Source organism: Rattus rattus, chromosome 1, assembly GCF_011064425.1.
Source record: "Rattus rattus isolate New Zealand chromosome 1, Rrattus_CSIRO_v1, whole genome shotgun sequence".
Taxonomy (NCBI): Eukaryota; Metazoa; Chordata; class Mammalia; order Rodentia; family Muridae; genus Rattus; species Rattus rattus.
This window is the reverse complement of record NC_046154.1, coordinates 53,930,048-54,002,136: the sequence shown is the minus strand read 5'-3', so window position 1 is coordinate 54,002,136 and position 72,089 is coordinate 53,930,048. Positions and strand designations below refer to the sequence as shown.

The 72,089-nt window shown below is 44.2% G+C and overlaps 1 pseudogene; it reads right to left on the bottom strand.

Annotated features, from left to right (window-relative positions):
- Positions 1-34,441: 34,441 nt before the first annotated feature.
- Positions 34,442-47,279, bottom strand: LOC116891546 (annotated as a pseudogene).
- Between the last annotated feature and the right edge of the window lie 24,810 nt (positions 47,280-72,089).

The window sequence follows — 72,089 nt, the reverse complement described above, 5'->3', positions numbered from 1 at the left end:
GTGTTTCTGGAGTCTTGGGATCAGATTACGTTGGCCTCCTAGAGTGAATTGGGTAGTGTCCATCCCTTTGCTGTGTGATGGAGAAGCCTGAGAACTATCAGTTTGTATTAGATTGTCTATGAAAGTTTGGTATACTTCAGCAAGAAGTCTGTACAGTCCTGGACTTATCTTTCAAAGAAGACTTTAAATTATTGCCCTGTTGGGTTTTTTTGTTTGTTTTGTTTTTTGGTTTTTGGTTTTGGGTTTTGTTTTTTTTTTGTGGCTTATTATGAGTTTGTTTACACTGTTTATATATCTAGCTCTTATTTTGATAAGTCATATGTATTCAGAAATTTGTTCATTTCTTTTAGACTTTCCAATTTCTTGGAATTTACATTTTTATTATATTCATTGAATATCTTCTGAATTTTGCCAGAGTCTGTTCTAACAGCTCATATATCACTTCTAATTATTAATTTGAGCTTTCTCTTTATCTTGGTTAGTTTGATTATGAATCAATTGATCTTGTCAATCATTTCAAATAACCAACTCTTTCTGACTCATTCTATACATTGCTTTTTCACTCTGCTTCATTAATTTCTAACCTGATTTTTATTATTTCTTGCCATCTGCTACATTTGATTTTGGAGTCTTCTTACTTTTCTAGAGATAAAAAATATAGGTTATTTATTAGAGAGCTCTTTGGACATGTGTAACTATGGGACCGTGAAAGGCACCCTGATTCCCAGTTGAGCTAAGGCTTGAAACCCCAGTGACCCTCAAGGGACAGTAGGTGCTTCACCTGACTCCCAGGAAACCAGACCTATCACTAACTGAAGCCCTCCATAGATTTGTGGCCATCAGTCACATAAGGGCAACACCCCAAGCCCCTCCACAGGTAGAGGACATGGCCAGAGGTCACATAGGTTCAAGATAGATCTCCATTATAATGAGGTATTTAAAGGCCTGGAGGCTTAGCCAATGAATTTCCCTTCCAGACACCCATCTCTGCAAAAGGTATTTAATCTCAGGCCCACCCTGAAGGGTGGGGTATGGTTTTACTCTACTTTCTGCCATGACAGTAAACTATGGAGTGTCTCTTTTCATCAGGATCCACCGTGGGCAGTCACAGAGAAGGCCTTCGCCTACAGAGCCACAGACTAATCTCCAGTAGAAGGCGGCTGCACTCCCAGCCACAATCAAGTCAAGCCTGCAGACAGCCACCATCAAGTCAAAGACTCTCCCCACTGCGGGACCAGCCGGAGCCCTCCTCTTCCCCCTCTACACTGGGCTAGATCCAGCTCGCGGGCCCTACTCTCTTCTCAGCTCTTCTGCACCTTCCAGAGGTGCTTATATGCCCAAGAGCTTGAGAACCTGACGGCCCCAGTCTCCTTGCAGGCCTGGGAACCCCTGAGCTAGCTCCAGCTGTGTACTGTGCCTCAAACTGTGCTTCCCCGACCTCTGGAGCGGTGTCCTGTGGCTTCCCTAGAGCCCAATACCTGACAGGTGGCATGGGGTAAGCAAGGTCACATTTCCCACGTCCTGCCTCCCCAGCAGCCGAGCCCTGGGGTGGAGTGGACATGGGACCCCAATAACACTATAGTAGCTATAAAATTTCTCTTAGGATTCCCTTGGCCAGGGGTTGGGGGATTTAGCTCAGTGGTCGCTTGCCTAGGAAAAAGGCCCTGGGTTCGGTCCCAGCTCGAAAAAAAGAACCAAAAAAAACAAAACAAAACAAAAAAAAAAGAGTAAATACAGAGGATTCCCTTGGCCATATCCTAAATTTTCTCATTTTCGTTTGACTCTAAGAATTTCTTCATTTAATCCCTGATTTCCTCAGTGACTCACTTCCTAAAAGATACTGTTCTATCAAATATGCGTTGTTATTGGTTGGGTCAGCGAAATGGCTCAGAGGTAAAAGCACTGACTGCCTGAGTTCGATCCCCAGAACTCATGCAAAGGTAAGAGGAGAGAACTTGCTCCACAAACTAAACCTCTGGCCTCCAATGCATGCTGGGATACAGGTACCCACCAACACACACACACACACACACACACAAAGAGAGAGAGAGAGAGAGAGAGAGAGAGAGAGAGAAACACACTAAAATAATAAACAAATTTTAATTTTAAAAAATGTACTGTTGTGCTGCGAAGATCAAGTGTTTGCCATTCAACTGTGAGAACCAGAGTTCAGCTATCCAAAGCCCACATAAGAGCTGAGCAGGCATGGCGTCCGCCAGTAACCACAGAGAGGCCTGAAGTGAACTGACAAGCTAGACTAGCCGGAATGGGTAAGTTCCAGATTCCGTGAATTCCCACCTCAGTAAATGAAGAGAAATCCAGAAAGGCATGAAGCCCTCATACACAGACGCCCATGTGTACACGCTCTTATACACATGCACGTGCATTCATACGTGTATAAATACACGTGCGGATGCATCACACAAGATGCTCACATAAATAAAAGTGTATCATTCAATGTTTGCTCTATGTATTTTCTGAGCTTTACTAACTTTATTTCGTTTGGTTTTTGTTAGTTTTGTTTGTTTGTTCTTTGTCTTTTATGCTTTGGGGTTTTTTATTTTCTCAATTTTTTTTTTCTTGGTTAAATCATTAGCAAAGGTTGATGAGGTGTCTGAGGAAGTATTTGTACTTCTGCCAAGCCTGAAAACCTGAGCTCCATCCCTAAGAATTATGTACTAGGGAAAAGAAGAGTCCCAAGAATTGTTCTCTGACCTCCATGGGTTCTCTGCAGCATGTGGATATGTGCACACACACACACACACACACACACACACACACACACACTCACACACACAAATGCATACATGTACACACAACACACACACGCACACATGCGCACAAAGAAGCAAATGTAATTTGAAGTTTCCACTGCACTGTTCTTCATATACCTTTGCTGCCCCTTCTGAGTTCAGCTCACTCTTGGTTTCAGTGTGTTTCGTGGGGATGCTTGTTTGGGAGGATCCTTGAGTTCAGCTCTCACTGTTTGGTCTACTTGCATGGACTTGACCTCACCCCCTTGCAACTGGGATCACAGATGCACAGCACTGTGCTTGGCTTATCGTACTCCCCCAGTCCCAATTCCTCACACTGGAAGCTGATACCTTAAATTGAAGATTTTCCCCCTCAAACCCAAGAATTTAATACAACAGACTGACTCTCTTTAATCTAAAAATCCTCCCACCCCAACCCCCAAATTGAGAGCTGACATGCAAAACGTTTCCAGTTTTAGGGTATTTTAGATTTCAGAGTGTCTCGGATTTGGGGTTTCCTGGTTAGGTGTACTGAATTTGTAATATCTAAGCAAGCATTCTGAGACACTTCTGGCCTCCACATTTTTGGAAAGGAGACCAACCCTGAGCAAACCCCTCAGCCCCTCTTGCTTCCCTGGCATTCCGAGGAATTGTTATGTTTCAAATTTTCACTAAAGCCAAAAGTCCTAATTGTGTTTGTATTCTTTGATCCATGTATTATTTAGAAGTTGTTTTTAGTAAATATTTGGAGACTGCCCAGAGATCTTTCTGCTTTTGATTTCTAAAATAATTCCATGTGGAACGAGAACGTTTCCTAAAATATCACAGGAGTTCTTTCATTACCAAGCTATGGATATATTTTCTATTTTGAGGTGCCAATGGAAAAAATATGTCAAAAATACGTGCAAGCTGAAATAGAAACAAAACACTAAGTTCCAGTTTGAGAGAATTTCTCACTCTTTACCCCACAGGCAACAGCAGCGATGGCTGGTGGGAAATTCCAAATTTGGAGCCAAACATCAAGAGTCAGTCACATGCTTGCAAACTGTGTGGACAGGGGGAGAGGCTTCGACCCACTTTTACTCTGGTTTCTGTAGCCTAGTAGGACAGGCAACCTCAGTTGCCATGGTTTCTGAGAAGACCAAACAAATGCACAAATGCATTATAAAATACTAAAAGCCGTGCAGACCCGCAGTGAGCCCTGTGCGTGTATCTGATAAAAGAAACTGTACTTCTGATAATTCATCTGACAGAATATGATAGAAACTCGGTTTCCAGAGACCTGAATCCAAACCCATCAATTCCACGGCTGGCTTTGAAGAACGTTCATACATAGGACGTTGAGATGCATTTTGATGGGAGATTTTCCCTGGGTGTGACAAGCCGTTCAGTTAGGACACCTATTGCTGAAAGGGACCGCTTAGCCACGCGAGGTGAATCCGAAGCTGAAGTCTGCGTAAACGTGAGCCAGATCTCTATGACACACAGACTTCCGAGAAGAAAGGAGGGAAGAAGATGGGAAATTTAATTTCGAACCATTCCCCAAAATATTGGTATTGCTATCATTACAGCCTAAGGCAGTTTTAGAAATCTGCCTTATTGTTCCGACTCCTCTCTCCCTGCAGGTGGCGCCCGTTAGCCGCTGTGGCCCGTGTTCCGGCTTTGAGGTTTCCAGAAGCCAAGCCCCCTGAAAGGCTGGCAGGGTCCAAGAGCATTTATGAGTAGGACCACAGTGCTTCCCTGGGGAAGACGTTTCCACACCATGGGAAAAGATGTCTAAGAGGGAATTACCCTAGCTTAACGATAGTGATCCTCGCTAAAAAGTCAGAGCTAACCTGGAGAAGTCAGTCAATCCTGCCTGTCAAATGCCAGAGCCCGTGCTCCTGCTCAATGACTTCCAGTGCCTAGTGCCTGCCCTGGGACAGGGGGTGCCCTAGGTACCAGCAGGGAAGCTCCAGAGCCTGATCTCCACCCAGAGCACCTTTGCTTCCTTCTCATTACAGATTAGGAGACCCTGTGAACAATGACAGTTACTTTTTCCTTCCTCGTCCCTTCCCCCTGTTCTTCTCTTCTCTCCCTATCGTCTTTCTTTCTTCCCTTCCTTCCCCTCCCTTCCCCCCTTTCCTCCCCTTTCTCTTTTCTCCCCAGGGGGAACAGGGAGGAGGGAGAGACGCTCAAATCTTGCACTAAACAGTCCCATTGCTTAACCACCCTTCCAACCCTGTGTTCTTTCCGACTAATCTGATTTCCAGATGCCAGAGCAAAGCCCACGTGGTTTGGGGTTTTTATCAGGCACGCAAAGAAAGGCTAGTGCTTGCTCGCTGCACACTGCCCTGCAGTACAGCTGCAGGCCCCGTTTTGCTTTTATTTGTGGCCTCAAAGTCCAGACCCTCTCCCCTGTTCTTCGTCTCATTTTTGAGTTCTGGAGACCACACTGGAATCCAAACGGAAAGCGATCCCCCTAAAAGCCAAGGATAATTAAATTTACTAATTGAATTTTGTTTCAGCAAATACAATTACAACATCCAATATCATCTCCTGGGGCTTTTTACATGTCTCAGTGAGGAGCCCTTGGTAGGAATGCTCCACTGATAGAGAAAAGTGCTTTCTGCAGAGGAGAAAATGATGTGTGCCAGGCAGGTGTGCTCACAAGTTGCTACCCATCTCTAAGGGACCCTACACACTTAATATTGTCCTGGCTAACTCTACATGTGACAAACAGTTGCATTACAGCAAGTCTAAAATAAACCCAGTGTCACTAGGGAAGGTTATTAAAAGGATATTGCTTTAATGGTCACCGAGTGTTTGACATTTCTGGATCCCCATATTGCGTAACTGATAGGAACATACACACATACACAGAGAGAGAGAGGTGTGAGTCGCAGTCCAATAGAGACTTAAAGGACAGAGACGCGTTTTCCTCTCAAAATAAGAAGCTCTGAGTTAGTAGGGACCACTCCATGCCACTAGTGGTGGGATAACACTACCAAGGGTCAGGCTTGCTTCTTCTCCACACTTCTGCATATGGAGCCCCGACTTCTGTTCCAGTGCCTTTCGTAATAGGGCTGCAAGAGCTCCAGACTTCACCTCGTTCAAGACTGAGGGGCTGGGTAAGCAGAGAGGGTGATGATGTTGGTCCCTATTTCCATGTAAAGCAAAGGGGTACCTCATAAGATGACTCCATGTATTTAACGATAGAAAGCAAACTTTCCAGGAACTGTCCACTTCTCTGTAAATATGTCCTGTTCACTCATTCAGATATTTACTTACTTGCGATTCAAGGAGTAGTTTACACCCTGTGCTACGGAGCAAATTCAAGGCTAGCCTGAGCAAATTACGAGGTCCTATCTCAAAATAGTAAGGACAAAGGAAAGGCTGGGGGTGGAGCGCAGTGGCAGTGTGCTTACCTAGCATAAGGCAATGCCTAGTACTACCCAAAAACTAGGGTGTCAGACTAAGTCACTGAGGAACGGACTGCAGAAGCTGCGGGTGTAAGACCAAAATCCAACCTGTCCTGGCATTCTGGAAGTTGTAGTTCTTGGAAAATAAAACCATACGGGAAAATAAATTGGCAAAATGGTTTTGTCCTTAAAAAGCCCCTACAACATATGTCTCAATGCCACTCACTGGGAATTCCAGAGTGTGGTCTTTGGTTAAGTATTTAATTAAAGCTTGGTTTGAATTTGGCTCAAAATGGTGGGACTGATTTTTCCTCTTGCAAATCTAAGGATTAACACTGGGACTGACCAAGCCCTGTGGTCCCAGACAGGAATGGCAGCATTCCTGGACAAGCTACCATCTAAAATTCAGATGCCTTGTTCTGGGGTGGGAATGGGCACAAGAGATGGACATGATTCCTAGTAAAGTAAAAGTTTTGAAAACAAAGAGAATTAATCCGAGAAGCCTTAGAAACCTAGATCTAAATAGATATGGCCTTCCAAATTCAATTTGTCTTCTGTTGTGAAAAGAGACTGGGTGGCTAAGTGTATATCAAAATAATAATAATAATAATAATAATAATAATAATAATAATACTCAGCATGTTGAGACACATCTGCATCTATATACTTACTGCAGCACCGTTTATTGAAGGTAGGGAACCCATGTGACTGTACAAGGATGAATAAAGAAAGCTTGCCAGGTGCACTACGGCCACCCATAGATACACTACAGCCACAAGGAAAGCTGAAGTCCTTTGCAGCAACGTGGACTGAAGAAGGTGAGAGGTGAAATAAGCTGGAAACAGCAAATGCTGCACTTTCTTATGAATGAGCGGCTACTAACAAGTTAATCTCACAGGAGACAATTGGACAATGGTTGCTGGGTACCAGCGAGGGTGTGAGAGAGGGAAGCGTGGCAAAAACAACGGGTAAAGGGTGGCAGGTGCAGCTGGATAGGGAAACACAGACTCCAGCATTCTACAACACAGCAAAACAGTGGCTTAGCGATCATTGACAGAATGCTCAGAGTCAGCAAAAACCCTTAGGTGGTAGACACACAATTACCCTACCTGACATTCCATGATGTAACTGTAATGAAATGTCAGACCATGCCCACAAATGATCCACAATTACTGTGTGTCTGAAAATGTATTTTAAATGAAGAAAAGATTTACGAATCAAAGAATGAGGTTAATATGTGCACATTAAACTAGCTTACAGTTTTTTCAAAGGTTTTAGGTAATTTATCTTGAAGTAAAGTCACATGCGCTGTCTCCCTGTGGACCAGCTGTGGTTGGTAACTCTGGTTGTTATCTGGACTGGATTGAGAACACTTACTAACTTGGATAAACGTCCTTCTCAACCCGTGTGTAAGGGCATCCCCAAGATGATTGACATGTGGGTCAATGAGCTAAGTGGGGAAGGGCTGCCCTCAATATAGTGCACTGTCCAGTAGGATGGGGGCCCAGGTGGAACAAAAAGCAGCAGAATGGAGAAGCTTGCCCACACTATCAGCTCAGCCCTTCTCAATTTGTGTGTTCTGACTGCTGCCATCAACCCATGTACCTCAGACTCCAGCTTCTTCAGCCTGGAAACCCCAACTCAAGTCAGTTACTCTCCAGGGACAGGGGCTGCGTCACTGGGTCACTCTCATCGGAAGGCTTGTAAGGTCTTGGACTGAGCTGCTATTGGTAATCTGGCTCTTCAGCCTGCAGATGGCCGCAGTGGGACTACTATCTCTCATCGCTTCACAAATCACCTTACAATTCTATGTGCACTCTATTGTTTATTTTCTCCTCTATAAAATCCTTGATAATATACCAGGGTTCTCTATTTGAGGGCACAGACCTCAATCTAAACATCTACAACAGTATGGCGCTAAGTGTCTCCTTGATTACCAAAGTGTATCAGCTACCTTTGCTATGTAACAAATGGCCCTTCAACTTTGTGGTCTGCGGTGGTTTGAACCAGTAATCAACTTCTTCCTCCTCCTTCTTCTTCTCCTCTTCCTCCTCCTCCTCCTCCTCCCCCTCCTCCTCCTTCTCTTCGTCATCATCATCATCATCATCATCATCATCATCATCATCATCATCATCGACTCCAGTGTTTGAATGCTTACCATAGGGAGTGGCATCTTTAAGAGGTGTGGCTTTATTGGAGGAAGTGTGGCCTTGTTAGAGGAAGTTTGACACTGCAGGCAGGCTCTGAGGTCATGTGGGCTCAAACTATGCCCAGTGTGATTCACAGTCTGCTTCTATTCCCTGAAGATCAAGAGGTAGAACTCTCTCGGTTCTTTCTCCAGCACCATGTCCACCTGCATGCCACCATGCTTCCCACAGTGATGATAATGGACTAAACCTCTGAAACTGTAAGGCAGCCCCAATTCAATGTCTTCTTTTAGAGGAGCTGTCGTGGTCATGGTGTCTCTTCACAGCAGTGAAACTCCTGAGACGTAGTTCAAATGACTTCATACTTGTCTCCCAATCCTTCCTCTGAATTTGTGTGAGGCTCCGCTTTCCCGCTCCTCTGGCTACTTCTACAGTCAGTGCCCAGCTCCATTGCTGCCTGGTCTGGGAGGCAGCAAGTCCAGCAGCTTATCTTCTTTGTTCTCTTGGTTCTTTTGTCCGTGCACAGGTCTGTACAGACTTGGTCCCAGGACTGCAGACTAGGTTTCCAGAGAAAAAAAAATAGAGGTCCCTTGGGGCTCCCGTCCAGACCTGGCACTTCTGCTGAATTCTACTATGCAAAAACATCTCCCAGGCACAGATGAAACTTGAGGGACTCTATCTCTACTGGAAGGGTTGCAAGGGCATATTCCAAAGGGATGAGTGCAGGGAGGAGACTTGCAATCTACCACTGAAAGCATAGATAAATCAATAGTGACTTCTCCCTTCCCCGAGAAAGGCCTCATCTGTTCACTCATGTGCCAGGCATGGTGCTGGAGACTAGGATAGTTCAGTGGTAGATGTTCAGCACTTATATGAAATATGAAATATGAAAGATAAACTTGGGCTGGACAGATAACTCTGTGGTTAAGAGAACAGACTACTCTTGCAAAGGACCCAAATTCGAGTCTCAGCTCCAATATACGTCAGCTCACAACTGTTTGTAACTCCAGCTCTGGGAGATCAAACGACTCTGACCTCCGTGGGTACTTACTCTGGTGTACAAACCCACACACCAAGACATAATTAGAGATAGACTTCTCCTAAATAGGCTAGAGCAACTTATCCCAAGGTTTTAGACCAAGAACAAGCTCTCTTTGTTGTTTAGTCAAAGTAAAGATGTTTCCATCTTACAATGTGAATATATTTAAGTCATCCAGAATAATCCAATTTGGGGATCTACCCCCATTCCTCTTGTCTGCAAAGCAGGGGTTCTTAACCTTCCTAATGCTTCAACCATCTAATGCAGTTCCTCATGTTGTGGTGACCCCACAACCAGAAAATTATTTCATTGCTACCTCATAATGGTAATTTTGCTGCTGTTATGAATTGTTTTGTAGCTATTTGATATGCAAGATACCTAATATGCGATCCCCAAAGAGGTTGCAATGCACAGGTTGAAAAACACTGCTCTAGATACTGTGTTCCATGAGGACAAGAATATTGCTGGTTCTCCTCCATGCTGTGTCTCTTGTGCCCGACACCAGCAGGCATGCACTAGGCACTCAAACCTGATTCGAATGCTGATGAAAAATCCTTGGATCATGTGACTCGTGGGCAGAAGAGACAGATGAGAGGATGCTCTGTAGATGCTCTCTCTCGCTCTTTCCTTTTTCATTGTTTATTTCTTCTTTTCTGGTATTACTTAAGGAGAGGAAATGCGTGAGTGTGGACTGATACAATGATCACGTGCCCAGCCACATCTGCCAGCCGGTGAGACTGGTTAGGGATGGGGGACGCCTCAGATGCTTTGGTATTCGAATAAATGAGTTAACAAGTGAGAGACTGTGGCAGTCACAACTGAGAACAGAGAGAAGCACCCTCTGCGTTTTCTTCTTCAGGAACTAAAAGCCTAGGTCTTCCATTCCAGCTGACCAAGGCAGTGACTTTGAAGTTGCTCTGGGGGAAATCGCTTTGCAGTAGCTGAGGAGGAGCACAGACCATGGAGTCCTAGGCTTGCTCTTATGTTTGTTCCCTGTGACGGTGTCACAGAGTGGTGCGTACCTGGTAAGGAAAATGAGGCAAGAGAAAAAAGCAGGTGCCAGGGGATGAATGAGCAGACACACAGGATGGGCTGAGGATTGTGTAGAAGCCTATGCTGGCAAGACTTGATGGGGAACTGGACTCACCACAGCAAGGCCAGACACTTCCTCTGCTGGGCACGCATTACCCACAGGGCTACTTATTTAAATGGTGGCTTGAGAGATTTAGGTGAGAGAAATAGGTCAATGGGTAAAGGTGCTTGCTACCAAGGCTGGACTCAATACCCAGAAGCCACATGGTGGAAGGAGAGGACCTACTCCCAAAAGTTGTACTCTGATGTATACACAGGCACCATGGCACACACATCACTGCACACACACACACACACACACACACACACACACACACACACAAATAAGTAAACAGATGTAAAAAGAATAAAAGAAAGAAATCCAGGAAGAGATAAAAGGTGTTTAACTAGGAAATCCTACAGGCAAACTGGCTGTTCCTTTTGGGATCAAATAATAACCATTTTAACTTGATCTCTAGTGGAGAATCAACCAGACTTAGTTCAAAAGTGCACTACACTAACTCTTGGATGTGTTATGCTGCCTTAGGAAAATTAAATCAGAGAAATAATAGCATTGCTCACTAAGGTGTTGGAGTTAGATGATCATAAAGAATCACCTGTTGGTGGTTCCAGAAAATGCCAACCAAAAGGGCAGGAGGGAACACTCCAGAGGCCTGGGGGATGGGGGATGGGGGGTGGGAGGTGAGCAGTAGAGAGCTGAAGCTTGGGGGTCAGCTGTGTTGGAAGATGGTAGTTATGAGGTTAGAACTTGGTGGGGGGACAAGCAAGAAAATAAAACCCCAAATTACCCAGAACATTCACCAGGAACAAGGACGAGAATGTAGGGGTAAAGTGGGGTTGAAGGAACCCCTTTTACCTCTGTTCCTGCCAGCACTCTACTCTTCACCCCATTGAGAAACCAGTATTACTTCTCTGAACAACAGTGTGAGCTGCCCCTTCCCCTGCTTCAATGTCTGTCCTTCGAGTTTACCAAATTCACACCACGGCATTAACACTAAGGTTCCGGGAAGCACACGGCCAAGCCTTCTGCCCATTCACAAGGAAGAGCCCAGTTCCACCGTGCTGTTCCACAGCGCACAACCGGAGCTAAGTTCTGGGATTCGCTCACCCACCGTTGACCTTGGACGTACACTAAACCTCTCTGCACCCAGGCTCCTCCCCTGGTAGCTAAAAATAAGAATAGTAACAACTTCAGAGAGGCCTGTGAGGATTAACTGACATAATTCACAATTCTTGTGGCGAGAGCCAATACAGTATGGTCCAAGTAGACCCTAGTAGGGGGCTGTGTCATTGTACAGTCTCTTTTGCTCTTGGGCCCGGCCTGAAGCTTCAGACAGACAGAGGTATCTCCTCCTCCTGTGGGCTCTCACACTGGAGGGGAGGAGGCAACAATAACCACACTTGCCATTTGTCAGTTAGCCTTGGTTACTTTTGTCTGGAACTCCGGGATGTAGGATGCTGAGTCAGGAGGATTGCTACAGGTTTGCTAGTGAGTTCCAGGCCAGGTTAGGTTATAGAGTAACTTGCCCAAAGAGGTTTCTGTTGCAGACATTGGATAGCTAACAGGAGCCCTTAAGAACCTCTGTTAAGATTAGAGCCCAAGCTCTCGGAGCTTTGTGGAGATTCGCCTGCCTGACAACTGCCTCCACTGGGCCCTGTGGTGTCCCAACCCCAACCCCCAGCCCTGGCTTGGGATGTGGGACCTCGCATCTGTTCACCTCCTCCTCTGCCAGCCTAGTGATCTGGCAGACTGCCAGCCTATCAGCCAGGGTATTCGGGGAGGCCTGATTTTAATCAATTTCTATTTCCTGTAGAAACAGGTTTTTTCAGTCGTTTTGTAAGGCAAGCGCTTTTGATCACATTAGAACTAGTCATGGCAGCCAACTTGGCAGCTTGTGTGCAGACTGCCTACAATGGCAGATTGTTTAGCCTTTATTGCAATTCAAAGCCACCTAAGGAAGAGGGAGGGAAGAGAAGAAAAAAAAAGGGGGGGGAAGAAAAAAAATTAATAACCCAAGCCCCATGTTATATAATTGCATAGCATGGTGCCAATTCTCTTTAAGGAAAATCGCTTCACCTCTTCATATCTCTCACCCTCCCTGTCTTTTTGTCTCTCTCCTGAAATGCAATGTCTCTCTCACAAGCACTAGTGAGAACACACACACACACACACACACACACACACACACACACACCACGACTCAGTGAGTATAGTGCGAGAACCTGCCAGCAATGAGGTATGACTTGGAATGTTTTTGCCTTGTCTCCCTCACCCCAACCCCCATCACTTCTCAAATTTGAAGAGATAAATCAAGAAAACCCTAAAGGAAATTTAAATTGGAAGTTCTCAGAGCCAGGAAGAGAAAAATGGCTGTTTTTGAGTAAACAAGAAGACGCAAAAGCAAATGAGTTGCACTAAGAACCAGAGTACTGACTGAGCTGACCAGACGGCTAAGACTGTGGAGCCTGATGACGTGAGTTAAATTCCCAGCATCCTCATGGTAGAAGGAGAGAACTGACTTCCGTAAGCTGTCCTCTGACTTCCACGGGTACATTGTGGCACAAGTGTGCACACAAACACATACATACACACATACACATACATACATACATACACACATACACATACATACATACACAGATAAATAAACACAGAAGAATACAAACAAATAAATTAAAAGTAACTTTTAAAAGAATCAGTATATTAAAATACTTGAGTTAAAAGAGGGTATGGAATTTGAAATGAAATGGGTTTAATGATCAGATCATATCTAGTTCAGTCATTCATCCCTAGAAAAGCCTGGTGGTTCTCTGTTTCCCAGCTTGATCAAACATTTCTGTGCTGCCTACACCCTTCATGCTGTGAATGCACTAATCTCACAGTGCCCTTAGAGAGCCCCTGCAGGCCATCCATTTGGTTCCCAGGATGCCTTACTAGCTATCCAAACTTGATTGACACATGTCCTACTCTCAGGGCTATCTGAGCTAACTGGATAAACTAGTGTGTGCTTATAGACAGACCGTCATGTGTCCACCCTATGCTTGCATTGTTCTGGAAGGAAAAAAATGTGTCCATCTCAAATCAGGAGCTAGGGGTGCCAATGCAAGCATGTTGGGGAGGAGTTCTCTGAAAGAATGGTCCTCCTGAGTTCAGTCACATGAGCCTCACTTGCTTTGGAATTGGTCTTGTTGGATGGAGGATAGCACAAGGATAAGCACGGAGATTTATGGCGCCTACAGGAAACCTCAGTATTCTCAGTAGCTAAGAGTCAAGGGACTGAAATGCTCTGGTAGCTCAGGGAGGGTATGTTTTAAAGTCACCAGCTTTAGATTCCAGCAGGGAGAAACTGCTGGGAAGGTAAGACACTAAGTAACACGAAAAGTGTGAGCTTGGCTATGCTGTGAGGCCAAAGGGTTGGAATGGAAACGCAGAAGAGAACAGAAGCTTTAAGTCAACGGAATAACATTCTTTGCACTCCATCATGACCTTAGCACTGCTTTGCACTTGAACCTATAAGATGTTCTCCTTGTGCTCCATATTTCAGTTTCTCTCAGGGAGCAAGAGAGGGTGGTCAAGGGTCATTTATGGAGCTGTGAGAAATGGGTCTTAAGCTGAGGCAAAGGAGGAAAAAGGCACAGAAAGCAGTGCTCCTAAAGCTCAGGTATGGAAAATCGGCATTGAACACTATGAGTGAGGATCTGAGTGCAGTGGAGAGGAAAGTATGCTTGCCTGGCTTGAAAGCTCCCAAAAAATTCAGGAGTGTGTGCCAGTCTGGATATGGATCAGTACTTCTCAACATTACTGATCACATATTTATTAAACTATAGGCTCCTCCACCCCAACTACCTCCAGAGTTGTTGATTCAGGAGTTAGAGGTCACTGAAATGCATATTTTCATTTATCTCTTTTAATTCACAAATACAATGTATGTTTGCATTGTACAGTATGATGCTTTGCTACATTTATATATCCTGAACTATGTGCCCCAAGCTACTTAACCCACCCACTCCCTCACCCATTGGTCACTTTTTGTGATGAAGATACTTAACCTGTACTCCCAGTCACTTGAGCATGTGTAGTGTGCTGTTATTAACTACAGTTCCCCGAGAATATGCAATCTCTCAAACTTAGCCTTCTATCTGATGGAAATTTTACATCCTTCAACTAACTCCTCCAAAACTTTCTGACACCCCTGTGCTGTCTCTACTTTCTGCTTCTATGAACAGTTTTAGACTCTGCATGTGGGAGAGTCCATGACATTTCTGTCTGTGTGCTAGCTTATCTCACCCAGCACAGTGACCTCCAGGCTCATCCATGCTGTCATAAATGATGGGATTCTTTTCTCGGCAGTAGTATCCCATTTCGTCTATCTACCGAATTGTGTCCATTCGCCAGCAGATAGACGTGTGTGCTGCTGTGTGTTGGCTGTTATGATAAATGCCTCTATGAACATGGCAGGTTAACTTGTTTTAAAGCTCCCCAAGACATTGGTTACTGGATCACATGGCAGTACTGTCTGGGGCTTTTGGGAACCTCTATACTACTGTCCATCATCATTCCACAAACTTACACAACCAACAATAGTGAACAAAGGCTCCCTTTTCTCCACTTCCTTGCCAAGACTTACTTTCCCTCCTTCTGGTAGCTGCTATTCTGATGGAATGAGGTGGCATCTAAGTGAGGTTTGAATTTGCAAGAAATGTATACTGCAATTCACCACTCCAAATAATTCTTAAGCAAATATTTTTAAAGAGTACTAAGTTAATTTTTAAAGTACTAAAGTAGATACTATCCATTTATTCAAAAAACTATTGGGGGGCTGGAGAGAAGGCTCTGAGGTTAAGAACACTTGATGTTCTTACAGAGAACCGGGGTTTGGTTCCCAGGTCTCTGACCAGGTGTCTTACAGCTGCCTGTAACTCCAGCTGTAGGGAAGCTGATGCCCTTCTTCTGCCCTCTCCAGACAGCTGATTACATGTGATGCACACACATGCACACACACACACAAACACATAAAATTAAAAAAGAAAATCTATTTTAAAAAGACCCATTGTTAATCTCTTTCCATTAGGCTGAACGCTGAGGAAAGAGGACTCAGAGGGTCCTTCTGGCCTGTAAGACAGGAGGATGCTATACCTGGTAGTCGCAGTTAGTGGTACGGTGAGAGCTGCAGATGAGAGGGGAACCTGAGTTAGACTAGGGACTGTGGGCAAGGGTTATCTGTGGTCAGAAGTGGGGACTGAACGAAGCTGCTAGAACTTGGCACTACAGAAAAAATAGAAAGACTGGCTGTCAGAACAGGTGGTACAAAGTGTAGCACATTCTAAAGCACTGAGAGCAGGAAGCTGGTGTGGAAGCCTGAGTGGCTGCCTTTTGGTTAGGGTTGCATGACTATGGTGTCCCACAGAAAGCTCAGACTTTGGTTTCTGGAGAAATCTAGTCTTTGGATCTGCCACCATCTCAGGAAAACACATGAGTGAAGCCACGTATGTCTCAATTCCTGAAAGGAGAATGGTAACAGGTCTCCTTAGTAATGGTCAGGCTCCATCCGCAGAATTACTCTGTAAATGTTAGTGTTACTGGCATACTTCACAGTGCCCAGTGCTTAGCGAGCTCTCACAGCACTGAGTCACTTGAGTCTCAATAACCTTGAGAGGCAGCCATGATGTCTAATCCCATGTTACCAAAGAGAAAATCGAAACTGAAGAAGTTAAGAAATCCAAACAAGCTAGTCACAGTTTAAACTTGAACCCAGCTCTCTTAAACTCTAACTCTATCTGCCCTTTCTCTTACAGAAAAACAAAGGAATTGAATTTCACAAGCTTCTGAACGTGGCATTCATGAGTCATCCTGAATTCTGCATACAAGAGGGGCTATTGCAACAGAGAACGGACAAGCTGGAGTAAGTGTTGCCGAAGGATGGGGCTCCTGAATTAAATGGGAAATGAACTCCCTAGATCTTCAGAAGAAGGACATGAGTCGGTAACAGCATTTGGGGGAGTGTTGGTTAACTTTCTACCAACTTGACACAGCTGGAGTCATTTGGGAAGAGAGACTCTTCACTAGAAAATACCTGTAGGCAAGTCTGCAGTGCATTTTCTTGATCAAAGATTGATGTGGCTTGGCCCAGTGCACAGAGGTAATGCCGTCTCTGAGCAGAGGGTCTGAGGTTGTATAAGGAAGCAGGCAGAGTAAGCCATGAAGAGCAAGCCAGAAAGCCATGTTCCTCCATGGCCTCTGCTTCAGTTCCTGCCTCCAGGTTCCTGCTTTGAGTGAAATCCCGGTCTTCCCTCAAGAAGGGAAAGTGATCTGAGAGTTGTAAGCTGAAATAAGCCATTTTTCCCCAAGTTGTTTTTGGTAATGGTGCTTTATTACAGCAATAGAAACCCTAAGAGAGACCTGTAAAACAGATCTGTAGCAGAGGAAACAGAGGAACCATGGATGGAAAAGAATCAGAATGAGTCTTAACAAGCAATGAGAGTCGCTGTGCAAAATGCTTGGATTAGGGTAATTTGTAGCCGTTGTTTTCACTCTAGCTGCTGGGATCAAAGGCTGGTAGGATTACTTTCTGTCACTTTCTTAATTCTTCATGATCTCCACCCCCATTCTTTCTGCAACTTTCTATTTCACAAGTGTTGTGGCCATCGTTATTTATGGTTTTGCAGAGCAAGGCCTATGGTCTTAGCACTTAATTCTGAAGAGTAGCATCCAGGTCTGGCCCTCAGGGACTTGACTGTGGGTAAAGCTTTTCAGCATTTGAAGCACTAATAGCTTCAAATAAAAGCATTGATTGGGAAGACTGGGTAGATAGAGTTAATTGTGACAATCTCAGAGACTCCTGGGTATAAATCTCGTATCCTGGGTGTAAAGAGGGAGAGATTTTATGGAGTCCGTTAATGTCAATATTAAATGTCACAAAACTGCATTCTGGGAGTCACCAGTCCAGGATCCTCCCTCTTTCACGATCTGCTACCCTTTCGTGTGTACAGTATGGAGGAGATAGGTTTCCATTGCACAGCCAGGTGGGCGTTAGATCTATAAGGGATGTATGTGAGTTCTATAGAGAAGAAACGGTTATGATGTGTCACTAACACACCACAAAGCTAATATTCAAACCAAATCTTCATATCTATCTTTGTTGCCTTTAAGCTTGCTGAGAAACAGGGCCGTTAAGGGTAGTTTTTGGTTGTGAGCCTACCCTTTAATGGCTGATCCATCTCTCCAGCCCTGGCAGATGCTGGCGAGGATGTGGAGAAAGATGAACACTCATCCATTGTTGGTGGAATTGCAAGCTGGTACAACCACTGTGTAAATCAGTCTGGTGGTTCCTCAGAAAGTTGGACCTGTGGACCCAGCTATACCACTCCTGGGCATATACCCGAAAGATTCTCTAACATATAACAAGAACACATCTCCACTATGTTCACAGTAGCCTTATTTATAATAGCCAGAAGCTGGAAACAACCCAGATGTCCCTCAACAGAGGAATGTATACAGAAAGTGTGGTATATTTACACAACGGAGTACTACTCAGCTCTTAAAAATAATGACTTCATGAAATTTGCAAGCAAATGGATGGAACTAGAAAATATCATCCTGAGTGAGGTAACGTAGTCACAACAAAGCACACCTGGTATGGACTCGCTGATAACTGGATATTAGACAAAAAGCTTGGATCCCAAGATACAACCACAGACCACATGAAGCTCAAGAGGAAGGAAGACCAAAGTGTGGACGCTTCAGTCCTTCTTAGAAGGGGAAACAAAATACTCATAGGACGTAGAGGGTGGAAAAGGACTTAGGAGGAAGAGAGGAAGGGAAGGGAAAAGAAGGGAAAGGGGGTGTACTAGCTGGTTTTGTGTGTCAACTTGACACAAGCTGGAGTTATCACAGAGAAAGGAGCCTCCCTTGAGGAAGTGCCTCCATGAGATCCAGTTGTAAGGCATTTTCTCAATTAGTGATCAAGAGGGAAGGGCTTTTGGTGGGTGGTGCCATCCCTGGTCTGGGTTCTGTAAGAAAGCAAGCTGAGTAAGCCAGGGGAAGCAAGTCAGTAAGTAACATCCCTCCATGGCCTCCACATCAGCTCCTGCTTCCTGGCCTGCTTGAGTTCCAGTCCTGATTTCCTTCGGTGATGAACAGCAATGTGGAAGTGTAAGCTTAATAAACCCTTTCCTCTCCAACTTACTTCTTGGTCATGATGTTTTGTGCAGGAATAGAAACCCTAAGACAAGGGGGCAGGATCAGATGTCAGAGGAGATGAGGGGGATGTACAGAGGGTCAGGAAATTGAATTGAGGTGTGCAGCAGTGGGGGATGGGGAACTGGGGGATGCCACTGAAAGTCCCAGATGCCATGAAAGTAAGAGTCTCCTAGGACCTAACAAGGATGACATTAGCTGAAATACCCAACAAAGGGAGGGAGAAACTTTCGATACCATATCCAGAGGTTAGGCACAGCCCCAAGTTGGGGGATAGGGCCGCTTACCCATCTCAAAAATTTTAACCCAGAATTGCTCCTGTCTAAAGGAGATACAGGGACAAAGAGTGGAGCAGACAGTGAAGGAAAGGCCAACCAGAGACTGCCCCACCCAGGGATCCATCCCATATGCAGACACCAAACCCAGACGCTATTGCTGATGCCAAGAAGTGCTTGCTGACAGGAGCCTGATATAGCTGTCTCCTGGGAGGCTCTGCCAGAGCCTTACAAATACAGATGTGATGCTCACAGCCAACCGTTGGACTGAACACAGGGACCCCAATGGAGGAGTTAGGGGAAGGACTGAAAGAGCTAAAGGGGTTTGCAACCCCATAGGAAGAACAATATTAATCAACCAGACCCCCTGGGGCTCCCAGGGACTAAACCACCAACCAAAGAGTATACATGGAGGCACCCATGGCCCAGCTGCATATGTAGCAGAGGAGGGCCTTATCTGGCATCAGTGGGAAGGGAGGCCCTTGGTCCTGTAAAGGCTCAATGCCCCAGGGTAGGGGAATGCTAGGGCGGTGAGGCAGGAATGGGTGGGTGGGTAGGGGAACACCCTCATAGAAGCAGGGGGCTGGGGCATGGGATAGAGGGTTTGTGGAGGGGAAGCCAGGAAGGAGGATAACATTTGAAATGTAAATAAATAAAATAGCCAATAAAAAAGTAAGGGTAATTTTTAGATAATTTATTATAGAAATGTGCAAACATCATGGAGGTGACTGGGTCAGAAAGGAAAGTCACCTTCACACCACTCAAAGCTCATCAGCAAATCGAGTGTGATGGTGAGTGCAGGCATGGGTCCCTGTAACCCTATATGAAGTTACTTTAGATAAACTCCGAAGGATTTCCCAGCCACACACTGTGCATCCTATGTATCCCTCCCCCAACAGCATACAGCAGACTGAACTGACAAAGATCTGCTCCATTGGCTTTCAAGGGTCTTTTCCAAGGCATGGGGTTTATTTAACCATATGGGAGAGATCTAACCATATCTTCAATGGTGGATATTATTGTTGTTTTGATTTATTTTGCTCTTAGTAAATACTTCCAGGAAAAGATGTAGCTCATACGGTAGAGCGCCTGCTCAATGTGCGGACACTGGTTTTATTCCAGCTCTGCACAACCTGGTATAGTGGCGCACACCTATAATCCTAGAACTCGGGGGTAGAGGTAGACGGATCGGGAGCAAAACTATGCTCAGCACAGAGCCTGCTTGAAGCCAAGCTGAACTGTACGAAATCCTGTCTCAAAAATAAAAATTACTAGTCATGGCTGTGTTCTTGTGAAATAGGATTGGTACAAGAAACTAGAAACTGAGACACTTGGACAAAGAGATATTTATCTTTTACTTTAGGGACTTTTAGAAGTCCCAGGGAGCACTCTGAAGTGGCATCTCAATGTATCCTTCAACAGATTTTGATGCACTTCTCAAATCCTTACCATCATTAAGTAATTGCTAATTTTTAATTTTTTTCCAGCGGGATCAATTCATTGATCCATTCAATATATAGGAACTATAATGTCGCTCATATGCAGACACCATTCCAGCTCCAGGAGATTCTTCAATGTGAAAAAGGAAGCCTCTAGTCACACAAGAAGTAACTTTGCTTTCATGGTAAAATATTACATTTTTTATATAATATTTATATATAATACATAATTTATAATAAATAAATAAAAATGTTTGGGCATATAATAGGAAGGCAGTAATATGTATTGTGTAGAAAAAAGTATAGTTAGGTAATAACGTGCCTTGTAGCTTCCTCTTTCTCCTGGTCCTGAGGTAGGGATTATGGCTTCCTGAGAATGTACTTTACCACTGAGCTCTGCCCAGTCCTGTTATACGGCTTTGAAATGAGTCCAGATGCTAACAGAGTTTGCCCTGCAGATGACTGGTGTCTGTAATAATAATAACTTGATGTATCCTACCCCTTTCCATGAGAATGTTACATCATACCTTTCGGGACTCACGTGTGAGGGGCTGATCTCAGCCGCCAGACTCCAAACCACTACAGGGAAAGGCTACGAGCTTGACAGACACCAATAGTTCAGGCCCTAACAGGTTGAGAGTCCATTCAGCCTGCCACAGGGCCATGCCTATCGTGTTTAGAATGTTGAAGCCCTACCCACCAACAATGCCTGGAGTATGAAACACGCCATGCCTCTGCAGACGGGGTGTTAGGTCCCCTCTCCAGACAACCTTTAGCAGTGAGCACAGCATCCCCTTCCTCCACAAAGTAGAAAAAACAACACAGAAAGATTGCCAATTAGCTGTGGCACAGAGTGTAAGAATTTGGGGAAGACAGAGGCTTATTCCTTACTATGTGCATTTCACAGAGTAACAAATGCAGCTGCACAACAGGACAAGGACACTTTAGGACTGCCCCTAGATAAGGTGCCTGTTCCTCAGGGTATCATCACACTCCTTTAGTAAAAGCACAATTCACCTTAGGACAGACAGAGGATAGATATTGGGCAACGTTGGAAAAGCGTGGCATTGCACATCGGGAACGTCGAGTGCACTGTGTCATGGAAATTCAAGGTTAGAATCGGCAAACATGAGGTAAGACAGTGAGAGAGAGCCTCAAATACCATGACCTAGAAGTTTACTTTATTCATAGCTTGAGAAGGCTGCATATGCAGGCTAACCTCCCCTGACAGGCCAAATCCACCTGTTAATGGGCTTAATGTTTGTCTTAATCAACTCTGGCTAGTGTAACAAAAATATGCATTAATTCTCAGCTCTTTCACATTATGTATGAAAAGAGTCACGTCGACAACCCTTTGATTTTGAGCCTACCTCCCGTTATTTGCTATACAAACTTGCTCTGCTCTACAACACTGACCCGCCATTTACTCATTTGTAAAATCAAGACAATAATATCTAAACATCGTTTGGATTTTTTTTTGTAGAATCCAAATAGACAAACATTTTATAGACCCCAAGGCATAGTTCACATAAAGATTACATTTTTTAATGCATCCTATCATTACAATATAGTAGCAACCTTCATGGGACTCCATCTATATTTGTGTTTTCTGTGGGATTCTGGAAACACTCATCTAACTCACAGCCTGTGGCATCTTGTTTCGCCCTGGTGACACAGGTGCTTGAATGATTATTAAACTGAACCAACATTAGTGGTCATCCGCCCTACTTGTTAACTCTTACTATGTGCATATGAGAGAACCTCCCCTCTTCGAAAATGCTAAGTCTTTATTACTGGTGTCTAGGAAAGCACTCGCGTACTCAGGGAAAGCAAAGTTTGTGCACTGGTTTGTTTGGCTTCCTCTCCTTTCAAGACATACGTGGACATCTTGCATGATTAAACAAGATGTTAAAGGACAATTAACATCAAAACAAAATTAGCCCCATTAAGGTGAACAAAGAGCCCACAGAGCAGCGGGGTAGCATTAAGCACCTGGAATGGGTTAGTTGCTGCATTTAAGGCAATTAGTGCTGAGAGCGGCCATATTTTTCTTTGTTTTATTTCTTCCTCAGTGAACAGTAGTTTTCTGAGAAAGGGGATTGCTGTTCCCTCTCGTGTGCCAGCATGTGAGCATCGTATTTGTTCTAAGAATGCATCTAACTAGTCTCCATGTTCTTCAGCAGCTGCGTAGCCAGTGTTTAGGGAGCATCCTTGGCTCTGGAAGTGTCATCACTTTCAGTTGCCAGCCACACTTATTCTTGAGGGAATCGTGCCTTAAAAGCACGGTACATTAATTGTTACAGCGTTGTGCAATTCCCTTGGAAAAGCATATTACAGCCTCATTAAAACCACATTACTTTATCATGATTCACGGGGAGTAGACTAGGAAATGAATTATTGAGTAACTTCTTATTAACACAAAAGAAGTCTGTCACGCTAAATTATACACTGTAGTTTAAGGCATCAATTAAAGGTTGCAGAAGCCGCGTATACAAAGATATTCTTCAACCCAAATGTCTCTACTCCCCGGCACTACTCACTGCCTTCCCGAACGTCAGTATCTGCAAAAGGATGTGCTGCCTAGGCAGGCTCCCACGAATTATTTACACAGAAATGAGTTTTAGCTGCACAGGTTGTCAAAAGAGATAAATAATGTGTGTAGAGCCCGTGATGTTTCTATGGCAGGAAGGTTCCAGTTGGCTTCACATTTCTAAGCATAAAATCTGTTAAAAGGAAAAGAAGTGAACAGCCACAGAGCACCCCCAGTTCAGCACACTCGTAATTGACTCAAGACGGTGGGCTCCGCAGCTCACTACCACTCCACGTGAAACTGAGGCCCCAAAGACTTAAAGGGTTTGCGTAAGTTAGGGGCGCAGTTAGGATGCAGCGTCACCTCCTTCTGACTTGTTACACATCCGCTTACAGCCTTCACACCACGAAACCTGGAGGGAGAAGCTTCCTTTATCTACAAAACTGGAGGCAGAAGCGTGGAGCTTTAGAACCGGCCATATTGGGAAGGCGTGTGAGGCTTTACCGCCTCAGAAAACACAGTTCAGCTCAGCGATAGCGCGCATGCCTGATATGCACAAGGCCCTGGGTCGATCTTCCACACCACACACACAAAGGTGTTTTTAGTAAATACACTTTACCGTAAAAAGGACATTGCGTAATGATGAAATCAACCTTTCACGGATATACACCAATTCTACATGTCCAGGAACTGTTCCATCTACCAGTGTAGCTTAGAAACGGAAGAAACAAAAAACGAACAAATTGAAAAGGAGAAATAAGCAAGTCCATAGGCATAGTATGGGGGGGGATCTGAAATCACACCCAGCAACTGAATACACAGACAGAAAAGAGATAATGATGGGCTGGAAACATGACTCTGCCTTTAAAGCTAAGGCTTACACCCAAAACTTCAAGAGTTCAATTCCCCATATACACGTTAAAGCCCACTCTCCAGCTTCCCTTTTCTCCTCTACAATGGCACATACGTGCCCTCTCAACACTTTAATGAAAGAAAGATACACATCTGAAGTGAGGAGGCTGGAGAGATGGCTCAGCAGTTAAGAGCACTGACTGCTCTTACAGAGGACCTGGGTTTGGTTCCCAGCACCCACATGGTGGTTCACAACCATCTGTAACTCCAGCCCCAGGGGATCCAAAACCTCCTCTGATTTCCACAGGCACCATGGGGTTCACAGACAGACATACAGAAAAAGCTCTTATGCATGTAAATAAAGTAAATAAACCTTTACAAATTAGTAAGTCTGAAGTTCAACAAATTTTAATTATTCTCCCTTCTGTAGAATACAGATGTTGATATCAATTCTTCTGAAGATCACTATGGAAGCAAAATTGTATAATTTGCTGAGGATTTTGCTAATTCATTTGTCTTATGAAATATGACCCTCTCACTGCCCTCCTGTGGTAGCTGTGTTATTTCCCCCATTTTAATGACGGCAAAACAGAGGAATAAATGTTCGTATAACTTCTCAGGTCAGTTGAACCTGAGTTGTTTTGGCTTTGAAGTACTCTTCTCTGATTTCTAGCAGGTAATTCTCTGTGGAGGCCACATTCCTCACAGGGACATTTGGCAACATCTGGAGACACTTTGAATCGTTTCTGAGGGGAAACTGTCAACATCTAGCTGGTAGAGACCTGGGCTGTCTCCAAAGTCCATGAAATGCTCTTGGTAATCCCTGAAGAATAGGAAATGACCCAGCTCCATGTCAATCAATAGTGGAGAAGCTGTGTTCATATGTATACCCTTCAGTGAGAGAAAGACCAAAACTAAAAGAAGCACAGATTTGGAAATGCGGACTGATGTTTGAGGACTAACCATTGGCCAGGGTTCAGGCTCCAGCAGGTGATACACTCCAATGCAGGTGATGACAGAGGCTACCGTAAGCAGGCTTCCAGTCCCTTCTGCATGAAAAGCCACACCTCCCCTTTAACAAGGGTCCTTGGGTCCAAGGTCAGAGTCACTGCTTCTGTTGCTGTTTGTTTTAATAGTGCTTTGTTATGAATATTCTGACCTCCCTTACAAAGTGTTTGCAGTATGGCTTCATCCAGAAATTCAAGGTGCAAGATAAGGGGACATCCCAGGTGTCAAGCAAAGAAATGCCCAAATAGGTCAGACAAGGAGCCAAAGAAGCTCCCTCTGTGGCTTTAGTGTTTAGAGGATCCCCTGCCAGAGGCTCTTGGCCTCAGAGGGAAGATTGTGATTGTGAAGTAAGCAGCCTCTGGTCAGTGGTGGCCACCCTGTTGGCTCCCGCCCTGAGTTGACCCAAGAGTCTTCCCCTTCACTAATGGTGTCAAGCAGCCAGCTGGGCAAGATTGGAGGAAAGAAGGTCCCTGAAGTCCTTTTGTGTTTATTGACATAGAGACACATCCTAGAGAGGTGACAAGGTAGAGAAGCAGGTTATACTCCCCCCAGGAATGAGGTCACGGAATTACAGTGCGAAGAGAGGGTTCTTAGGTATCCCCCAAAAGTGATCAGTGGATATTTCTGTTGGAAGGATTTTTGAGTGCTTTCTATTTTCTTCAGGCTTTTCTGAGTTTTCTTGCTGGTGATTGACAAGAGCCTTTAGATCCTGAAGCACAGGCTCTACTTATGATGGGGGAGGGAAGGGGACAGGACAGGGTAGGCAGGGTGTAGATGGGACTGTGTGGGTAACAGGACCTTGGCAAGATATCGTGGAAGTACTGCCTGCTGTTCTAGTGGGCCATCCTGCCCTATGTCATAGAGAGGCCCATAAAGAAGCCCAATGAATAGGTACATCATGTCCAGGGGAAGGAAAAGACATCATCTGATCAGAGAAGGAAGACATATCGTCTGCCCCAACACCAACAACACATGAAGCCATTGGAATCTCCCCTGCAACAATGACCTGTACCATAAGCTCCTTCCTCACCAGAGACAAAGGCCCTCCAAAATCTGCCTGTGTACCCAGGGCTCAAGAAAAAATCTGCCCATGACCCAAGCCTCATAGCTACCCCAGAAGTCACTGGCTTGCTCCTGTCTTGAGGACATTTGTGACAGTAAACCTGCCAATTAGAGTTAAATTTGTTCTGTTCAAAGAGTATGAATTTAGGAAATTCTTCATTTTTCTAAATTCAGGTCAGCCTGAGTGGGCCTTGCTACAGAGAGCTCCTGACACATCCAAGGCTGGCGTCTTCCACTGCCACAGGGATGACCTAAGAGGGCACTCTTTGGTCTTCAAGCAGAGTTTAAAGGAAACTCAGAGGAACCAGGACACACTGCATTGAAAAATAAAATTATTTCATATGTTTTAGTTTCTCCAGAAGGCAGACTATCCCAAAGTAAGACATAGCCTCAGGGGCCAGAACAAAGCCTGGGCAAGGTGGTAAGATTTGTGTATTTATTTAAAAAAAAAAAACCCTGTAATAGCAAACTGGCACATAGAAAACTCTCTTAGTTAGAGAAAAGATGCTTAAGAACCCCAAGGTGCAGTTTCATAAAAAACAATGACAACATTTCATTATTTCTGTCAAGAAAAAAAGGCAGATGTAGCAAAAATGTTACGTATGCCTTTTGTCTAATGAGGTGGACTATATGGGATGGATGATAAACTAATACATTGTTATCGAGCTATGCTATGGTATGACATAAAGAGGATGGAAATCGTGCGAAATGAAAGTGATCTCTCTGCTTCTGAATGCCTGAGCAAGCACAGACACAGCCATTTCTTATACAGGAGCAAGAACACTGAGGGCTCTTTCCCATGATGCCTGGTGAATACCTGAGCACGATTCCTTCAATCAGAATCTCTGGTTCTAGGACTACCTCTGCTTGTACTGATTATGTTTCCATGACAGGTGACAGATAACGATCTTCTTTAAGCATCTGTTTGCCATCAGTCTTACATCAGCAGGGCTTCAAGTTCTCTGAGAAAACTTCAAACATGAGTGTTCTCTACCACACTCATAGGAGCCAGGATGATGGAAAGTTAGACATAAACAAAAGAAAAAAGTACACACACAACGAAAGCTAAACAGACGTGGCTACATGACCTCATGACCTCTTCCAAGTCAGAGTGGAAGTCATCAGTTCACCTCTAAGCACAAATACAAATGACTTTGCTGATAACACTCCAAAGATGATAGTCAAGAATTCTAAAATATCCTACAGGGAAGTAAGGCTACTAAGCAGACATTAGGACCTCAGTGTGTGGACCCCTGGATTAGCCAGGAGCCTTTTCTTTACCCCTTCAGATCTAGCAGGAGAGAGTATTAACTGAGATCATGTCAATCGCTCAACAAAAGAGAAGTTCTCTACTTCAAGCAAAGACTAGTTGGTAGTGAACAAGAAGGTTATAGGTGTTCAGCTCCAGACAGTCTCTCAGTGATCTAGATTAATGGGGTCTCTGCCATCTGCACCATGTGGCTTTCAAGGTTCAGTATTCAGACAACAAGCAGGGAAACCATAGACATGAAGGGCTCAACCTGGAAGGGGCACACAGCACTTGCCCCTGCCTCATGCCGTCCAGAGGGCAGTTACATGCCACTCAGCTTCCAAGAAGGCTGGGGGAAGTGGCCCAGATAGAAGGAGAAATGGGAGGTGTGGGGGGGGGAGCATTTGGGAAAATGATTGTGTGGCAGTAGAGTGAGCTTCAAAGTGACCATTATGGTTGGTATATCTGTCCCAAGAACTCTTTAAAACCCTCTTATTTAGAACCTCAATGAATAAGCATAGCACCCTCTTCAAATACAGGGTTTGGGATAACCTTCATCCTTGTTCATCTGTCCATCTGTCCTTCCATCTACCAGCAACCGCCCACACTTTTCCCAGTGTCATGTGTGTGTGCATCCATGTGTCTATGTCAATGTGAGTATGTGTATGTCAGTATGTCTTTGTCTTTGTGTGTGTGTGTGTGCATATGTCTGTGTGTGTGTCTGTGTCCATGTATGTATGTGTATGCCTGTCTGTCTTTGTCTTTGTGTGTATGTGTGTGTGTGCATGTGTGTGTGTGTGTGTGTGTGTGTGTGTGTGTGTGTGTGTGTGTGTGTGTGTGTGTGTGTTGGCTTAGGCAATCCTAAAAGCAATAGTTAACAGTGTGCCTTGAGACCAATCAGACTGGGATTAACTGGCCAGAGGATAATTCTGCTATTTGATAACTGTGAGGTTTTAATTTATTTTTTGAGTTTCATTAACTCTTTTTTTATAAGACAGAGACTCTATTCCAGGTATCATGTGGTTTTTTGGAAGAATTAAAGGAATTTTCTTCTGTAACTTGATTCCTCCCCCCGGCACACTTCAGGGTGACTTAAATAAGCGTATGCGGTTTTGTCTGTTTTCTGCTTCCGCTGCTGTTTATTGGCATTCAGATGGGCACCATAGCAACAGGCCTGGAGACACTGCAGAGTACAAGGTGGAGAGAGAAGCATCTGCACGGACAGCAGTGGGATGCACAAGGAGGGGGGGGGGTAAAGCTGTTGGGAAAGCAAGTCAGAGCCAGGGCCAAAAGTCATCTACACTGGAACCCTGGGCCCCATGCCCTCAGCCCCTACTCTTACTGTCTCCTGACTCCGGGCTAGGGCTGTGATTTCTCTGGACAACTTTCTTCTCTTTTCTTTTTTTCCATTGTTATTAAATTGGGTATTTCTTATTTACATGTCAAATGTTATTCCCCTTCCCGGTTTCCAGGCCAACATCCCCCTAACCCCTCCCCCTCCCCTTCTATATGGGCTTCCCCTCCCCATCCTCCCCCCATTACTGCCCTCCCTCCAACAATCCTGTTCACTGGGGGTTCAGTCTTGGCAGGACCAAGGGCTTCCCTTCCACTGGTGCTCTTACTAGGCTATTCATTGCTACCTATGAGGTTGGAGCCCAGGGTCAGTCCACGTATAGTCTTTGGGTAGTGGCTTAGTCCCTGGAAGCTCTGGTTGGTTGGCATTGTTGTTCATATGGGGTCTCAAGCCCCCCTTCAGCTCTTTCAGTCCTTTCTCTGATTCCTTCACTGGGGTCCCGTTCTCAGTTCAGAGGATTGCTGCTGGCATTCGCCTATATACTTGCCATATTCTGGCTGTGTCTCTCAGGAGAGATCTACAGCTGGTTCCTGTCAGCCTGCACTTCTTTGCTTCATCCATCTTATCTAGTTTGGTATATGTATGGGCCACATGTGGGGCAGCCCCACATGTGGGGCTGTATATGTATGGGCCACATGTGGGGCAGGCACTGAATGGGCGTTCCTTCAACCTCTGTTCTAAACTTTGCCTCCCTATCCCCTCCTAAGGGTATTCTTGTTCCCCTTTTAAAGTAGGAGTGAAGCATTCACATTTTGGTCATCCTTCTTGAGTTTCATGTGTTCTGTCCATCTAGGGTAATTCAAGCATTTGGGCAAATAGCCACTTATCAATGAGTGCATACCAGGTGTGTTTTTCTGTGATTGGGTTACCTCACTCAGAATGATATTTTCCAGTTCCAACCATTTGGATATAAGCCCTCTATCTGTTGTAGGATCGGTAAAGATCTTTTCCCAATCTGTTGGTTGCCGTTTTGTCCTAATCACAGTGTCCTTTGGCTTACAGAAGCTTTGTAGTTTTATGAGATCCCATTTGTTGATTCTTGATCTTAGAGCATAAGCCATTGGTGTTTTGCTCAGGAAATTTTCTCCAGTGCCCATGTGTTCGAGATTCTTCCCCACTTTTTCTTCTATTAGTTTGAGTGTATCTGGTTTGATGTGGAGGTCCCTGATCCACTTGGACTTAAGCTTTGTACAGGGTGATAAGAATGGATTCATTTGTATTCTTCTACATGCTGACCTCCAGTTGAACCAGCACCATTTGCTGAAAAGGCTATATTTTTTTCCATTGGATGGTTTTGGCTCCTTTGTCAAAAATCAAGTGATGATAGGTGTGTGGGTTCATTTCTGGGTCCTCATTCTATTCCACTGGTCTATCTGTCTGTCTCTGTACCAATACCATACAGTTTTTATCACTATTGCTCTGTAATACTGCTTGAGTTCAGGGATAGTGATTTCCCTGGAAGTCCTTTTATAGTTGAGAATAGTTTTAGTTATCCTGGGTTTTTTGTTATTCCAGATGAATTTGCAAATTGTTTTGTCTAACTCTCTGAAGAATTGGATTGGTATTTTGATGGGGATTGCATTGAATCTGTAGATCGCTTTTGGTAAAATGGCCATTTCTACTATATTAATCCTGCCAATCCATGAGCATGGGAGATCTTTCCTTCTTCTGAGGTCTTCAATTTCTTTCTTCAGAGGCTTGAAGTTCTTATCATACAGATCTTTCACTTGCTTGGTTAAAGTCAGACCGAGGTCTTTTATATTATTTGGGAGTATTATAAAGGGTGTCGTTTCCCTAATTTCTTTCTCAGCTTGTTTCTCTTTTGTGTAGAGGAAAGCTACTGATTTATTTGAGTTAATTTTATACCCAGCGACTTTGCTGAAGGTGTTTATCAGGTTTAGTAGTTCTCTGGTGGTACTTTTGGGATCGCTTAAATATACTATCATATCATCTGCAAATAGTGATATTTTGACTTCTTCCTTTCCAATCTGTATCCATTGATCTCCTTTTGTTGTCTGATTTCTCTGGCTAGAACTTCAAGAACTATATTGAATAAGTAGGAGAGAGTGGGCAGCCTTGTCTGCTCCCTGATTTTAGTGGGATTGCTTCACGTTTCTCTCCATTTACTTTAATGTTAGCTACTGGTTTGCTGTATGTGGCTTTTACTATGTTTAGGTATGGGCCTTGAATTCCTGTTCTTTCCAGGACTTTTATCATGAAGGGGTGTTGAATTTTGTCAAATGCTTTCTCAGCATCTAATGAAATGATCATGTGGTTTTTATCTTTCAGTTTGTTTATATAGTGGATTACGTTGATGGTTTTCCATATATTAAACCATCCCTGCATCCCTGGGATGAAGCCTACTTGATCATGATGGATGATTGTTTTGATGTGTTCCTGGATTCGGTTTGCCAGAATTTTATTGAGTATTTTTGCATCGATATTCATAAGGGAAATTGGTCTGAAGTTTTCTTTCTCTGTTGGGTCTTTGTGCGGTTTAGGTATAAGAGTAATTGTGGCTTCATAGAAGGAATTCGGTAGTGCTCCATCTGTTTCAATTTTGTGAAATAGTTTGGATAGTATTGGTATGAGGTCTTCTATGAAGGTCTGATAGAATTCTGTACTGAACCCATCTGGACCTGGGCTCTTTTTGGTTCGGAGACTTTTAATAACTGCTTCTATTTCTTTAGGAGGTAGGGGGTTGCTTAAATGGTTTATCTGTTCCTGATTTAACTTTGGTACCTGGTATCTGTCTAGGAAATTGTCCATCTCCTGCGGATTTTCAAGTTTTGTTGAATATAGGCTTTTGTAGTAGGATCTGATGATTTTTTGAATTTCCTCTGATTCTGTAGTTATGTCTCCCTTTTCATTTCTGATTTTGTTAGTTTGGACACAGTCTCTGTGCCCTCTGGTAAGTCTGGCTAAGGGTTTATCTATCTTGTTGATTTTCTCCAAGAACCAGCTTTTGGTTCTGTTGATTCTTTTTATGGTCCTTTTTGTTTTTACTCGGTTGATTTCAGCTCCTGCCTTCTACTCCTCCTAGGTATATTGCTTCTTTTTGTTCTAGAGCTTTTAGGTGTGTTGTCAAGCTGCTAATATATTCTCTCTCCTGTTTCTTTCTGCAGGCACTCAGAGCTATGAGTTTTCCTCTTAGCACAGCTTTCATTGTGTCCCATAAGTATGGGTATGTTGTACCTTCATTGTCATTAAATTCTAAGAAGTCTTTAATTTCTTTCTTTATTTCTTCCTTGACCAGGTTATCATTGAGTAGAGCATTGTTCAACTTCCATATATATGTGGGCATTCTTCCCTTATTGTTATTGAAGACCAGCTTTAGGCCATGGTGGTCTGATAGCACGCATGGGATTATTTCTATCTTTCTGTATCTGTTGAGGCCTATTTTGTGCCCGATTATATGGCCAATTTTGGAGAAGGTACCATGAGGTGGTGAGAAGAAAGTATATCCTTTTGTTTTAGGACAGAATGTCCTATAACTATCTGTTAAGTCCATTTGGTTCACAACTTCTATTAGTCTGTCTATGTCTCTGTTTAATTTCTGTTTCCATGATCTGTCCATTGATGAGAGTGGGGTTTTGTAATCTCCTACTATTATTGTGTGAGGTGCAATGTGTGCTTTGAGCTTTAGTAAGTTTAGTAAGGTTAGTAAGTTTAGTAAGGTTTCTTTTATGAATGTAGGTGCCCTTGTATTTGGAGCATAGGTATTTAGGATTGAGAGTTCATCTTGGTGGATTTTTCCTTTGATGAATATGAAGTGTCCTTCCTTATCTTTTTTGATGACTTTTGGTTGAAAATCGATTTTATTCAATATTAGAATGGCTACTCCAGCTTTCTTCTTCAGACCATTTGCTTAGAAAATTGTTTTCCAACCTTCTATGATGAGGTAGTGTCTGTCTTTGTCCTGAGGTCTGTTTCCTGTAGGCCGCAAAATGCTGGGTCCTCATTACATATCCAGTTTGTTAAACTGTGTCTTTTTATTGGGGCTTTGAGTCCACTGATGTTGAGAGATATTAAGGAATAGTGATTGTTGCTTCCTGTTATCTTCATATTTGGAGGTGAGATTATGTTTGTGTGCTTGTCTTTTATTTTGTTGCCAAATGATTAGTTTCTTGCTTTTTCTTGGGTGTAGCTTGTCTCCTTGTGTTGGCCTTTATCATTTATTATCCTTTGTAGGGTTTCATTTGTTCAAAGATATTGTGTAAATTTGGTTTTGTCATGGAATATCTTGGTTTCTCCCTCTATGTTAATTGAGAGTTTTGCTGGATACAATAACCTGGGTTGGCATTTGTGTTCTCTTAGGGTGTATATGACATCTGTCCAGGATCTTCTGTCTTTCATAGTCTCTGGAGAGAAGTCTGGTTTAATTCTGATAGATCTGCCTTTATATGTTACTTGACCTTTTTCCCTTACTGCTTTAAATATTCTTTATTTTGTTTTGTGCATTTGGTGTTTTGACTATTATGTGACAGGAGTTTCTTTTCTGGTCCAATCTATTTGGAGTTCTGTAGGCTTCTTTTATGTTTATGGGCATCTCTTTCTTTAGGTTAGGGAAGTTTTCTTCTATGATTTTGTTGAAGATATTTACTGGTCCTTTGAGTTGGGAGTCTTCACTCTCTTCTATACCTTTTATCCTTAGGTTTGATCTTCTCATTGTGTCCTGGATTTCCCATATGTTTTGGGCCACTAGCTTTTTCTCTTTTAGGTTGTCTTTGACAGTTGTGTCGATGATTTCTACGGAATCTTCTGCTCCTGAGATTCTCTCTTCTATCTCTTGTATTCTGCTGGTGATGCTTTTATCTACAACTCCTTGTCTCTTCTTTTGGTTTTCTATATTTAGGGTTGTCTCCCTTTTTGCTTTCTTTATTGTTTCTATTTCCATTTTCAATTCCTTCACCTGTTTGATTGTGTTTCCTTGTAATTCTTTCAGGGATTTTTGTGTTTCCTCTCTAAGGGCTTCTACTTGTTTACTTGTGTTTTCCTGCATTTCTCTAAGGGAGTTCTTTATGTCTTTCTTAAAGTCCTCCATCATCATGATCAAATGTGATTTTAAATCTAGATCTTGCTTTTCTGGTGTGTTTGGATATTCAGTGTTTGCTTTGGTGGGAGAATTGGGCTCTGATGATGCCATGTAGTCTGGGTTTCTGTTGCTTGGGTTCCTGCGTTTGCCTCTCGCCATCAGGTTGTTTCTGGTGTTACCTTGTTTTGCTATCTCTGACAGTGACTTGACCTTCCTATAGGCCTGTGTGTCAGGAGTGCTGTAGACCTGTTTTCCTGGTTTTTTTTTTTCAGTCAGTTATGGGAACAGAATATTCTGCTTTCAGATGTGTAGTCATTCCTGTCCACTGGCTTTCAACTGTTTTGTGGATGTGTGTCCTGAGTCCACCAGTCAGGTCACTTGGAGCAGAAAAGTTGGTCTTACCTCTGGTCTTTGACCTGAAGTCACTCCTCAGGGCTGGGTTTCAGCTCTCTGTGAGGACAACCACCAGAAGGGCCTGCCCCTACTTCTGGGTCCCTTTGTGCAGGGGGCACTGATGGTGCTAGGTGTTTTCCTCTAGAGTCAGAAATGTGGGCAGAGAGTAGTCTCCTCTGGTTTCCCAGGCATGTCTGCCCCTCTGATCGTCTAGCTTTCCCTCCCACGTGATTTGGATGCAGGGAGCTGTTTGACCGGCTCCGTTCAGATCCAGGTGCAGTCTGGACCGTAGGGCTCCTGTAGCTTGACTTCCCCTCTGGACAACTTTCTACAGGAGCAAAGAACACAGAGATGCTGCTGCCCTTCTCTGATAAAGTCAGAGGGTTTCCAATCCTGCATTTCTCCTTCAACCCTGGCTCAGGTAGGGCCATGAAAAGTAGCTGGGCTCTATTGTGTGTTTCAGAGGCATTAATTTTCCCTGTGTCCCAGTCCACCACCGCCACACAAGGCCCCAGAGTGAGCACTACAAGCGTTGGTGGCCTAATGGATAGGATAGGGTAGGGGAAGGGACAGGGGCTAGAAGAGAAGTTCCAGAGGGCCATCAAGGCACAGGCACTACATGCACGGATTGGTGAAGCCAGAGCGAGGGTGTCACCCAGTCAGCACAAACCACATCTCCCTTCTTGAAGAAGCCTCGGGCCTTGGCAACATTCATGGCCAAGTTTACACGAAGGTCAACATTCTCAGCCCAGGCATCCTGGATGGCATCCATACACAGCACAGGGAAGATGCCACGGTACAGACGAGCCTGGCGAGCAGTCTGGGGATTGTGTGTCACAGCAATGATAGGAGCACGAGGGCGGTACCAGGCCACTTGGTGAGTACTCCTGCCGGACCTGGTGAGCCCGATAATAGCGCCACTGCAGCACTTGAAGGAGGCCTGCACGGCACCCATGGCTGCAACTTCTGTGGGGTCGCTGGTAATGGGCGCCAGGCGGCGGAGGTCCTTGAATAACTGCAAGTGATAGATGGCAGCCTCTGCCTCTCGGGCAATCAGGTACTGCACGAGAACAGCAGCCACAGGGTAGTCCTCTTTGGCTGTTTCTCTGGACAGCATGATGCAGTCTGCTCCATCTACGACTGCATTGGCCACATCACTGCCTTCAGCACGGGTGGGCCGTGGCTTCTTGATCATGCTCTCCAGCATCTGTGTGGCACAGACGACAGGCTTCTAGCCCGGTTGCATCATCCGATCATCATCTTCTGAGTCAGGAAGACCTCTTCAGGAATCTCAATGCCCAGGTCACCATGAGCCACCATGATCCCATCACTGGCCTCCAAAATCTCATCAAGCCTGCGGACACCTTCATGGTTCTCAATTTTGCTGATGATCTTGATGTTCTTTCCCTCTGTCCCAGGACCTTCCTGACTTTATGCATGTCGGCTGCCTTGAGGATGAAGGACACAAACACCATGACACACCCTGCTCCACCCCAAACTTCAGGTCCTGAATGTCCTTTTCTGACACGACGGGGAGGTCCACAGCAGCACCGGGCAGGTTCATGCCCTCCTTGCTGCCGAAGGAGCCACCATTCTCCACCTCTGTCACCAGGTAGTCAGCATCTTTCTCCTTCACCTGCAGGGAGATGAGCCCATCATCCACGTAGATCTTGCTGCCCACCTCCACCACCTTGTAGATGTTCTTACAGTCCAGCCACAGGATGATCTCGTCACACTTCTCCACGTAGGCATTGTCTGGGTGATCTTCAGAGTGGCTCCCTTCTTCAGCTCCACCTCTGCGGTGCCGCTGCCCTTGGTGAGTCCAGTTAGGATCTCAGGTCCCTTTGTGTCCATAGCCACCGCAACGGGACAGTAGAGAATGGGATCAGATGCAGAGCTTTCTGTGGCTACATGGACATTCTTGGCGGTCTCTGCATGGTACTCATGAGTTCCATGAGAGAAATTCAGCCACACCACATTCATGCCAGACTTAATCATCTCCTTCAGCATCTCCACAGGTCGGGAAGCAGGGCCAATGGTACACATGATGCCAGTGTTGCAGGCCATGATGGGTGTGGAGTCAGTGTCCAGGTAGCACACATGTTCCAGGAAGGTGTCAGCCATGACTGCATGGAGCTGCTGGGTCTGGATGAAGGCAGTCCCTGCTTCCCTGTGTGGCTTCCGAATGGTTCCCCGAGGCCCTCAGTCATACTTTGGATCCTGTTGTGATACCTAAAGCAGTCTGTTGAATCAGGACGTGCTGCTGCTGTGCCAATAGTATGTTTTGTTAAGTTATTAAAGACTTTGGTTTCTGGTCTTCCAGGAAGGAAAACTGAAGGCTTAGGTCAGATTTACACGAACACTTCATTCAAGTCATCAAAACACATGACTTAGGACAGTTTAAGGATAAAAACGTAGAATTCAGGATCCATAGCCAAGCAGATTGTTGGCGGCAATTCTTGTCCTCTATGGAAGCAAGCCCACAAGGAGAGAACCTCTGTCTCAATCCCAGTCTGACTTCTTCATGCCCTGTAGCCAAAGCGGGTGGCGCCTTCAGCGGCAGGTCTGGCCACCTGTTCTGACATGCAACCACAGCAATGGTAATACCCCTGATGGTCCATGGAGCCTTGAGGGATAACCTGGCCAGCAGCTCACAGGAGGTAACACAATCCTCTGATTCTGCTATTTTTAATCAACCATCTTAAGGCTTCTGGGAGTACCCAGTTCTACTATGCAGGATTCATTCCTTTAAATCCCTTAACTATTGTCCTTAATGCTCTTCCAATGCCTTTATAGTCTGAAAGAAACTGAACAACATTAAATTACAAAAACATTATTTGATAGAAGGTGCATAAGGTAGGTATGCTCTCTGAACACCTACTACTACCTACACCAAGTGAGTACCAATTGGTTATGCAAGGCTAAATGGACACCAAAAATGAAATGCCTCATCACTTGTAACAATTGCATCTTCATAAGAGCAACGCTGGGACAGTAGCATGGGTGGAGGACATTGGCCCTTCCAGCTCACTATAATCCATAACTTTCTATGAGATAGTCGGCTTCCTCACCTTAAGGTGCTGTGGGGTCCCTGTGTATCTGCCTATCCCTGATAGTCTTAGAGTCTGTAAGCCTGCTCAACCTGGCTCAGGGCCAAGTGGGAGTAAGGTTGTATTCTAGGCTACCATGCTTGCTTCAGGAGCCCTATCTCCACTTCTGACAGGCTCAAAGTCAAAATCCTAGTCCCTGTCTTTTCATCACCCCCTTTGGCTCCTGGATCAGCTAGTCCCAGCCAGAGTGAACATTCTGTCCCCCGAGATACTTTCAGTCAGGGGAGAAATGTATACAACATACTCTGCAGAAATAACTGTCCACCCTAGGTATGGTGGTTTGAATAGGAATGTCTCCAATAGGCTCGCATATTTAAATTCATGGTTATTAGGGGTGGCACTAATTAAGAGGGATTAGGTGGTGTGGCCTTGTTGGAGAAAGTATCTCACTGGAGCTAGGCTTTGGAGTTCCAAGAGTCCAAGCCAGGCCTGTGGCTCTCTCCTTTTGCTGCCTGCCAATCCAAATGTGGAACTCTCAGCTGCCAAGTCTGCCTGCATGTTGCCGTGCTCCCCGCCATGCAGATGATGGACTAAACTGTAAACAAGGTCCAGTTAAATGCTTCTCTTTATGAGAGTTGCTATGGTCATGGTGTCTCTTCATAGCACTAGAAAGAACAGTGACTAAAACACTAGGTCAAATTTAATCTCTTTTAACTGTTCTGTTTTTATCTTTTTTTGTTTGTTTGTTTGTTTGTTTGTTTGTTTGTTTGCCATGAACTGTTAGTGTGGCTTTAGAGCCTCCTGGCAGCTCATTAGCAAGGCATTTCTTTGGCTTCCTATATTTTTTTCTCCCTTATAACTGGCTCAACACAAATCTTGCCACACTCGACTCTAAATGACTCAGATACACTGGTTCTCTCCCATACATGCTAGTCGCAGGGGTTGCAGTGTATTCCCTTTTGTCCGTGTTGTTCTTCTCTTGCCACCTTTTGTTTTAGTGCTTTATGAACTCAATTTAAACACCTACCTAAATCATTCAGGTCTTCCAGAGCCTCTCCTACCCAATAAAGCTCGCAGCCCACCCACCACATGGCTCAACAAAGCTACTTAAGCCCCATTCCAGTCCTAAGGTCTCCACCGATTTCATTTCTTCCTTAACTCTTTATGAAAATACAGTTCTTTCAAAACCAATGGACTGAGCAAGAAACACTGCCTCTCATATGCCAAACTCCCTCAGTAATGCCTGTCCTTCCCCTAGTTCCTGATATTCATATGGTGAAGGTGTCCCTACAGGCTTGTATGAGCTGGTCCATCAGGAATTGAGCTCACTCACATTGCCTCAGTTTAAGTGACCTTTGTCTCAAAGAAGGATGGGTAATTTTCCTGCTCAATTTATCTGCCTCACCACTCACACTAATAGAATCCATTCCCCCCCCCCAACACACACACACATCCCACAGCCTCAAAAGCCAGGCTATGAGAGGTTCTTTCATGGCTTGTTTAAAAGTTTTTCCCAATTCAAGTAGTTTAGAAGCTGAGTATTTTGTCATGAGCATAAGTTTTATGTGCTAGCATTACTACCCCTCCCCCCAACCACCTGCATGCTGATTCATGGATTTTCCTCCCCTTCCTCTCTATTAAAGAGGCCTGACCTGAAGGCTCTCTCCCTTCTAACTCACTTTACCCCTCTTCATTGTCTAAATCTTCCTGCAGGTTCCAGGCTTTTGCATCCCAGGAAGTCTAAGGAATATACCTAGTTTGTACTCTTCCCTTCCATTTAGTCAGCTGTAAGAAACAGCCATCTAATAACTCCATCTCGTCCTCCCTTCCACACCTTTCCTTCTAAATCAGAGGCTGATATACAGGGCAGTATTTCACATCTTTTCTCCACTGTAATCCTCTTATACAGGCAAATGCATTCTGAACAAACAGCTGTGGGCCTTGTGTGTTACGCCTACCACTTGTCTATGATTCTGTCCTACCACTTGTCTATGTATTCGATACATTGTATCCTTTAGTCAAGGAGCTCCTTTGAGGGTGCCTTCTTCATCAAGGATATACATGACAACAGAGAAATATATTCGGTGAAGCGAAGATGCTGTACTCTCAGAAGACTTGACATTTATTTAATGTCCTAACATCCTTCTTAGGGAGTACACAACACCTTTGTCAAAGAGACACACCATTGCACACCACATAGGGAAAGGTAGCCATAACATGTTTTCCCTGAAACGTGTCAAAGTCACCCAGAACAGCTTTAACTGCAAGTCTTATCACTGTCATAAGGGTCATGACATTGTTCCTCTCCAAATTTCTGGTTGGCTCTGCCAATCCTTGTTTGAGCACTGCTCACGTTGCATAACATTTTCCTGAGGAGATGTCAACAAATATCTACTCATTCCAGATAGGCATTGATGGCAGAGCAAGGAAACAATTCTACCCAAGTCCAGCTTAATTATTTATAGGAATGTGGATGACAAAGGTCAGTTGTGTTATCAAGAAGCCCACCTAGCATGGGCAATGACTTATAAAAGCTGAACCCCTGAATTCCCTGCACCTCTTGCAGGCAGCTCAACTGTCTTCTCTCAAAAAATTCGTTATAACTTTTCTAGTCTTGAGCAGGGGCCTTGTGAGTCCTGTAAAGTTAAGAGCATCCTGAGCCTTGTTTGTTTCACTTGGATCTTGAGTCTTAGGCTCTCTCTTGGCCTTCTGGGAAGGAATGTTTCAACTTGAGGAAATGTCTGTAGAACATTGCTTAAACATCATTGCTTAAACAGGCTGGGGGATTTTTGAGATGATGTAGAGAAAGAGAACTTGTTTTGGGGACATCAGCTGTGGAGAAACCACCACTGATCTCAGTTACAAAGGGAACATTTATTGGGAATATATCTGAGGATTGATCAATCAGGGCCACAATACAAGCTTGAGAGCTGAATTGTGACACTGGGTAAAGATACTACAGGGTTTTTAAGCCTAAAATTCACAACATCTGTGCCAAATATTTCCACCAATCAGGATTTAGAGATAGATTACTTCCTTAGGAACACGTCTTTGTTGTACACTTATCCTGTTCCCATTAGTTGAGTTATTCAACTGCGGCAGAGGACTTGCCTTGTCTAACATTCATGTCTTAACTTGCCAACCAGGATGTCCATTACCCACACACATGTCTCTTCTGTCAAGTAGGATGTCAGTTCCCAGGGAGGTCTTGGGAACTTAAACTTTACCACTCAAAACGTCTTATTCCAAGTAGTTTCTTACATTGGTGCAGGTGTCTCTCAGGTTGGGACCCATCTCAGGTGTAGCTTATAAAAGAAAATACAATAAATGCTTACACATAGGTGCAGGAAGTGTAGCTGTGCAGTTGGTTTGGGTCCAAGCTGACTCTGGGTAACTATACAAAGCAGTTCTACTGACTTCTATCACCACTGATTTCCAAGAGCACAGAACATAACAGAATATTTAATCAACTTGGGCATGAGAAAGTTTCCTAGTAACATCAGAAACACGATAAAGTTTCCTTATAATATTAATAACGGGGGTTGGGGATTTAGCACAGCGGTAGAGCACTTGCCTAGCAAGCGAAAGGCCCTGGGTTCTGTCCCCAGCTCCGAGAAAAGAAAAGAAAAAAAAAAAGAAAGAAATGTAAATAATATTAATAACGGCACAAAATGACAAGCCAGACAGGTAACAGATAGCTAGGCCTTAACATTTCATCTAGGACTTAGTATTTTACCTGGACCTTAACAAGGTGAATGTGTTCTCTGCCTCTCTGAGCTATCAGGCATTCACCCCAGCATCTGACTCTTGAGTCTGAGTCTTCATTGTTAAAATCAAATGATTGAGATTCTGTTAATAAATAAATAAATAAATAAACAAACAAAGTAGAGGATGCTGTTCTCAATCCGCCTGGCTAGCTACGTTTCTTTATATTTAATGTTATTGTTGCATGGTTTACTAACGCCTGCATTGCTGGTCATTTTTCTGTTTGTGGATTTCTGGGGTTGATTTACACGCCCTTCTTTATTTTTTTCCATTTTTTTAAAATTGGGTATTTCTTATTTACATTTCAAATATTATTCCCTTTCCCAGTTTCCTGTCCATTAGCCCCCTAATCCCTCTCCCTCCCCTTCTATAAGGGTGTTCCCCACACCATCCACCCCTCCCCGTTACCGCCCACCCCCCAATCCCCTACACTGGAGATCCAACCTTGGCAGGACCAAGGTCTTCTCCTTCCATTGGTGCCCAGCAAGGCCACCCTTTGCTACACATGCAGTTGCAGCCCTGGGTCAGTCCATGTATATAGACTTTGGGTAGTGGTTTAGTCCCTGGAAGCTCTGGTTGATTGGGATTGTTGTTCTTATGGGGCTGCAAGCTTCTTCAGCTCCTTCAATTCTTTCTCTAATTCCTCCAATGGGAGTCCCATTCTCAGTTCAGTGCTTTGCTGCTAGCATTGACCTCTGTAGTGGACATGCTCTGGATGTGTCTCTCAAGAGACAGCTATATCCGGTTCCTGTCAGCATGCACTTCTTAGCTTCATCCACTTTATCTAGTTTTGGTGGCCGTATATATAGGGGCCACATGTGGGGCAGGCTCTGAATGACCACTCATTCAGTCTCTGCTCTAAACTTTGCATCCATATTCCCTCCTATGAATATTTTTGTTTCCCTTTTTAAGAAGGAGTGAAGCATCCACATTTTGGTCATCCTTTTTCTTGAGTTTCTTGTGATCTGTGCATTGCATCTTGGGAAATTCGAGCTTTTGGGCTAATATCCACTTATCAGTGAGTGCATACCATGTATGTTTTTCTGTGATTGGGTTACCTCACTCAGGATGATATTTTCCAGTTCCAACCATTTGCCTATGAATTTCATGTAGTCATTGTTTTTGATAGCTGAGTATATTCCATTGTGTAGATGTACTACATTTTCTGTATCCATTCCTCTGTTGAAGGGCATCTGGGTTCTTTCTAGCTTCTGGCTATTATAAATAAGGCTGTTACGAACATAGTGGAGCATGTGTCTTTGTTGTATGTTGGAGCATCTTTTGGATATATACCCAGGAGAGGTATAGCTGGGTCCTCAGGTAATGTAATGTCCAATTTTCTAAGGAACCTCCAAACTGATTTCCAGAGAGGTTGTACCAGTTTGTAATCCAACAACGAAGGAAGAGTATTCCTCTTTCTCCACATCCTCGCCAGCATCTGTTGTCACCTGAGTTTTTGATCTTAGCCATTCTCACTGGTGTAAGGTGGAATCTCAGGGTTGTTTTGATTTGCATTTCCCTGATGACTAAGGATGTTGAACATTTCTTTAGGTACTTCTCAGCCATTCGATAATCCTCAGCTGAGAATTCTTTGTTTAGCTCTGTACAACATTTTTAATAGGGTTATTTGACTCTCAGGAGTCTAACTTCTTGAGTTCTTTATATATTTTGGATATTAACCCTCTATCGGATGTAGGATTGGTAAAGATCTTTTCCCAGTCTGTTGGTTGCCGTTTTGTCTTAACGACAGTGTCCTTTGCCTTACAGAAGTTTTGCAGCTTTATGAGGTCCCATTTGTCGATTCTTGATCTTAGAGCATAAGCCATTTGTGTTCTGTTCAGGAATTTTTCCCCAGTGCCCATGTATTCAAGACTCTTGCCCACTTTTTCTTCTATTAGTTTGAGTGTATCTGGTTTGATGTGGAAGTCCTTGATCCACTTGGACTTAAGCTTTGTACAGGGTGATAAGAATGGGTCAATTTGTATTCTTCTACATGCTGACCTCCAGTTGAACCAGCAACATTTGTTGAAAATGCTATTTTTCCATTGTATAGTTCTGGCTCCTTTCTCAAAGATCCAGTGAACATAGGTGTGTGGGTTCATTTCTGGGTCTTCAATTCTATTCCACTGATCTACCTGCCTGTCTCTGTACCTATACCATGCAGTTTTCATCACTATTGCTCTGTAATACTGCTTGAGGTCAGGGATGGTGATTCCCCCTGAAGTTCTTTTACTGTTGAGGATAGTTTTCAATATCCTGGGTTCTTCCTTTTTCCAAATGAATTTGCAAATTGTTCTTTCTAACTCTATGAAGAATTGGAGTGGAATTTTGGTAGGGATTGCATTGAATCTGTAGATTGCTTTTGGTAAAATGGCCATTTTTACTATATTAATCCCGCCAACCCATGAGCATGGGAGGTCTTTCCATCTTCTGAGATCTTCTTCAATTTCTTTCTTCAGAGACTTAAAGTTCTTGTCATATAGATCTTTCACTTGTTTGCTTAAAGTGATACTGAGGTATTTTATATTATTTGGGACTATTATGAAGGGTGTAGTTTCCCTAATTTCTTTCTCAGCCTGTTTAACCTTTGAGTAGAGGAAGGCTACTGATTTGTTTGAGTTAATTTTATACCCAGTGACTTTGCTGAAGTTGTTTTTCAGGCTTAGTAGTTCTCTGGTGGAACTTTTGGGAGTCACTTAAGTATACTATCATATCATCTGCAAATAGTGATATTTTGACTTCTTCCCTTCCAATTTGTATTCCTTTGACCTCCTTTTGTTGTCTGATTGCTCTGGCTAGGACTTCGAGAACTATATTAAATAAGTAGGGAGAGAATGGGCAGCCTTGTCTAGTCCCTGAATTTAGTGGGATTGCTTCAAGTTTCTCTGCATCTAGTTTAATGTTAGCTACTGGTTTGCTGTATATGGCTTTTACTATGGGTCTTGAATACCTGTTCTTTCCAGGACTTTTATCATGAAGGGGTGTTGAATTTTGTCAAATGCTTTCTCAGTATCTAATGAAATGGTCATGTGGTTATCTTTTAGTTTGTTTATATAGTAGATTACTTTGATGGATTTCTGTATATTGAATGATCCCTGCATACATGGGATGAAGCCTACTTGGTCATGATGGATGATTGTTTTGATGTGTTCTTGGATTCGGTTTGCAAGAATTTAATTGAGTATTTTTGCATCAATATTCATGAGGGAAATAGGTCTTTCTTTGTTGGGTCTTTGTGTGGTTTCAGTATAAGAGTAAAGGCTCCAACTGTTTCTATTTTGTGGAATAGTTTGGACATTCTCATTGGTATGAGGTCTTTTATGAAGGTCTGATAGAATTCTGCACTAAACCCATTTGGTCCTGGGCTCTTCTGGGTTGGGAGACTTTTAATGATCACTTCTATTTCTTTAGGAGTTATGGAGCTATTTAGATGGTTTATCTATTCCTGATTTAACTTTGGTACCTGGTATTTGTCTAGAAAATTGTCCATTTCCTGCAGATTTTCAAGTTTTGTTGAATATAGGCTTTTGTAGGAGGATCTGATGATTTGTTGAATTTCCTCTGATTCTATTGTTATGTCTCCCTTTTCATTTCCGATTTTGTTAATTTGGACACAGTCTCTGTGCCCTCTGGTTAGTCTGGCTAAGGGTTTATCTTTCTTGTTGATTTTCTCAAAGAACCAGCTCTTGGTTTTGTTGATTCTTTGTATAGTCCTTTTTGTTTCTACTTGGTTGATTTCAGCTCTGAGTTTGATTATTTCCTGCCTTCTACTCCTCTTGGGTGTATTTGCTTCTTTTTGTTCTAGAGCTTTTAAGTGTACTGTCAAGCTCTTGATGTATTCTCTCTCCTATTTCTTTCTGCAGGCACTCAGAGCTATGCGTTTTCCTCTTAGCACAGCTTTCATTGTGTCCCATAAGTTTGGGTATGTTGTACCTTTTTTTCATTAAATTCTAAGAAGTCTTTAATTTCTTTATTTTTTCCTTCACCAAGTTATCATTGAGTGTTATTCAACTTCCATGTATATGTGGGACTTCTTTTATTGTTGTTATTGAAGACCAGCCTTAGTTCGTGGTGATCTGCTAGGATGCGTGGGATTATTTCTATCTTTCTGTATCTGTTGAGGCCTGTTTTATGGTCAATTTTGGAGAAGGTACCATGAGGTGCTGAGAAGAAGGTATATCCTTTTGTTTTAGGATGGAATGTTCTATAAATATCTGTTAAGTCCATTTGGTTCATAACTTCTGTTTGTTTCTCTGTCTCTGTTTAATTTCTGTTTCCATGATCTGCCCATTGATGAGAGTGTGGTGTTGAAATCTCCAACTATTACTGTGTGAGGTACAATATGTGCTTTGAGCTTTAGTAAGGTTTCTTTTATGAATGTAGGTGCCCTTGTATTTGCAACATAGATATGTAGGATTGAGAGATCATCTTGGTGGATTTTCCTTTGAGGAGTATGAAGTTTCCTTTCTTATCTTTTTTGATGACTTTTGGTTGAAAGTCGATTTTACTCGATATTAGAATGGCTACTCCAGCTTGCTTCCTCCGACCATTTGATTGGAAAGTGGTTTTCCAGCCTTTTACTCTGAGACAGTGTCTGTCTTTTTCTTTGAGGAGTGCTTCCTGTATGCAGCAATATGCTGGGTCCTCTTTTCATAGCTAGTCTGTTAATCTATGTCTTTTTATTGGGGGAATTGGGTCCATTGTTGTTGAGAGATATTAAGGAATAGTGATGGTTGCTTCCTGTTATTTTCATATTTAGAGGTGGAATTATGTTTGTGTGTTTCTCTTCTTTTGGTTTTGTCACAAGGAGATTACTTTCTTGCTTTTTCTATGGTGTAGTTTCCCTCCTTGTGTTATGCTTTTTCATGTATTATCTTTTGTAGGGCTGAATTTGTAGAAAGATATTGTGTAAATTTGGTTTTGTCATGGAATATCTTGGTTTCTCCCTCAATGTTAATTGAGAGTTTTGCTGGATATAGTAACCTGGGCTGGCATTTGTGTTTTCTTAGGGTCTGTATGACATCTGTCTGGGATCTTCTGGCTTTCATAGTCTCTGGTGAAAAGTCTGGTGTAATTCTGGTAGATCTGCCTTTATATGTTACTTGACCTTTTCCCTTACTGCTTTTAATATTCTTTTTTTGTTTTATGCATTTGGTGTTTTGACTATTATGTGACAGGAGGAATTTCTTTTCTGGTACAATCTATTTGGAGTTCTGTAGGCTTCTTGTATGTTTATGGGCATCTCATTCATTAGGTTAGGTAAGTTTTCTTCTATAATTTTGTTGAAGATATTTACTGGCCCTTTAAGTTGGGAGTCTTCACTCTCTTCTATATCTATTATCCTTAGTTTTAATCTTTTTATTTTGTTCTGGATTTCCTGTATGTTTTGGGCTAGGAGCTTTTTCCGTTTTACATTATCTTTGAAGGTTGTATCAATGTTTTCTATGGTATCTTCTGCACCTGAGATTCTCTCTTCTATCTCTTGTATTCTGTTGGTGATGCTTGCATCTGTGACTCCGGATCTCTTCCCTAGGTTTTCTATCTCCAGGATTGTCTCCCTTTGTGCTTTCTTTATTGTTTCTATTTCCATTTTTAATTCTGGGATGGTTTTGTTCAATTCCTTCTCCTATTTGCTTGTGTTTTCCTGTAATTCTTTAAAGGACTTTTGTGTTTCTTCTTTAAGGGATTCTACTTGTTTACTTGTTTTGTCCTGTATTTCCTTAAGGGAGTTATTTATGACCTTAAAGTCCTCCATCATCATGATAAAATGTGATTTTAAATCTAAATCTTGCTTTTCTGCTGTGAACTGCCTGAGTTCACCACTATCTTCAAGTGTACTTATCTCTTTGTCCATTTTTAAAGACACCTGTGGGACAGCAAGCTTGGTAGGCACTGGTTCACTTCTAGGGCTTGATACATATCAATTCGCGCTTTCTTGGCCTTTAAGGCTATGGATGAGAGATGAGGTATTATTCCAGTGTGTTTGCCTTTGATATCCATTGGTGGTTTTCTCTTGCAGCTTTTAACACTGTTTCTTTGCTTAGTTTTTTGATGTCTTGACTACAGTATGGAGAGTTTCTTCTCTGGCTATCCCTTTGGGGTTCTAAATGTCTCTTGTGTTTGGAAGTCCATCTCTTTTCTCTACATTTAGAATGTTTTCTGCTGGTTTTGCTGAGTGGATCTCCTATAACTTGGGATTTTATTCCAGCCCCTTGATTGACTCTCTGGATCCTTAGCTTTTGTCTCTTGATCTTATCTCTTAGTCCTTTGGGCATTATGGCTCCTCCCTGCCTTTTCTTAATTTATGTTTAAGTGCAGTATTTTCCCAACTTTATCTTCTTTTCCTGATAGTCTTTCTTCCACTGTATTTTTAATATTTATTGAGTTGTTTAGCACTGACATTTCTGTTTGCTGTAGGTTTTTCCCTAAGAATCTCAATTTCCTTGCTGCATTTCCCTCTGCCAACCCTTTCCCATGCATCCTTGTTTCCCATCATTTCAATGGCTTTGTTCTCCACATTGCTGACTTCCTTCTCCACGCCCTGAATTGATTCCCTTACTTTTTCCTCTGCTTTTCTGCATCTCCTTTGAAGCCTTGAGATCTATTTCTGGGGTTTCAGTTCTTGCTTTACTCTTCATGGTCCTTGTGTTTCTCTGTCACATTTTATTTGTGGTTCTCCTCAGTGAACAACCTACTCTTGGGGCTCAGTCCTGTTGTATCACTCACATATCGTAGCAGCAACAACACAAAACCATAGAGGTAGGGGGCTGGAGAGACGGATCAGCGGCTAAGAGTGCTGGCTGCTCTTCCAAAGGACATGGGGTCAGATCCCAGCTTCCATATGGTGACTCAACCATCCTCCAACTCCAGTTCCAAGGGATCCAGTGTTTCTGTGGGCACCAGGCCCACATGTGGTGCACATGCATACATTCAGACAAGGCACTCATCTACATAAAACAAATAAACATTAAAAATTTTAAACTATATTAGATATTAAAATATAGAAATATAACTAAAATTATTTCATGTTCACTAATATATCACCAATTACTACAAAATATAAAATGCCAAAATTAATGGAGTGTATACTATGAAATTAAAAACTATTTAGGAAAATATGCAAGGAGTAAATGGTTCTGTTAAATGAAGGGTGAGGAAGAGAGGAAACAGAGAAGCAAAGTTATATTAAGAGGAGTAGAGAAGTGTGTTATGAAGAGGAAATGAAAAGTACAAATTAGAGAAAAATATGAAATTAAAACAACAAAACCTTAAAAAATGACAAAAATTGTAACCAAATTGAATAAATGTAAGAAGGGGAATAAAAACATAACCATAAAAGTTGAAAAAAATATGAGCTTACTTTCCACCTCAGTATGGAAGAAAGAAAAAAGGAAAATGCCAGGAGACAAAAGGACAAGGACGAATGGGAGAAAAATGAATGAAAGAAAGAAAGAAAGAAAGAAAGAAAGAAAGAAAGAAAGAAAACCTGCCTTCCTAATAATGAAAAATAGACAAAAATGTAGATAAGTATTTGAAGGGAATTACTTTTTCCAAATTGATATTTAGTTCGATAATCCCTAAAGCATGGGCAAAAGACAAAAGGGAAATGTGAGGGACAATACAACGAAAGTAAAGATGAAGTGGCAGAGTGACCTCTGTCTGGATCCTTGAAAACTGAGGTGGCTGCCTGTGTGTGAGGTGGGGTCGGCTGAACTGCCTCCCGTGTACCAGACCGTGCGGGACAAGTGTGGGATAACACAATCACATTTCTTCTTTGCTTTCCAGGGACCTCTTCTGGCCATGTTTAGCTTTGCAGTTTATCGATCGGCCGCACCCCCTCCTCCATCCCTTGAATCCCAATTTCAAACTCTTTTCAGTGACTAATGGTCTAGCATGAGGTCTCTTGCTGGGGTTCGAGACAACAAACACAGCACTGACACTGACGTTGTGCATGCAGTGCATGCAGACGTGCCTTAGTATTTTCAAAGCCCGCTGCCAGACTCCAGGGTTCTGCGTTGACCAGCCGGTTCCCCCGTGCCATCAAGGTACACTTCAGGCCTGGGCAGATCCTCCTCCTATCCACACTTTTTGAGTTTCCAGCATCTGGCACCCCACTCTCCACAACTGTCTCCCAGAGCGGTCTCTCACCCTCTGGCTGTGACAGGTTGAGCTCTGACTCTCTGACTTGTGGTGGTTCCCTGGTCTCAGGCTCCCAATGCAGTTCCTTTTAGAACAGTGCCTGACCAAGGCTCCCAATGCAATTCATTTTAGAACAGTGCCTGACCAAGGCCTCTGTGTGGATAAAACCCTCGACACTGCTGACCTGTCACTATCTCAGGGCAGGAAACTGAGCTTGAGACTCGTGAGTGCCGAGAGCCTGTCCTGTGGGTAGGACTGTCAGTCTCTTCCCTCAGGCCTCCTCTTGCCTTTTAGATGAGGTTTCTGCTTCCCCTCGGGGCCACCAGGCAGCAGTGTTCAGCGTGGCTTTCTTCTGGGCTCATGCCTTTCTGTCCTCTTCATTTTCTTTGCAACCTACTGTTTCTTTCCTGCGTTTCTAAAGCTCCTCCTCTGTCTCTGTTTGGAAGACTCTTTTTTTTTCTCCTTATTCTGACAAAATCCTTCACTAGGTCACGTAGAGGCAGCAACTAACTTGTCATTTTCCTTGGAAGTGGTTTTGCTTTTTATTAGCTGTAAGATGTTGGAGCAGACTGTGGCTACACATAATAATTGTGATTATTTACTGAGTATTTGCTGTATGCCAAATCCCAGGCCTGTGTTATTTACTTAATATTCGCCATGAGTCTGAGAAACAGAGACAGTTATTCTGTGTTTACAGAAGAGTCTGAGATTTGCAGAATTGTAGATAACTCAGTTATACGGTTAGCAAGAGGCAGGGTACGAGTCTGAACCTCTTATTAAGGATAACAGGGGCAGCTAACTGAAGGACTGGTTGCATAATTAAGTTAGAGCACGTGGCAGAACTAGACAACTTCCAAAAATTATATAAATGCTTCAATTTACACATATGGAGGCTGAGAAAACAACATGTGCCCGTTTTAAAAAAAGAAAAAGAAAAAGAAAACAGGAAAAGGAAAGAAAGGAAGAAGATCAGAGTGGAGATACCGACATGGCACAGGTGTGGCCGTGAATCCCGAACCTCTGGGCAGCACAGCATCTGCCCAAGGTATACACGATGAAGCTTCTGTTCCCAGAGAAAATGAAAGAAACCAAGACACAGATGGTTTGGAGAATACACGTTCTGGAGAATCAGTAAAGAGAAAAATCATAACAACAGTTGAAATATCTCATCTGTGATTAATCATCAAAGGATAAAATGCAAATTCCCTAAATGATTTAGACCAAGTTCATAGGCCCAGGAAATCCACCGTCCCTGTTCTCGTCATATGTTAGTCACCAACGCAGTCCCAGGCGTCTCTGGGGCTGCAGCGAAGGCCCAAGACTAGTTTCGGTGTTTACATGTTCTGATTTAATATTTGGCAAAAAATGTACCTAAACCCATGGTCATCGTGGGATCTAAGCACTCAGAGCCTTTATAGACTCTTAGCACGTGTTTATAGTTCCTGTCCCCCAGCTTACACAGAGCCATCATGAGAGAGGCTGTTGACACAAGACGATGTGCTCGCCAACCACACACCCAGCATTTACCCTGGAGCCGGCCAGCCCATCTCCCCACACCAGCCCTCCACTGCAGCTTCTTGCTTCCCATCCTTCCCATGTGCTTCAAGGCTCTGCTCTGAATTCCCATCCTCCGTTCTCTCATCACCATTCTCTTCCCAACGAGGCTAGCCTTGTGCAATCCCACACATGCCAAGGATTTGGTAACCTCCAATGTACTGGTTACTGGATAGAAAGATCCCTTGCTTCTCAGGGGTTTTCTGAGTTCCCAGCCTTGTGTTGAATATTTTATACACTTAATTGAATCCTCCAACAAACTTATATGATTCTGTTTTCTCCATTCTACAGATGAGGAACTGAGAAGTCAGGAGGTTTAATAGTCTCAGGTCACAAGCTATTTACACACAGTTTTTTTAGAACTCTGAAATCCATAGCCATATTGATACATTACTGATAATGCTTAATGATACCGAAGAGACAATGGATAATCCTTTTGAAACTTCAGTTATCATTTGAATTGTTTTCCATTCCAAATAATAACCCACCATCATAAGCAAATGCAAATTCTCCAGGAGATTCACCCTGGTAGTCTGGTGTCGACCACCTGTGTGCGACAGGTAGCAACTCTTGAACTTATGGTTCCAATGTACTCTCTACCCATCAAAAGTCTCTTTTGCATCAGAGAAGATGAAACCTGCATGAGATTTGAAAGGTAAACAAGAGATAGTGCTTAGGCGAATGCCAGCAGCAATCCACTGAACTGAGAACGGGACCCCCATTGAAGGAATCCGAGAAAGGACTGGAAGAGCTTGAAGGGGCTCGAGACCCCATATGAACAACAATGCCAATCAACCAGAGCTTCCAGGGACTAAGCCACTACCCAAAGACTATACATGGACTGACCCTGGGCTCCAACCTCATAGGTAACAATGAATAGCCTAGTAAGAGCACCAGTGGAAGGGGAATCCCTTGGTCCTGCCAAGACTGAACCCCCAGTGAACATGATTGTTGGGGGGAGGGCAGTAATGGGGGGAGGATGGGGAGGGGAAGGGGTTAGGGGGATGTTGGCCCAGAAACCGGGAAGGGGAATAACAATTGAAATGTAAATAAGAAATACTCAAGTTAATAAAAATTAGAGAGAGAGAGAGAGAGAGAAAGAGAGAGAGAGAGAGAGAGAGAGAGAGAGAGAGAGCTGCTAGACACTAAAGTCTCGGCAGCTTTACTGGGATTCTTGGACTTAAAGATTCCCAACTGTGAGCAAGAGTCTTGCCAGTCTTGGATCTTGGCTCTTCTACCTCCTTATATTAAATTTATTTCTAACCTGAAGTACCTGACGTGCACATTACCCATGCTAATACCCCACTAAGAAGAGGTACCTAATATATATGTATGTGTATGTGCACGTGTGTATATACGTGTGTGTGTGTGTGTGTGTGTGTGTGTGTGTGTGCTACTTTCTGTGGTCAGGACATGGCTGTTGATGGAATACCACACTATTCACACTATTCCTGGGAACAAATCACCTACCACTCTTTTTTTTTTTTTTCTTTCGGAGCTGGGGACCGAACCCAGGGCTTTGCGGTTGCTAGGCAAGCGCTCTACCACTGAGCTAAATCCCCAACCCCATCACCTACCACTCTTAAGTGAACCTTTTCAGCTGCTCTTCCTGCTCCATTCCATATCCACTCCCACATGATATGCCCCTCGTGTCTGTCTTCCACAAAAACCAGGAACCCAAAGATTAAACTTCTGTTGTCATCGATTTTCTCCTGAACTTTTGTCTCTGCCATGTTTATGTTTTCTATCTCGGTAGTGGGGGGGGGCAGGGTGAAGTAAGAAAAGACAGTAAGGAGGCACAAGAGAATAGATAGCTTCTGATGGTTCTCAACCTATGGGTTGAGACCCTTTTCGGGGGTCATCTGAGTTATCCTGCACGACAGATATTTGCATTACAATCACAACTGTAGCAAAATTAGAGTTATAGAATAGCAACAAAATATTTTTATTATTGTGGGTTAGCATAACATGAGGATCTCATTAAAGGGTCACAGCGCTAGGAAGACTGAGACCCACTCATCTGGTCCACTTTATTGCACAACACACTGGGTTCCTGTGAGAAGTAAATGGGGTGACACTTTGTAATGACTGAAGCACGTCTGGTCTGCCTTTATCCCTCCTTCTTCCTCCATGCCTTGGGGACCTACAGGATAAACTTAGCTTAGGACTTTTGCCCACACCAGTGTCCAGCCGACTCATTTCTTACCTTTCACCAGCATGGAATATGACCTCATCACTGTATTTTGCTTATATACTCACCTCTCATGCTTCCTCTTGAGCATAGACTGCATTGTATTTATTCCAGTGGCCCTGGCGCCTAATATCTATTGCTAGCAATAGTTTGTCTAGGCACTGTGGTCAAGTAGTTAGTAAAGGCCACCCTGAGTTAACCCATGGCTCCTACCTTTCTCTCTTCGGATTTGGGACAAGCTGCCTATACACAGAATTCCTCATTACTATTATCAGTATTCTTAGATTCGCATGCACCTGGCTGCTGCTATGAGACTACATGCAATTGTACATAGAAAGCGGGGCAGCCAGTGCCTTGCTCTATTACAAGATAGAAATTGCCACTGCAGATGAGAAATTCAAGGTTGAACTCAGACAACTTTTAAAATCCAGCCCAAAGTCTCAAGTCAGGATATTCTCAATCATCTCTAGTAGCAGCTAACAACAAGATACTCACGTGTGCAGATTACTGTGTGATGGACTAACACAATTTAGCCTCCGCTGCATCTCTAGTTAGACCCTCAGTGGACGGCAGTCTTTTAAATGTTTGTACTAAATGCATGGGATGCTAGGCCACAGGCCCCTTCTTGTGTGAGTGGACAGCAGGTGCTATGTCCCCTAGAGTAAAAAAAATCCCCTCAAGCTGGTTGGTTACAAGCAGCCAATGATGCTCTCTAGAGACCAGAAATCCAACATCGATCTGTCAGCAATCATATGGTCCCTGTAGAAGCACAGGAACCATGACTTTCCTGGCCTCAACCAGCCTCTTGAGACTCTGGGTGTTGTTGGCTTGTGACAACACCACTGCCCACCCCATTTTCATCACATAGCCTTCTCCTCTTTGTGTACCCATCTTTTTTTTTTAAACTTGACTATTTTAAGAACTTTATTTTTGCTGGGAGCCTTCTTGGGATAGCTTCCCAGGTGATGTCATACCCAAGTTCCCCTAAGTCATTCTATTGGTGGGAACACTATTTAACGTAATTATTTATTTTACTGTGTGTGTGCCTGAGTATATGTATGTGCACCACATGTGTGCAAGAAAACTAGAGGTCAAAAGCAGGCATCAGATCCCCTGGAACTGCAGTTACAGATGTGAGCTGAGCTATACCATGTGGGTGCTGGGGACTGAACCCTTGACTGTCGTCAGATGCTTTTGTCAGAGTGCTCATTCTCCAGCCCCAAGACCTGTCTTTTGAAATAAACTTATATTCAAATGAGCGTCTTTAAGGGGAAGCACTATTTAGATCTAGTCTCTGAGCCCAGGCCAGAGCATTTAATTCCCAAATGCTGGTACATTGCAGCGGCTGCTCTCCCAAGCTCCACATTCACGTGCTTCCAACTCTTGAACTTATACTCAGCAACCGACATCCTGTAGAAGGTTGTACCCAAGGCAAAGAAAGAGGTTAGATTAGGCAGAAGGTACTCTGGCCTCGGTGCTGAGACCCCGTGTTTTCTAAAGGTTTCCCGCATTACTGATGGTTGAATGAATATTAGCTGAAGCCCTGCTCCACACTAGGGCTGTGGAAGGATGGAAGCTCCATCTTTAGAGGTGCCTTTATCTCCAGACTCCTGCCCCAGGGCCAGTATCATTTTCAAAGCCTGAAGATGCACCCTTCAGATAAAGACCTTGGTAGAATTGCGAGTGATAGCCTAGGTAAGTGGGAAAGGTCAGTGATGCTTGATTCCAGCCCAGCCTGTCCTATCCCAACAAACTGTGCAATTGTTCAGAGCCTCCTGTGTGAAATGAGAGTATCGACTGGGTATCTCTGGAAGGCTGTCAGATAGAAATTGATTAAGTGATGTGACAGAAATAAGCGAGGTATAAATGTCCCTCTCTGTTGGGGTATCCCACACATATTGTGTCAACTGTCTATAAAAGTGTATGCCTGTGTTCTCAAGTGTTAATTGTTGTGGCACTTATGTTACTTCCCAAATATTTGTTACTTCCTCATCTTCCCAAAAAGAAAGGGCAAGTGCCCTTGAGGGAGGCCTCAGAGCTCTCAAAGGTGAAAGGCAACAGTTGGACCAGCCATTGTCCTGCTGCTGATTGGTTCAGGTTTGTATGGCTTTTTGCATAATAAAGAGCGGGTGGCTGGAGCTTGAGCAGAGGAGGGAAGCCTGAAGGGAAGAAGAGTAGAGAGGCACGGTGGTGAGAGTGGTGTGGAGAGACTCAATGGTGGAGGGGTTGGGTTAAGTTAGATGAGTTAGCTGCTAGACGGCCTCAGCAAACAGGCCAACGAACAGCCTTATACTATAGATGCCCCTGTGTCCTTATTCCTAAACCACAAGCGGGACCCTCCCACCCCCCGAAAGTCATGCAATGCTTCTTGCTTCCTCCAATGTACCCAGCACTATTGGAAGGAAGCAATGAAGACAAGTCCAGCTTGGACTAGCTGGGTTCAAGTTCAAATCTAAGGCTGATTTAACTATCTACACTCCCTTGAGAAAGTTCCTTGGTGAAATAGTTTAAATATGTTTGAACCAGGGAGTGGCACTATTAGGAAGTGTGGCCTTGTTGGAATAGGTGTGGCCTTGTTGGAGGAAGTGTGTCACTGAAGAGGTGGGCTTTCAAACTCTCCTCCTAGATACCTTCAGATCAAGGTGTAGAACCCTCAGCTCCTCAGTGCCATGCCTGCCTGGATGCTGCCATGCTTCCTGCCCTGATGATAATGGACTGAACCTCAGAACCAGTAAGCCAACCCCAAATGAAATGTTTTCCTTTATAAGAGTTGCCTTAGTCATGGTGTCTCTCCACAGCAATGGAAACCCTAAGACACTCGGTCTTGCTTCACTTTCCTCTTCTCTAAGAGGAGGATGCTGTTATTTACCTTGGAGGGCTATTACTAAAGACTGCAAGAACTGTCTGAGAAGCTCCACATCTCCTCAGACCTATCTACCCCTAAATGAACATGAACACTACCTTCTCAGATGCTCAAATTACCTAAACTGGTCTCCAGACTTTATTTTGCTTTTCTTTTCTTTTTTTTTTTTTTTGAGACAGTCTATGTACGCAGGCTAACCTTGGAGTTAAGGCAATCCTCCTCCGGTAGTCTCCAAAGTGAGTGCATGAGACACCCTATACCCAGCAGCTTTCAGATTTTAGTCTGTGCTGGGAATTGATCTGTAGTGATAATACCGCTTATAGGACTCTGCAGGGGAAGGGGGGGGCGACCATGTTATTAAAAGTATCTCCACAGTCACTACCTGAGGTAAATATGAGCCTCCCTTTTCCAGGGAGTGGCCTCAGGGTTAGAGAGTTAACTTCTAGCCCTGTAACCACAGAGCCAGCAAGATCAGAATTTGGGTCTCCCTCATGTCAAACCGAGAGCCTTGGTGGAGAACAAACCTATTCTGTCCACCCATTCCCACATAGTACAAGGTGACCTGGTTTTCACATGTGGCAGCCTGACCCCACAGGGACTTGTCAGTCTCAAGTTGCCTTCTCAATGACTAGGAAAGCAAGAGGAGTGTGTACTCAGCTATCTAGGCTGGAACACTCGGGATGCCAAGGAAGAAGAGAGAGCTTCCCATACCAGCCTTCCACTCACAAAGAGCCCCTATGGGTCTCCTTGCTACCAGGCCTTTGGCAGTCCCCAGTTCCAGGGGGTTCCCAACTTCAGAATGTTTGAGGTTTGCTCAGCTTTCACGTCTGGCCACATTCAAACACTCGCTAGGCTTTGGGCCAGCCCCGGAAATACCTCTGGCAACAGCAACTGCATCCAGATAATCCAAACAGAAACAACTCCTCGCAGCTTTTGAGGTCTTTTCCTTGCAGGCAGAGTGAGAGAAGACTAGTAACACCGTGACACAGAAAACAGAGTTGCACACAACCGGCTCTCACAAGTCAGCACAAGCTGGTATAACTGCTCACAGTAGACATCCTGGCTAGAGATCCTGAGCGTATATCTGAGAGTTAAGAGTCCAAGAGATGAGTTATCACTTTCCCCGGGCAGGAGCTATGTGTCCCTCTGTCTTAGTTAGTGTCTTCTTGCTGTGAATAGACACCAGGACCACAGCAACTCTTATAAAGGAAAATATTTCATTGGAGCCGGTTTATGGTTTCAGAGGTTTAGTCCATTATCATCATGGTGGGAAGCATGCTGGCATGCAGGCAGACGTGGTGCTCAGAAAGTAGCTGGGAGTTCTGCATCTGGATATGAGGCAGCAGGAAGAGAGCCACTAGACCTTGCTTGAGCTTCTGAGACCTCTAAGCCACCCCTAGTGATACACGTCCTCCAAGACCACACCTACTCCAACAACGCCACACCTTGTAATAGTTCCACTCCCTATGGGCCTGTGGGGATGATTTGTATTCAAACCACCATACCCTCTCGTCTCTACATTCTTTCTGAAAGGAAATGCCCTCTTATGCTGTGCTTGACCCAATAGAGGGGGTGGAGGTGGGGAATCTCAAGAAGATCTAAGTTTTTGTGGTTTAATTCCATCCCCTGGTGCCCAATTTGGAATCTGATCACCCACCTTGTCTTCTGGAGTCAGGCTACCTAGATCACCATGGTCCGTCACTCTGCCTTACACTTTTCATGACATAGAGCATGAACGTATCACCTGCCTTCACATGTAAATGGAAGGCACTCAAGGACAGGCACACTGTGTGCCTAGTCCCAGGACATGTCTGTTACGTGATAAATATGGTATTGTTTTTGAGTTTTGTTTTTTAGGTTTTGGGTTTTTTGTTGTTGTTATTGTTTGTTTGTTTGTTGTTTTATCAACTCGATACAAGCTATACTCATCATGGAAGAAGAAACGTGAATTGAGAAAATGCCTCCATCAGATTGGCCTGCGGGAACGTCTGTGGGGCATTTTCTTGATTAATGTGAGAGCCACAGCCCGCTGTGGATTGTGGTCCCAAGTTATATACATAATTTTAAAAAAGCGAGCTGCACAAGCCATGAGAATCGAGCTAGTAAGCAGCATTGCTCTGTGACCTCCACTTTAGCTCCTGCCCCCAGGTTCCTGCCTTGAGTTCCTCCCCCCGATTTCCTTTAATGATGGGTTATAACCTGCAAGGTGAAATAAACCCTTCCTTCCCCGAGTTGTTTTTGTTTGTGGTGTTTTATCACAGCAAGAGAAAGCAAAGTAGGATGTAAGTGTAACTTGAATTGATAAATAAACAAGAAACTGAATTCCCGGCCCTTGGCCAGAGAGCGACTGAGGTTGCCCAGCATGGCTCAGCCCTCTTTCCTCAGTACATGCAGGCAAGTCAAGAAAAGACCATGGGGCTCTCAAGATGTCAGCAATCACTTTAGGTTGATATTAATCTTCTTGGAAACAGCAGGTATACTGAGAAACTTCCTTAAGAGTTTAGATGGGCCTGGGCTATAGACCTGTGGGGCTGGAGAGCCATGGAAGTAAGCCTGAGCAAGAGTGAGGCTGAGGTATGACCAAACACTAGAAATTTCATCTTGATAAGTGCAAGTGTAGGGTCCATACACTCTCTGCCCTGGGCCTGAATATTCTGGCACATTAAAGCCCTGCACACTAGAGGAGGTCACAGTCTGGTAGCTACGTTAAACATCCTCTCCCCTTACAAGGTCACATCCAGCAGCACCTGGAATTCCTCTTTATGCTAATGAGGAATCCCCAGCACCCTGGCTCCCACCAATGATGTACACTCACCGCAAAAGCCCGTACCCACTCCCCAAAGGTATAAATTTACTGCTGCCTGAGGTCTGTTTCTCTCTCGGTCTTTCCCTTGATTCCCCTCTTAGGATCCACTGGCTGTGATCCTGGCTGATCATGCCCTTTAAGGAGGGGAAGCCCACAATATTTGAGCAGGATATTCCCCACTATTGAGAGCGAGCAGACCTTTCAGGAAAGAAGCTTGAGTGTGATCAGTGTAGCAGACTGTTGGTGAATTTACATTTAGTAGAAGACCTTACCTGTCTAGCGCTCCTTTCTTCTAGGAACTGAACTCCCTTCTGTCTGGAGGGTCCGCCCACCCAAGCTCCACCCATGCATTTTGACTGAGTTTCACCCAGTTTTGGCAACGCCCCTGGATGGTTCCCCAGTTCGTTTCAGACATTTGAATATTTGGTCCCTGGTTGGCAGCATCTCTTCTCATCATTTGAGGAGGTTTAGGAAGAGGAAGTGTGTCACTTGGGGGTGGGAGGGGCTGTTCCCAGGGTGTTCTCTCAGCTTCCTGCTCCTGGGTTAAGATAAGCGCCCTGGCTCTCAGCTTCCAGGTCTAGCCACCATTTCTGCCTGCTGCCATGAAGGTGATAGAACCGTATCCCTGTGATTGTAAGGCCCAAGCAAAGCCTTTCTTCTATAAGCTGCCTTGGTCATGACATTTATCATAGCAACAGAAAGCTCAATAACACACCCACCTACAGGTCACAGATGGTGGCATCTGGGATTAAAAATCCTTTAAAGTGAGTATCTCACCACTCTTTCTCCTCCTTCCTTCCTTCCTCCCCTCCTTCCTTTTTATTTTGTTTTGTTTTGTTTTTACAGTAGTTCAAGGAAATGTTTCGGTCTTTCTCTGATGGTGGAAAAAGCCACAGCTTTGAAACCTGGTGCCTTGAATTCTCACCAAGCCAAGAAAACTGCTCAGTAGGAAAGGAGGACACAACATGCGACAAATGTGAGGAGGGAGTATGGAGGGCAGGGCGGGGCAGCATGTGCTTCTGACACAGGACGCCTGTGCCTCTCCTGCTGTGTGCTCACTTCTCCTACCACCCACTGAGAACTCCGCAGACTCCCCACGCTCCACACTCCTCTCGGGCCAGGGGAAATGCATGGATGATTTTCTACCATCTCTGCTGGGTTTCTGTTGATTTGGATCTCCAGTTCCTCATCCCAATTCCCCTGAGTGAGGCTGAACACCCTGGAGAGCAAACAGTGGCTGACTTTCTGGGACCTAAAACCTGAGATTGTAGCACTGAGAGCAGCCTTGCAGTCAGGGTTTGAACTGTGAATGGTAAGGGGACAGAACGTGCCATACATGATAATTTACTATGGCCTGTAATCCTCACAGTGACCATTAGTTATTATCCTCAAATTACAGAACATTAGCCAAGGGTCGAACAGAATAAGGGTTGCTCAAAGTCCACCCATGAAGAAGATGGGCTAGGGTTTCTTCCTTGTCCAGCTTGCTCCAGACTTGCTGCTCTCTCCAATCCACCTGCCCAGAGGAACTCAGTGACTGGGAGGACACAGTTTTGAAGCCAGGAACTCTTCCCCACCTCTACCCTTCCTGGCTGCATTTCCTTCCCAAGGCTGATATTTGCCTGAGGAGAGAGGCAAGGTCTTCCCCTGTATTTGCTCACACCTCTGATCCACAGGACTTCTGCGTCCCACTCTTGACATTTCCCACTGGCGCTGTCCCAGATGTACTGCCACAAAATCACCACAGAAGGGCGTGGCAGAGAGCAGAGCGGCTCTCACTTGTCCCTCCAGGCCTGCTTCACCATTAAGTGTTTAAGTGCCCGGTCTATTAATGAAAAGATTCTTAGAGGAGATTGACTGTGTAATCAGCTTTTACACAAGGCCCCAGGTGTCTGTTACCATCAAAATGTATTTGTGCATCCAAGTCACACGCAACAGGAGGCAAGAGCCACTAGCCAGGGCTGCGATGTGAGAATAGGTAGTTCAGGGCTTGCTGCTTCAAGTGGGACTATAGGCCGGTTCTTTGCCTTTCTTCACCTGGATTACTTCAATAAAAACCAAAACAATGCTGGATGTGGAGGTGCAAGCCTTTCACCACTGGATCTTTGTGAGTTGAAAGCAATCCTAGGTATATGATGAGTTCTGGGCCAGCTAGGGATACATGAGGTGTCCTGATCACAACAACAGCAACCACACCTTCCTGAGAAGACTGTGTGACATCACATGTGGGACACCTGGCACCCAGCAGACGGTGTACATGCCATCACAGTTTTGTCTTCAACCTTTATAAACTACAAAACACTACCATGAAAGGACCTGAGGATTTTGCTTGTCAAAAATAGGTTTTCAAATGTCATGAAGAATGCCCTGACAATCTCTCTGACACCCTGTGCCTCTCTGTGGCAAATCATGATCTGGTGTGGGCAAAGCGTGCAATTAATTGATGGGTCCCCTGTAGGTTGATGTCATTTATGCAGGAAGACAGGTATAGGGTAGAACGAGACCTGTCACTGGACGAGAAGAAAAGATGGCAGGAGAAAAGTTTTAGAAAGGGAGGAGGATCCAGGAAGGAAAGGCAGCGAGAACATGGCGGCCGATGTTGAGACTTCCCTGCGCAGAGATCCCGGTTGCTGTGACTATTTTTAAGCGATGATATTTTAACAGGATTTTGTGCTGTCTAGATGGGCAAATTATACCTTATCAGTTGGATCAGAGGTTACTGTGTGGTGTATTCTTTCATGTGGCGACTTAATTGAGTCCACAGTAAGAGAGCCCCGTGATAGGTAGTCTCTGTATGTAACTGGCATGGCGGTGACCCGCCTTGGGAACTAGATGGGCAGAGAGATTGCTGCCGCGCTCAGAGAGTAGCCGTTGGCAGTGTGAGATGGGATGGAGCTGTGAGCGAGGGCAGGGAGCCGAGCTAGAGCAGCTCGCAGACCTCCCTGCTCAGAAAGTACGTTGGGGCAGCTTTGAGCCGCTGAGATAAATTAGCGCTAGTTCCAATGGCCAGAACTAGCTGGAGAGCGAACGCCGGGGTACTGCGGGGGAACCAGTCACACCTTTTTTTTCTTACTGCAGCAGTCCCCCTCTGATGTTTTCTGTTTATTTGATTTCTGAGCCAATCGAGTGCTTCTGAGCCTGGTAAAGAGGCACCTCTCCATAAACGAGCCTTAGTGTTCACCCTTAGATGAGATGTGTCTCCTGGGAATATTCTACGGCAGTGGTTTACTTTTCCTTTTATTTTCTCAGTTCTGGACAAGTGGTCTAGCCCTGAGCTCACTCCACCTTGTAATCCTTTAGTCAAATGAAAACTCATGAATGTTTCTTTATTGTGTTTTGTGTTGACTCTCTTCTGGGTCCAAACGAGTCAGGAAAGGGGAATGTTTTAGTGTTGAGGTGATAAATCTGCCCATTATCATCTCATTTCAACCCCATCTTTGTCCTTGAACTAAGCTCACTGAGGCAGGGAGAGGGGAACTTGTGTCTTCCGACAACTGAGGGACTATGGGCCTTCTATCCACTGAAACCTCATCTTTAATGTTCAGGAAGCTGCTTAACTGCCACTTCTAATGAACTGCGCCTCTGCTCTCCACTCTAAGGTATAAGTCTTCCTGCAGTCTCCTAGACTTAGAGTCCCGTGCTGACCCATGGGCCAGGAGCTCTGGTCTTTTGCCCATCCCCTGTTGGATGCCAAACACTCCAGCCATGAGCATTCCTCAAAGCAAGGTACTGCAAATCACCAGTCAGGAGTCATCTGTTTTGGTTACTTCAAATGTGACCTCCAAGACTGTAATGGTAGAAGGCCATCCATAAACAGGAGGAATCTGGCCACCATAGGCTGACATCCATCCATCTGAGACTCTTCTCAAACATGACCAGTGTAGCACATTGACCACAGGGAGTGCTGTAGTTCAAACACGGGCTCAGGCAGGAGTTGTCCCATGTATCGCACTAGCACAGACTAGCACGTTCAAACACACTTTTCCTTAAGACTGGCAAGAATAAAGGTCAGAGGAAAGCAAAGAACTGCACATGGCCATCTAACCTAGCTAGCTGCACATGGCCTGGAAGGTACTCCTGGCCCACTCACCCTACCAGGCTCTTACCCTCCCCAAAGCAGAAGCCTCGACCTGTCCTTTCTGTGTGTTTTGCTATTTCTTTTATTTTGGTGGTTATAGTATGATTATGCTATTTCCTCCTTCCCAATGCCCCTATATATTCCTCCTTGCTTTCTATCAAATTCATGGCCTCTTTTTTTGTTACTTGTTGTTTCATGGATATAGGTAGATTATATGCATGCATGTATACACATACACATATGCATGTTTTCAGGGCTGACCCCTTGGCCCGGGGGTAACCAATTTGTGTGCTCTTCTCTGGGGAAAACGATTTCTCCCACTCTCGGTGTTCCTTAGTCGCCTATAGTTCCTTGAATAGAGTTGAGGCCTCCTGGGCTTTTCCCATCCACTTTGGCACATCCACTGTTGTCCTCACCCAACTCCTGTTTAGGCAGCCATGTTGGTGAGGTTGTATGGGTGTAGCTTCTGGCATTCTTAGGAAACATGACCTCACGGCTCATCCCGATCCTCTGGCTCTTATGATCTTTCTACCCTCTCTTCCACAATGTCCCCCGAGCCTTAGGTGCAGAAGCTGTTTGTAGATGTGTCCACTGGGACTGGGCTCCACAGCTCCATGTTTTTGATTGGTTGTGTTTTTCTGTAGTGGTCTCCATCTGTTGCAAGGAGAAGTTTCTTTGGAGGTGGTGGGTGCAGGATAAGGACTACACTTGTCCGTGGGCATAAGGACAAATATTTAGACTGTAGTGAGGGATTATGCTGCTTAGCAAAGCTGTGGTTATGGATTCTCTTCCAAGACCCATGACTTCGCTAGCCCTGGGTAACCACTGGTCTCTTGCCAACTGCTAAGCTGTTTGACATACAAATCCTTGGGAATAAGATCAATTACTCTCTTCCACGTCTTCCCAGCTCTCTAAAACTATACGTTAGGGGTGGAGAGATGGCTCAGCAGTTAAGAGTATTTGATGCCCTGGTAGAGAATTAGAATTGGTTCCCAGCACTCAAACCAGCAGCTCACAACCACCGGTAACCCTAGCTCCAGAGGATCAGATACCCTCTTCTGGCTTCGGTGGGCCCATGCATCCATGCATATGCATACACATACATGTAAGCAAAAACAATACCAGTAAGTCTTTAAAACGACACCTTTTAAACTATTTTATTGCAGTGAGGAAGGGTGGTGTATGAGTTTCCTGGTCTGCATGCAGAGATCAGAGGACAGCTTGCAGAAGCCAGTTTTCTCCCTCATCCGTGTAGGTCCAGGGGACCGATTTGGGTCGTTTGAAGTGTCTGCTTGCTGAGCCATCTCACCAGCTCTGAAGTTGCACCCTTTAAGCTCTGGTTTCTTGTCTCATGCTTGAGTTCTACCTAAAATGTACATAAGACATGAATAATAGGACTGGAGAGATGGCTCAATGGTTAAGAGCACTGACTGCTCTTCCAGAGGCCCTGAGTTCAAATCCCAGCAACCACATGGTGGCTCACAACCATCTGGAATGAGATCTGATACCCTCTTCTGGTGTGTTTGAAGACAGCTACAGTATACATATATAAATATGATAAATAAATAAATCTTTAAAATTTATTTTTAAATAGATTTATTTATTAAGTACACTGTAGCTGTCTTCAGACACACCAGAAGAGGGCACCAGATCTCATTCCAGATGGCTGTGAGCCACCATGTGGGTGCTGGGATTTGAACTCAGGACCTCTGGAAGAATAGTCAGTGCTCTTAACCACTGAGCCATCTCTCCAGCCCCATAAATAAATCTTTAATAAAAAAGACATGAATAATAGGAGAGGGCCTGGGTCTTGCCCTTTTCCTCAACAAAGTTACATGGAAATGAAATGCAAAAGTGCCAGTGCTCCTCAAAAGCTATCCAGTGCATTTTTGTTATTGAGCTTGGGTTAGGATGGGAGTTGAGATGCCTCTTTCACAGGAAACTAGATTTTTCTATATATGGCTGCTATGAGTCAGATGGGGAGCTGTCTACTCTCACATGGTTTAAAGGTTTAGAGTAATCCTCAAAGAAATCTAATATAGCAAATATTATTAATCCTCCACTCCAAGTGGAGAAAATCAATACTTTGTCCCCTGCCTCTTGTCTGTAAGCACCAAAATGAAAAGTTAAATCCAGGTTGTTCTGACTCCAGAACCAAAGCTCCAACCATTAACCCCGCCCAGGAGCCCCTGTCACTCAGCTCTGAGTGTTGTCAAAGTTGGGAGTGGGCACCACGGTTGTCTCCCAAAGCCATTCTACCTCAGTCCTAATACACTAGGAGTAATCGCTCTTGCCAGTGACTGACTTGGGAGTGGACAAGCCTCAGCTATGTTGGGTCAGTGAGACAAGAGAAGAAGCTTATTGGTCATTTACTGGAGAAAACCACTCATGTGGTATCAGAGGGAATCATGGGAAACCAGCCTCCCTTTTCCTGCTGGATGCTGACAAGAGAAATGTGTGTTCTTAACAGCTGGGGGAAACTGACACTATGGGCTCACAACAAAAGAGGCAAGAGTATGCATGGTCCTTGCTAAGGTCACCATGCTCTTACTCACCAAATCCTATGGTCTCCCTGCTCAAAGCTCCTCCTCAGAAACTGTGAAGACCACTTTGATTTGGACTTTCTGATACCTGAAACTAAGCACCTCTTTCAAGGCAGACATTAGTACTATTGCTGATCTCCACTCTTAATCTAAAAGGACAGTTACATATTCTGAGTCATAGCGCCCTTTAATATCAATATAATACACTAATTAAAATCACTACCTCTGGGATCTGAATTCAAATTCCATGTCCTCCATTAAACAGTTGGGAAATTTTGCACGAAGAATTTGCTGCATTTTCATTTCCTTGTCTACAGAATAGATGCGACAGCGATAGTAGTGTTAGCCTCAAAGGATTGCTGTTAGTCTTAAAACGGAAAACAAGCATGAAACAGTAGAGACAGGACAGACACAGTAAATATTAGAAATTTCAGTGACAAATCAAGGTTGGTTCTATCTCTTTCCATCTTCCGTGATGCTCTGTGGCACAAAACAGCTCAAGTGACCACGTAATTTATCTCCCAAGCTAGACTGCCTTTGTCTGAGATAAATGATAAAACTGGGACACAGGAGCAATCTATCCCAGGGAAATCTGGAGGTATGGCCATGTTAGAGAAACCAAGATTGAATCCTGGAAAGCATCACTTTTCAGAGATGTTCGTCTAAGATACAGGTATTGTGCTCTACTATAACTTCTCTGAGCATCCTGGAACTTCACATTGTGGTCCTTGATGAATGGGAGTTCTTTACAAACTATTGTGCAAGAGCTCGGTTGCAACATAAAGCTAATGTCTAGCATATTTCCTTTCTGCACTTACAACAACAGAGACTTTTTTTACAAGTTCTATGCAGACAGCACTCAGCCTTCCCTAATCCCATGTCTGTAATGTATTTCAAAGAGATGTTAAAACGACAGCATTGAGGAATCATCTTAATGTAATTATATGAGACAGATTATTATCCCAACTTGAAAAGATGACTCTCTTTTTCTTTCTGCCGTGCCAAAGGAAATCTCAGAAAATGAGTTCAAGCTGTAATCCTTCCTGTCTCTACCCCAGTGCCAGTGTGAGAGTCCAGGACCCAAGAGCACGCATCTCGTGCCAGTAATAGTGAGCTAAAGGTGGATACCATGGAACCCATAAGAAATCCTCAGACTTCAGATACTTTCATCAACAAAGCTGCCTGACTTCTGCCGAGGCCCAGAATGGAGTCTTTCTTGAGAGTCTGTGAGGCTATACGTATGTTCTGTCTGTACCAACAAACTTCATTTCTACAAGTAGCTTCAAAAGTTTGACCTGAAAGTCCTTCCTTGATCAGAAAGGACTTTGGGAAAAGCGATTCAGCCCCCCTACGTCCTGGACAGTTGGCAATGTCTACCATACTCTTCCACACATGTGCACACACAAGATACAGAAGTAATAGGGTTTGAATGAACTTGGCCTCTGAGCTCCTCTAAACCAACTTGGCCCAAACAGAGAAAATCTGGGGCCTTTCTTTGACTCTTTGTAAACGTGTTCCTCTTCCCCTGACTAAGAGCAATGCTACCCCAGAGGATGCAGGCTGCGTCTGCCCACATGGAAGGACTCCAGCTGAAGCCTCGGCTACCTTACTAAGGAGATGGGACAGAAAGAATGGTAGGGCAAAGAAGAGAAGTCCCTGAACAAACCAAACCTAACACCTCCCTGCTTCGGAACCCCCAGTTTCACCTTCTGCAAACACCACTGTAGCCTTTAAGAAAATTCACAGTTGCTCTCTTAATGACTTCTTCCTTGAAACATAAAGACTAATACAGTCAAGACTTAGAGATATTAAGTTGAATCACATAAAATTGCCCACATTTGCCTATTTTTGCCGTAGGAAACACTTGCATGTTATTCAACCAATTAGTAAGAGAAACTTGCTTTTCAAAACTACATGACCATGGAACTTTGCCCTACTTATAAAACACCTTTCCCAGCCTTCTCTCCAACGCTGGTCCAAAGCAACAGCACAACTTACCTGGAAGGCTGCTCCCAAGGAGCCCCCATCATCTCTCCAGCCCTCCAATCCCTCCCGCTGTCTCTATTATACCAAAGCCACCTCCTCACCAGGGAAATCTGACCTCTCCGGCTTGAGATCCTCAAATGACTTCATACTGTAATAAGGTGGCAAATTTATCTCAAAGAAAAAAAAGTGTTTCAAAATCCATAAGTAGTTCCGGAGGCTCTCTGTAATCTGAGCTCTCAGCTCATCTGTAGACTTTCTGAGCTCTCCTTCCCTTTCTCCATCCCTCCCTGCTCTCTCTCCTCATCTGGGCTCAAGCTGCTCTGTCTTGAGCATCCTTGTCATCTGTTCATTAGGCTTGTCTGTCATCAGCTTGGCACAACCTTGCCTGTCTAAGAATAGGAACTGCATGCCACCAGACTCCCTCTCCTACTGACAGCAGAGGGGTCTGTCAGATTTGGAAAGCAAAAACAAGCGTCCTTTTTTCATCCAAGGCCACGGTATCCATTTAACTAACGAATGGAGAGCTGGATCATATCTGAAAGTTCCGAACCTCAGCATGTTACACAGGAAACTATGGGGGCTTGTTAATTTTATTTTCTCACTCATCTGTCCTATTTAATTTTGTATACATATATTAAATGCCTACTATATGCAGGCATTGTGCTAAAATCTAGGGAGTAAAATTGAGTAGATTCTAGCCTTCAAGAAAGTTTAAGTTGGTTGGCCATCTTAATCAGTGTTCTGCTGATGTGAAGAGACACCGTGACCATAGCAACTCTTACAAAAGAAAGCATTTAATTGGGTCTGGCTTACAGTTTCAGAGGTTTAGTTCATTGCCATCACAGCAGGGAGAATGGCAGTATAGAGGCAGATGTGGTAGCTGAGAGTTCTACATCCAGATCTGAAGGCAGCAGGTGAAGGGAGAGAGAGAGAGAGAGAGAGAGAGAGAGAGAGACAGAGAGAGAGAGAGAGAGAGAGAGAGAGAGAGAGAGAGAGAGAGAGACAGAGAGAGAGAGAGACAGAGAGAGAGACAGAGAGAGAGAGAGACAGAGAGAGAGAGAGAGACAGAGAGAGAGAGACAGAGAGAGAGAGAGAGAGAGAGAGAGAGAGAGGCTGAGAGAGAGAGACTGACTCTGGGCCTGGCTTGGGGTTTTGAAACCTCAAAACCCACCCCTAGTGACATACTTCCTCCAACAAAGCCACACCTACTAATCCTTTCAATAGTGCCACTCCCTGAGCTTTCAAATATATGAGCCTGTGGGAGACATTCTTATTCAAACCACCTCATTGGAAAAGGCAAACAGGTAGATAGATACTTACGACTTACAACAATATGTTGAATCCATTGTAGTAAAACTTGAAATGTCTCAGAGAACCCACCAAAGAGTGGCTTAAGAAACAAAGAAGTGTGCTTTTATCTTATCCATTAAATCTCACATCCTGGGACGTCACTCAGCTCCTTTCCCTCTGCCATTCTGGTCCCCCGTGGTGCTGTCCTCAGCTTTGTACTCGAGGCTGAGGAAGGGACTGTGAGAGAGCCAGGAGTGGATGTTCAATGAATGGCATGGGTGGTGATGTCGTTCATTTAGTCCCCTAAATACGTCTGAGTGTGGCACAATTAGGCCTGGCAGTGAGCTTCTAGCTGCACGTCAAGAATTCCATCAGGTACCACTGCCATCAAGGAGGGAGGAGCAAAGATGGTGTGGATAGCCAACCCCCTACCAGCTACATAGTGAAATGGGAACTCAGACACCAGGGGGTTCCTCACGGGACAGAAACAAGGAAGTCTTTGCAAAAGGAACATTTTTCCAAGCTGTGTATCTTGAAGGATAAGTAGGCACAGTCTTTCTTATAAGGTGCCAAATGGCTCCCTGAGTACAAAGGACAACTAGCCCAAGAGGCTGTAGTTCAAATGTATGGCTGAAACTGAAGTTGTATTTCGTAGCATCCAGTCTTTCTGAAAGTCATGAAGTCCAGCCCCGTGTGGACCAGTATACAATCAGAACACCCACTGCCAACTGTCAGCATTCCTCCACTCTCCACCCAACAGTTACCTCGCAACAGCCAGGTAGGCCTGGCTTGCTATAAAGGGAACTATTTGACCTCTCTCTCTCTCTCTCTCTCTCTCTCTCTCTCTCTCCCTCTCTCCCTCTCTCTCTCTCTCTCTCCTCTCTCCTCTCTCTCTCTTTCTGTCTCTACTCCCTTCTCGATTCCCCTTCTCATGACCCTAAATAAACTCTATTCTATATACTACCCATTGTATGGCTGGTACCTCAAGGGGGAAGGGATATCTCAGCATGGGTCCACTGAGGCACCCCTCCCATCTCGCCATACCTGGTTCTACAAAACATATGCTTGGCTTTTCTTTATAAAACACAGCACCAACCTTCTCCCCCTGCCCTCTCTGGACACCTACAACAGGAAAGGGAGGTACAATTGCTCTCCCCTCTTTCTGTGCTCTATTTCTTCCTTGAGTTGTTTGCTGTTTTGGTGTCTTCATGGACCACCAAGAAAGAAGAGAGGTAAAAACCAGGGACGATACTACTTTATCCAGTCATTCATTGACTTCAGGCTTTCCATATTAATGGAAGAGGCAGAATTTCTGACTCTTTCTTATACTACACTCTGTGTGTGTGTGTGTGTGTGTGTGTGTGTGTGTGTGTGTGTGTGTGTAAAAAGAGAGAGAGAGAGAGAGAGAGAGTCAGAGTCTGTGTCTATGGATATCTATATATATGCCTTTTTGTGTATGTGTGTGTGTCTGTGTGTGTAAAAGAAGAGAGAGAGAGAGAGAGAGAGAGAGAGAGAGAGAGTGAGTCTGTGTCTATGGATATCTGTATATACGCCTTTGTGTATGTGTGTGTGTGTGTGATATGTATATATAGTGTGTGTGCATTTGTGTGTTGTGTGTGTATGTATTCTATGTGTGTGTGTGTGTGTGTGTCTATGTGTGTATGTGGTGGGCATGTGCATATGTGTGTGTGTGTCTGTGTGTCTTGGTGTATATGTGTAGACACTGCGTGCATGTGTGTGTGTGTGTGTGTGTGTGTGTGTGTGTGTGTGTGTGTGTGTGTGGTGCCTCTGTGTCTCTGTGAAAGAAGGCACACAATGACACACTCTGGGCATCCATGCCATCAACATATGGAGGTCAGATGACAAGTTGTAGTCAGTTCTCTCCTGCCACGTGAGTCTCAGGGAGTGAATTCATATTGTCAGCCTTGGCAAAAACAAGTACCTTTGCGTACACTGAGCCGTCCAGCCAATTCTTGCTCACTGTTTGTGAGGAACGTTGTTTGGTTCCTCCAAGATTTCCTTCTAAAGGGAAATCTTATCCCCGAGGTAAGATTGTGGCCTCCAACGGGTCATTGGGTACTCCCATGTCTGTTGAGTGCCATTTTTCTCCACAGGACCCTCCTAGAACAGGCTCCTTTTTCTATGGCCCCATATCTTTAAAAAAGTGCTGTCCTTGGCTTTCCATAACCACGGTGCTCTTTCTGTATTTATTTCTGCTGCACCCGGAAGACACTAGCTTTCTCTAACAGTTATTGCGTCCTCTGAGTTCCTGGGAGTACACACCAAGCTCTGCAGATGAAGAACACGGTGAATATCACAGGAGAAGTCGTGAAAAGTAGAAACACCACAGCATGATCTCCAGTCCCTCTTCTCCGGGCCAATGGCAAGGGAATTTCTGTTGCCAGAAATTCCTTTTGGTCAAGTCAGGCACAGGAGATCTAGTCCTCTTAAGGATGCCGGGTATTCCCGTCCTTCTGATGCACCCGGGAAACTCCAAAAACAAACAAAAAAGCAGAAGGACTTTCTTTCAACACGCTATTAGCACAGCGAAGGGAACTATTTTTTAAGGGATCAGGGATGCATCTCAGAGAGAATACTTTTGAGTATGTGTGTGACGCCCTGGGTTAATTTTTTTTTTTTTTTTTTTTTTTTTAGGTTTATTTATTTTATGTGTACACTGTAGCTGTCTTCAGACACACCAGAGGGCATCAGATCCCATTACAGATGGTTGTGAGCCACCATGTGGTTGCTGGGAATTGAACTGAGGACCTCTGGAAGAGCAGTCAGTGCTCTTAACCACTGAGCCATCTCTCCAGCCCCCCTGGATTCAATCCTAATAGAGAAAAAAAAGTAGAAATTTTTGTTTTACAATACTGCCTGTCCATTCTTTGGCTCATCCAAATAGTGATCATTAAGTCAGATAGTGAGGGGTGTGTCTGTATTCCCAGCCCTTGGGACCAGAGGCAGGAGGATTGCAAATTCAAAGGGCACATAGCTTAGAACCTTGTTCTTCAATAAAACCAACATAAAACCATGATTAAAAACCCAGACAGTAGTGGCAACATACAGGAATAATCCCACTGCTCAGAAAGCTGATGCAGTTGGATCTGAAATTCATGAGCAGCCTGGGCTGTGCATTAAAGTCCTGATTCAAAGCCAAATTAGTTTACTGTCATCTACTACTAGTATGTCCAACGTCACCCCTTTCCCCTGAGGCTCTCCTCCTTCCTCTCCTATCCACTGCAGTCTCAGGAGCTGAGTGCCTACACTGTTCTGGGTGCTGAGGGTGCATGGTATATAAAGGGGTAAATCTTGCCCCTTAAGGAGCTTGTGTTTTAGGGGAAGGGGCTAGAAATTGAAGTATACATGTTGATTTGAGGTAAGTGGACTGGTAAACCTCTTCCAGATGTGAAGATTCCTGATGTCAGAGCAAGCGGTCCTGGGAGCAGGCATTCTAGAGAAGAATGATATGTAAACACAATTAGAATACAATGCTGCCTAGTGAGTCAGACAGGCGTGTGTGCACAGAATGCTAAGTGACTCACTGCTTCAGGGCATGAGAGGAGATTTCACAGTTTTCTGTTTGGAGAGCACACTATTGTATTATAGAAAAGTAGAAGATAGCATCTCCCGAGTGTAGCCTTCTGCCAGCTTTCTCCCAGAGCCCCAGGCAGTTCCCACCCAGAAGATTACTCTGGTTCAGCGCTGGGGCCAGAAGCAAGACTGCACAAGGTGCCTACTCTCACAAAGGCAGCACTGTGGGGCAAAAGACCTAGGAAGAAGCTAAGGGAGGGAATCCATGATTAGTCCTTGAGACCTAGACAGAATCAGATGCTCACTCTCTGTAAAGCTGAAGCCTGTGGGGCCTGGGACCGAGACCACACTCATCAGTGATGCTTTTAGATGGGAGCTCCCAGCCAGACCTAATATTCCATCTCACTGTCCTTTTCACGGGTCCTGGGTCCAGAACAAGGACCTCCCCATAACAGCTCAGTAGG